Source organism: Gossypium raimondii, chromosome 13 (assembly GCF_025698545.1).
Source record: "Gossypium raimondii isolate GPD5lz chromosome 13, ASM2569854v1, whole genome shotgun sequence".
NCBI classification, from domain to species: Eukaryota; Viridiplantae; Streptophyta; class Magnoliopsida; order Malvales; family Malvaceae; genus Gossypium; species Gossypium raimondii.
Genome location: NC_068577.1, coordinates 22,665,793 through 22,737,881, shown reverse-complemented (window position 1 = coordinate 22,737,881; position 72,089 = coordinate 22,665,793). Strand labels below are relative to the sequence as shown.

The following is a 72,089-nucleotide window of genomic DNA, read 5'->3' as shown; positions in this document are numbered from 1 at the left end:
TTCTTGCCGTCCAATCCCTAGAACTAGTGTCCATTGATTTCGCAATCTGTTTTTCATTTAGTTGCTGTTTTGTGTTCTTTGATAGTTTCGACTGATTGGAAGTTAATCTTGGGGCTTAATTTCGTGTTCTTGGCTTCCAAGAACATCTATTCATAAGTGTTTGGATTCTTGGTTGTTCTTTATTGATTTGGGGATTTTTAGTTTCCAGATCTAATTGATTCTAATTATGTTTTGCTGTTTCGTTTCAGATCCAAACGTTTAGAGTTTTCGTAGGAGTTTCTCGTGACTTGACAACTCGATCTTGGTCTACGCGCAACCCTTTATCACTCCTAGTGAGACTCTATTGGGTAACTTGATTTGAAATTAACTTTTTCAAGGATAATATTTTTTAATGAATTTAATACCAAATTTAATTAAATATTTATCTAGATAGTATTTTATTAATTTAATATTAATTTGAGATATTAAATTGAATTAAATATTTATCTATATAATATTTTATGTCACACCAAGTTTCCTTTAAACTTGTAAATTTCGAACAATTGGGGTTAAATTGGAAGAAACCGTAAGTTAGCGATTTTTACTGAAAAATTAGGGAAATATAGAGGTTGGTTTGGATATAGTTGAGTCCAAATCTGGTTCAGTTGGATTAGTTCCCGCTGGTTCCTTAGTAGGGGACAAAATGATTATCAACGGTTGAAGACTGTGCAGGAATGGTTATAAATAGTTGGGGAAATGAATTTTCGGAGAGGGAATTCTTCTCATTTTCTATTTCACTTTCTTCTCTTCTTTATCTTCTTCCATGGGTTGCCTTGAAGAAGAGATAGTTATGGGAAGCTTTGCATGGAGCAGTAATCATGAAGTTTGAGTCAAAAAAGTAAAGAATCCATAAAGTTGGTAAGGTTCTAAGTCTTTCGGTATACATAAGGTTAAGAAAAATGAAGATTTGGATTTTCAAAAATCATTTTAGGGGTTCTACATGTCTCTAGAAAACTGAGTTCTAAGCTGCGAATACTGAGTCTAATTTATGATTTTGGTTGTCATGCTTAGTTGCCTGGAGAATGGAAGCTTTGGCATTTGGAAAAGCTAAGCTGATAAAGTGAGAAAGCATCAAGTGAGTTTCTATACTTCAACCCTGGAATGCTAAGTATGTTTAAGATCATATAAGCATATGAATATCCACCACCTTAGTTCAACATACTTGAAATAACTATGATTTCATGGTATTTCTTTTTTGAAATGCATGTATTGCATGTTTATAATAGTGGAACATGAAAGGGAATCACTAATGGGTTAGGCAAAGTTAGGATTGGGAAAAAGGGTGATCCTGTTAGATATTGTCATACGGTGTTGCTGAGTGCACCTGTGATGTGTGAAGTTATAGGCCTTACGGAAGGGACATTGCAGTGTTCAAACGTCAAGGTTAGGAAAGGTAAAATGAAAGAATGAGCGAAGAATTTGAAAACTAGAATTCTGTTATGATTCTGCCATCCGAGATTGCTGGGAGCAAACCGTGAAGTGTGAAGCTTCATGCCTTGGGGACACTACAGTGTCTGAGCATCATGGTGGATGTAAGATAAGACGATATTGACAGTTATTAGGTTCTATAGAGAAGCACCGTGATGGCAATCATCAGGCTCTATGGGGCGACACTACGACGATGATAAGGTCTTTCAGAGCAACACCTCATAGAGGTTTAAGGTTTAAGACCATAGCTCAACTATGACAACCAATGGAGTCCACCATGACATTAAACATGAGGGTATAATGTGTAGGTGTTAGAGTACGCCCAAAGACCATTCATGAGATGAGTGTAATAACATTCTTGTTTTACCTCATTTATTAATATAAGGCATTGCCATTATTATTTCACTTTATTTTTTGTGTACATAAATAAACTATTTCATAATAATGTCCAAAGCATAATATGATTATTCTTAAAAAGTCCTTAGTCAAGTATTATTGTGGGCTTGGACAACAATAATGCATTAAGACTAACGTGTAATTTATTGATGACAAAGTGTTGTCATTGACATGGGATGTCAATACATGAGCTTGTGTATTAGAGAATAATATATTAGATGACCCGCTATGAGTATGTCTCTTAGATTATTATGTAATAGTCACAACATTACTCATAGTGATTACTATGTATACGATCCTTAGACTTGAGATCATTATTGTCCCAACATCGCGAGTCGTATATTTTGATACAGTCAAACGTCCACCGTAACTTGTAGTTCTATATAGTGGGATATGGTTGATGAATATAGGATTTGTCCCTCCTACATAATGGGAGAAATATCTTAGGCCACTTGATTGAATGAGACTAGAAATGCATGGCCATAATTGAATAAGTTGATATGAGATATCATACTTATTTGTTTATCATAGTCACTCAGGATATCAAGAAACATTAGATGGACTACGTAAGTATGACTATTCCATGACTTGTGTCCATTCTAGATATAAATGACAGAAGAATTTAATACTTGAAGGGTTAATCACAAAGAGGTTATGTCGAATCATGACTTCTTGTAACTTAGGTAGCAATGATGCATTGCTAGATGCCACTCATTGTTTGTAATATTAGAATCATTCTAGTATTACTGCTAACGTTACAAGAACCTATAAGGTCACACTCTATTGTTGAAACGAACGAAATCCAAACATAGTTGGTATTGTTTTTAGCTGTCACATGAATTAAATTGATTATAAAATTAATTTAATTTAGAAATTAAATATTGAACAAATTATATGTACAAGTTTGTTGTACACATAATGAGAACATGGTTAAATTAATATATATGAATTTGATTCGTATAAAATTTAACTAAACTTAATTTATCGAAATCCTTGTTATAATTATTGAAATTTTAATTTACGATCGAATATTATTATAATTATTGTAATTGGAATTGTAATTTTTTGGTCAAACATTATTATAATTATGATAATTATAATTATTATATTCGGTTAATTATTCTAATGAATTTTGATTCATATTAAAATATCAACTATTCCCGAATTAGGAAATATAGGGTTTGTAAGAAAACCTAATATACTTGAAATAGAAAAAAAAAGAGGTCTAGCAGCCGTTATATAATGAATTCTCTCTAAAAAGTTTAAGAGAGTTCTTGCCTTTCGTTGTCACACCGGGTGGATTACCTAGAGGCCAGAACTTTTTGTAGCGTCTTGGAATCGAGATACAATTGCATAATCAATTTCACAACAGTTATATTTGGTTTTCCAAACGATTAAAGGTAATCATTCATACCCTTCTCACCCCAATTCATTCCTCGCACATGGATCCCTGGATATGATTGTCGGATATAATTTTTCCGCTACGCCATGGGGTGTACCAGTGTTCTAACAGTTGTATCAGAGCCACTTGTGTGATGCAGACTCGGGTTTAAATACTTGGGTGATACAATTGCATAAGATGCATGCTTTACTTTTCTTGCGATTTTGATTTAATCTTGAATATGTGATATTCGTTAATACTTCTTTAAGTCGTAATATGCATAATATGTTCCTTTTGATTATATTTTAAATGTTAATCATAATTTTGTGGCCTATTAGGTTTCATTTTTGTTAAGTGCTAATAAATCTGTTATCTCAATGACAGTGATGAAGTTACGATTTCCAGTTAAGAGTTAATCGGTTATTTTTGTTTGGACTTGGAACAAGAGTTGTTCCAGTAAGAAACCTTAAGGATGAAAATCTTGAAAACATGATACTGATGATAAAAGTTATCAAGTCGTGAGGTTTCAAGCATATTTGGTTGAATAGTAATCCCTTCGGCCTACTTTCTCCGTATCCATCACGGATCCCCATTTTGTTCTCAATTTATTTCTTTCTACAGGAGGGTGGCACTGTGAGCTTTTCGGCTCAGATCAAAACGAGGACCCCGGGTGCAGGTTATAAAAGTAGTAGGGACTTTTAATGATTCACATTAGAAAAAATGTTGGATAAAACATGCTGTATTCTATCTACTATGTTTGACATGCACGGTGGTTGAAATGCATAGTTATAGCCCAATAACCCATTTGAAAAATGTTGTAAATTTTATAAATATGACCTATATGTTGTGCCTTACTACTTTTCTCTTGTATTTCTATTCTCATCTTACTCCCTCGTATGTAAAGTGAGTTTCTACAAATTGTAAATTGCATGAGTTGCTGTGGGCCAGGCGAGAAGAAAAATGGGCCAACTAAAGTGGACAAGATGCTTGTGAAGCGGCTTACACCTTTAGGTTTCCTTTTGGTTCTCCCATTGGCTTGGGAGGAACCACCTTAGTTTATGGGCTATAACTATTGCATTTATTTACTGCTTTACTTATCTATGTATGAGATGCTAGGGATGTCTAAAACATGCCAAATTTTAAGTATATTAAAATTTGATAACAATTAACAACATTAATTGATGAGATCAATTAAAGGACTAAATGGGCTAAAGTAGACCATAATTGGTGAGATGCAACCTTAATAAAATTCCCTTAATCAAAACATTAAGTTGACATTGCCTTCCAATCATTGCCCTCGTTAAGGCCTCGATCGATACTATGTAGGTTCTGGTAAATTGAAGTAGTAGTACCTATCTTGGTTAAATGCGAAGAATAAGCAAGTGATATTCGCTGGTTAAAACATTGGTAGTGATTTAACTAGGTTACTCTAATAGGATTAGAAACCTAGAGGCAAGGAATTTGGATAAATCATAAGATGATTAGAACAAGAGTTATTCACCAAAAATTTAGGAGTTATATGTGATGTAATTAGCAAGTGTTGCTTACCTAAACAACCATAATCTTGAGAGTAAAGCCAAAGTTGACTTAAGAGGAGGTGAAATGTAAATTTTTACCCACTAGAAAAACTTTCGAGAAAGTCTTTTCGAAATTAAAATATGAAGGTTATTAACTTGGAATTAAATAATGGGAGAATTATTTAATAAAGTTCTTTTAAAGATTAATATAAACTTGGTAAATTTACTCACTCGTATATTTCATTGTTGTAGATATATTATGGTTGCAAACACAAATTCAATTTCATTGCAATCAGTCTTTGAGAAGGACAAATTGAATGGTTTGGATTTCCTTGACTAGTTCCATAACTTGAGGATTGTCCTCAAACAAAAATAGAAATTATATGTCATTGAACAATCCCTTCCTGATGAACATTTAGTAATTCCTTCGGGGCTGATAGAGATGTTTATGGGAAGCATCTCGACGACATGGTAGACGTTGGATGTCTTATGCTTGCCACTATGAATCCTGAGATTTGAGGCCACAGGAGGACATGGTTGCTTATGATGTGATCGAGAACTTGAAAGAACTTTATCAGGGGTAAGCACGCCAAGAGAGGTTCGATACCTCTAAGGCACTTTTCCAATGTAAGTTGGTAGAAGGAAGCCCAGTAGGACCTTATGTTCTTAAGATGATAGGCTATATTGAAAGCCTATCTAAACTTTGATTTCCATTGAGCCAAGACTTGGCCACTGGTGTTATTTTGCAATTGTTGCTTGATAGTTATAGCAAGTTTGTCTTCAATTTCAATATGAATGAAATTGACAAGGCTCTGCCAAAGTTATTCAACGTGTTGCGAACTACTGAAGGTAACATGAAAAAGGCTGGACCCAAGTGCATTCTGATGGTTCGTAATAACAATGGAAAGGGTAAAGCTAAAGCTAAGGCAAAGCCCAAGGGCAAAGGCAGGCCTAAATCTGAAAATGGAAAGGCTGCACTAAAGACCAAATGAGGGGTGGCTAAGGAAGGAAACTACTTCCATTGTGGTGTGACTAGACATTTGAAAAGGAATTGCCTTATTTATCTTGAGGAAGTAAATAAGGCCAAAGCAAGCGGAGCGTCTGCTTCAAGAATTTATGTTATTGATATTAATTTATCAACTACTACTTCTTGGGTATTAGATACTGGTTGTGGTTATCATATTTGTACTTTTGTATAGGGAATGCAAAGGAGTAGGACTCTGGCTAGAGGAGATGTGGACCTACGAGTTGGAAGTGGAGCAAGAGTTGCTGCATTAGTTGTAGGAACATATACTTTGTGTTTTCCTAGTGGACTTATTTTATGTTTAGAGGATTGTTATTTTGTGCCCAGTTTGACTAAGAATATTATTTCAATTTCTTGTTTAAAGAAAATTGGTTTTGAGATAATTATTATGAATAATTGTTGTTCCTTTTATCACAATAATGTTTTCTATAGTTCGACAAAATTGGTGAATGACCTCTATATTTTAGATCAAGTTAATCCCATTTACAACATAAATACTAAAAGATCTAAAATAAATGACTCAAATCAAACTTATATTTGACATTGTCGTTTGGGCCACATAAGTGAGAAACACATATCCAAACTCCATAAAGATGGTTTCTTGGATTCATTTGTTTTCGAACAAATTGAAGTATGTGAATCTTACTTATTGGGAAAAATGAAAAAAGCTCCTTTTACTGGTAAAAATGAGCGAGCTTGTGATTTATTAGGCCTAATACATACTGATGTATGTGGAACAATGAATACACAAGCCCGAGGTGTATTTCAGTACTTCATTACTTTAACTAATGATTTCAGTAGGTATGAGTATGTTTATCTTATCCGCCATATATCAGAAGCCCTTAAAAAGTTCAAAGAATTCAAAAATGAAGTACAAAATCAACTAGGAAAAACTATCAAGAAACTTCAATTTGATCAAGGTGGAGAATTTTTGAGTCTAGAGTTTGATGACCTTTTGAAGGAATGTGGGATAGTCTCACAACTTACTCCTCCTAGTACTCAATAGAATGGATTTTTTGATAGAAGAAATTGAAATTTACTAGACATGGTTCGATCAATGATGAGTCATGCTGATCTGCCGACTTCTTTTTAGGGACATGCACTTGGGACAATTGCTTTCACATTGAATTGTGCTCCATCTAAATCGGTTCAAAATATGCCATTGAGAACAAAGTGTTTGTTGCTTGTGCTTGATAGAAGAAATTGAATTGTGCTTGAACCCAAATATGAAAAGTGTATATTTTTTGGGATATCTGAAAGAAACCAAAGGATATTATTTCTTTAATCCCTTTGAGAACAAAGTCTTTGTTGCTCGGTCTGGTGTCTTCCTAGAAAGAGAATTTGGCTCTAGAAAAGAAAGTGAGAGAAAGATGGAACTTGAAAAAATTTAAGAACCACAATATACCACTGAACTAGAGATAGAACAACATGTTCCAGAAGAAATTGAGAAAGAAGTAACTGTTGTAGAAACACAACCACCACGCAGATCTTTAAAAGAATGCTATGAACCTGAGAGATATGGATTTCTTGTTACAACACATGGTGATGTTCTTCTTATGGATCAAGATAAGCATAGGACTTATCAAGAAGCGGTGGCGAGCCCAGACTCTGAGAAACGGCTTGAAGCCATGAGGTCTGAGATAGATTCTATTTTAGAAAACCAAGTATGGATCTTGGTTGACCCACTTGAAGGGTTTAACCCATACGGTGCAAGTGGGTTTTCAAAAAGAAAATCGACATGGATGGTAACGTACACACATACAAAGGGCGATTAGTCACTAAAGGTTTTCGCCAAGTTCATGGTATGACTATGACAAAACCTTTTCTCCTATTGCTATGTTTAAATCCATCCGGATCTTAATTACAATAGCTGCATTTCATGATTATGAAATCTGGCAGATGGACGTCAAAACCACTTTCCTTAAGGAAAACTTGAAGAGGGTGTGTACATGACACAACTTGAAGGTTTTGTAGATCCAAAGGATGCTAAAAAAATATGCAAGCTACAAAGGTTTATGGATTAAAACAAGCTTCTCAAAGTTGGAATCTTCATTTTAATAATGCAATCAAAGAGTTTGGTTTTATCATAAATGAAGATGAGCCTTGTGTTTAATGGTATTTCACTCTCGAAGTAAATGTGTCTTTCAAACCACAAGAGAGAGAACACATGAGTAAGATTCCATATGCTTCGACTATAGGGTCTATCATGTATGCCATGCTAGGTACTCGTCCAGACATGTCGAATGCTTTAAACATGATGAGTCGATACCAAGTGGATCCCGGTGAAGGTCATTGGGTGGTAGTTAAAAACACCCTTAAGTACTTGAGAAGGACTAATGATACATTCCTTATTTATGGAGGTGAGGAAGAGCTAAGTGTAAAATGTTACACTGATGTTAGCTTCCAAACCGATAAGGATGATTCTCGATCACAATAAGGTTTTGTGTTTTGCATTAATGGTGGTGCTGTGAGCTAGAAGAGTTCAAAGCAAGATACAATAGCTGGTTCTACAACAGAGGCCGAGTGTATTGTAGCTAGTGAGGCAGCAAAAGTTGTTTAGATCAAGAATTTAATTACTGAACTAGGGGTAGTGTCTAGCATATTAAATGCTATAGAACTCATTTGTGACAACAACGGAGCCATTGCACAAGCCAAGGAACCCATATCTCACCAACGATCCAAACATATACTTAAGTGATATTATCTTATTCGAGAGATTATCGATCGAGGGGATGTGAAGATATGCAGAGTACCTACAGATGATAACATTGCTGATCCACTGACCAAGCATCTGACACATCAGAAGCATGATCATCACACTAAGTCACTTGGTATTAGATATATGAGTGATTGGTCTTAGTGCTAGTGGAAGATTGTTAGAGTATGCCCAAAGACCAATCATAAGATGATTGTAATAACATACTTATTTTACCTCATTTATTAATATAAGGCATTGCCATTATTATTTCACTTTATTTTCTGTATAGATAAATAAACTATTTTATAATAATGTCCTAAGAATAATATGATTATTCTTAAAAGGTCCTTAGAAGAGCAATAGTGTGGGCTTAGACAACAATAATGCATTAAGACTAACGTGTACTTTTATTGATGACAAAGTGTTGTCGTTGACATGGGATGTCAATATATGAGTATGTGTGTTAGAGAACAACATATTTGATGACCCGCTATGAGTATGTTTCTTGAATTATTATGTAATAGTCACAACATTACTCATAGCGATTACTATATATACGATCCTTAGACTTGAGATCATTATTGTCCTAACATCGTGAGTCGTATATTTTGATACAGCCAAATGTCCACTGTAACTGGTTGTTCTATGTAGTGGGATATGATTGATCAATATAGGATTTGTCCCTCCTACATAATGGGAGAAATATCTTAGGCCACTTGATTGGGTGAGACTAGAAATGCATGGCCATGCTTGAATCAGTTGATATGAGATATCATACTTATTTGTTTATCATAGTCTACTCAAGATATCAAGAAACATTAGATGGACTATGCAAGTGTGACTATTCCATGACTTGTGCCCATTCTAGATATAAATGACAAAATAATTTAATACATGAAGGGTTAATCACATAGAGATTATGTCGAATCATGACTTCTTGTAACTTAGGTAGCAATGGTGCATTGCTAGATGCCACTCATTGTTTGTAATATTAGAATCATTCTAGTATTACTGCTAACGTTAGAAGAACCTATAGGGTCACACTCTATGGTTAAAACGAATGGAATCCAAACATAGTTGGTATTGTTTTTAGCTGTCACATGAATTAAATTGATTACAGAATTAATTTTTAATTGGGAAGTTAAAAATTGAACGAATTATATGTACAAGTATGTTGTACACATAACGAGAACATGGTTAAATTAATATATATGAATTTGATTCGTGTAAAATTTAACTAAACATAATTTACCAAAATTCTTGTTATAATTATTGTAATTATAATGTACGATAGAATATTATTATAATTATTGTAATTGTAATTTTTTGGTCAAACATTATTATAATTATGGTAATTATAATTATTATATTTGGTTAATAATGATAATAAATTTTGATTCATATTAAAATATCAACTATTCTCAAATTAGTAAATTTAGGGTTTGTAAGAAAACCTAATATACTTGAAATAAAAAAAGAGAGGTCTAGCAGCCGTTATATAGTGAATTGTCTTTGAAAAGTTTAAGAGAGTTCTTGCCATTCGTTGTCACACTAGGTGGGTTACGTAGAGGCCATAACTTTTTGTAGCAGCTTGGAATCGACATACTGTTGCGTAATCAGTTTCACAACAGTTATATTTGGTTTTCCAAATGATTAAAGGTAATCATTCATACCCTTCTCACCCCGATTCGTTTCTCACACATGGATCCCTGGATGTGATCGCCGGATTTCATTTTTTCGCTACACCATTGGGTGTACTGGTGTCTAATAGTAAGACCATAGCTCAACTATGGAAGCATATCGAGTCCATTAGGACACTAAACTCGAGGTTTTCTGCTAGGACATTAAACACATGGTAGTCCGTCAGGACGTTAAACATGGGATCATGTTGCGTAAGCCCATAGCTCGACTGTGGAAACGTAAGAGAGCCTATCGGAATAATAAACATGGTTGGGTAATGAGGAAAATGATCATGGGAAATCTCACAAACAAGAAAAAATGGTTGGAAGAAAAATGCTAGTAATGGCAAAATGATAGTGAGCCAGTAGATTTTTAGGGAATCCATCAAATAAGGAAAAGGTAGTAGAAAAGGAAATAGTTCGCTAACATAGTGATTAGAAAAGCCGGAAGGGTATATGGGTGGTAACCTAACAAGAATCAGATAGGGGAAATGTCATGTCAGTAATGACTAGGGTAAAGGCAAGTGAGAAAAGACATATCTAAGGATTGTAGATGAGGATCCACCATTAAGGCCAGCCGAAAGATGTTCAATAAAATTTGGAATGCGAGAGAAATGTACCAATAAGGGGTACCAAGTGACAAATATGTCTGTCAAAACCATTCCTCTTAGAAGAGGATCTATTGCGGGTATAACCTCCATGGAGTTAGTTCCGTAAGGAAACCTTTACATAAGAGATACCATAAACTTGAATGATTGATGAGATAATAGTCTGATGGAAGCCGTCAGCTAGAACGATTCTCTGTAGACAAATGTGTTTCACTTTAAAAGAAAGGTATAATGAACAGGGTGGATTACCAAGGAGTAACCCAAACAACATTGCAAATCGAGTGTAGGGAAGGATAAAGAAAGGTAAGATAAGATTAAGTCAGCCAGTGTGGAGTGGGGCTTACTAGTAGCCTTATTGAAGAAATAACGATAAGTACGCCAAACTATTATGAGGAAAGAGACTTAGTAAAAAGGAGAACGATGTATTGAGAGTACTATTGAGGATAAATTGTACAATTGAACCCCATCCAAAGGAGGACAATAGGGGTACATCTCGACAAGCTCTGAGAGTTTGAAATTTAGAATCGAGGTAAGGAGAAATGATGATTCATACCCAGAAGCATGTTGGTAAAGTGAGAATCTGCCAAGATAACAAAACTTTCAGAAACCACGAAAACACTATCGTTGGGATATAAACTTGACTAGGAACTTATAGTATTAGTGGACGAACCGTCAATAAAGAAAGGTGGAAGGTGTATGAGAGCCTGCCAGATCAAGCATGACACAAAAGTTTGAGTAAAACAAGGAATAAAGTACTTTATTTTCTTTTAAGTTAATACCCCAGCTAAGAACGGGTGAGCTATGCATGGTAGTAGTGAAGAAACTCACTAAGTTAATTTAAACTTACAAAAGTTTTGGCCTATGATTGCAAGGCTCGTTGGATAAGGAACTTGTGGAGGGACCAAGCTAGATAGTGCTGGAGTAAGAATTAACATCAATAGAGTGTCATGCACATAGGAATGGGGTACCTTAAGGGGCTTTCTTTTAAATTTAAGGATTCTCTTGTAAGGGACATATATTATTTAATAAAGTTCGTTTGAAATTTATTAACTTTATAATTTGGTAATTAGTTCAAATCGAGTCCATTTGTGATACTCCAAACCCCATTCGACGGCCGAGTCGGGTGAGGGTGTTACATTTTATTAATTTAACGTTAACGTGATTAATTATAATCTTAGTTTAACTCTCTTTAAACTCTCCCCATATAAAGAGATCATGGGTCATTATTTTCATACACTCGAATTCAAGAAAAGTTGTAGAGAGAAAATCATCTGAAGAAATTATTTCAAAAAATTTCTAGAGATATTCTTGTTAGTTACATCTTGACCCCAGAAGTTGAGAGAAATTACAAAATTTTCACACTAGTAATATTGTGAAAATTTTTCTGATTCGAAGTAAGCCCACACTTGACAGATGTGGGCTTGAAGATAGTGAAAAAGACTACTCGGTCGAAGTGTTCATCCTAGACGAATCATAAAGGTACAATTTTGGTTAAGTATTTATCACAACGAAGTTCGTGTTTTTGGAAAAACTTTTAAAACTTTGATTTTTCCTTAAACCTATTTTTCGCTGTGCTTTTTGGACTCGATTTTCCAACGAGCTCATAATAAAGGAAGAGGTATGTGCATTTCACGGGCCGCAGATCAAAGCCCGTGACCATTGTGCACAGAACACCCTATAGAGGTCAACTTATTAAATGAAGCTCATTTGATCCTTAATGTAACACCCTTAACCCGTTTCCATCACCGAAATAGGGTTACAGAGTATTATCGTAAAAACATAACTTAAAATCATTCATTTTTAAACATTTCACAAATCATATAATATTTCATTCAAACACATGCATGTTATCCCTTATTCGATCCCTCGAGCCTTAGAAACACTTTCAAAATGATTCGAGACTAAATCGGGAACATATGAAACCTTAAGGAAAAAGTTAGAAAAATTCACACTGCATGGGTCACACAGTCGTGTGGTTAGGCCGTGTGCCTCACATGGACACACGGTCGTGTCCTAGCCTGTGTCCGTGCCCGTGTAACTCTCTGACTTTGGTCACACGGCCAAGCCACGGCCCGTGTGCCAGGCCGTGTAACTCTCTAAATGGCCTCACACACCCGTGTTCCAGGCTGTGTGCTACCTGACTTGAAACCTTTTAAAACCTATAGGAGACACACGACCGTGTCGCAGGGCCGTTTGTTATACACGGCTGAGACACACTCCCATGTCTTCGGCTGCGTGGACAAGAAATAGGCCAAAACAAGCAATTTCATTCACCCATCTCAAGCATATACCTAATTAAGCTTGCACATATGACCAAGGCTTTAAAACATGCTCAAATCCTACATAAAAAGACTCATACAATAGGCTAATAATCCATACAACCAATATGCCATATAAGCACCTCAAACACATACATCAAACGTACCTAAGCATGTGCATACCTAACCATTCATCAACTAACTTATTTCCATACCAAAACATATCACAAATGACACATTTCAACTATACTATACTAGATTCATGCCATATCAAAATAACCTTACCATTTAGACTATTTCTCATAAGCATCAAAGCCATCTAAATGACACAAAACTAACCATTTCCAAATGGTACCAAAACAACTATCATATATACGTACCATATTTCAATCATGCACATCCATTCAAAACCTTTCGAAAGCATACCATAACTTGACCATGTTGAGGTCAATTCATCATCTACCACTTTGGCCATTCAAATAAGCATTAACACATTGTCAAAATAACACACATCAACAAGGCATCAAAAGTACCAAGGTTACATCAACCAAAATGACATATACATGCCAAAATCATCAACTAACATAAACCACAAGTCCACCTATACATGCCATTATAACCTTGATCAAAACATCAAAATCTACCAATATAATAGCTGGATAGTGTGATAGTTCTCCAACGAGCTTCCAAACCAATCGAGCTTTTGGTAATCTGTAAAGTAAGAGAAAGATAACTACGTAAGAAATGAATGCTTAGTAAGCTTGTATAAACTTTAAACATAATATTCCATTCCAAATATAAACTTTATATGACTAATATAAAGCTATACCAATGCCACAAGATTTATCAAACTATATAATCATCAACTCACATATATTTCCCATTCATAACATAATAAGATCTTATAAGTTGTACTTCATAATCATCAACCTTTTCTTAGAACAATGAACCATACCATTTACTTAGCATAAGCTTAATTACATTATCTGTAATAACCCATTTTCAGTGAAATCGGAACAGTGGTTTTGGGACCATAAATACGAAGTCAAAAAATTTATTTTATTATTATTTTATTTCATTCAGCGTGATAGTAGTACCGTATAAAAAATTTATTAAGAAATTTTACTGTTTACGTGTTCAATTTGATAAAAAGGACTAAATTGCGTAAAGTGAAAAAGTTGAGTTCCAGTAGCTAAAGGTATTAAATAACTATATAACCTTATAGTAAGAGTCCTTATATGGTAATTAGACCACTAATGAAGATAATGGAATGTGATGGCTTGGCATTTGTGTAAATTTTAATGTTTTTGAAGGTTAATTAAGTAAATTGGTAATTAATGATAAATTAAATAAAACAAAATGACAAGGTTATCATCGTTCACCTATATTCAACCGAAATTTCAGAGAGAAAAAGAACCATGGAAGCTTAGCATTCGACCAACTCTATTTTGCCTATAGGTAAGTGATTTTTGTCCCGTTTTTATTGATTTGTATGTTTTTGAAATTGTTGTAGCTTAGTCTAGTTAGTCTAAGGACTAATTTGTGAAACTGTTTAACTATTAGAGTTATGGAAGAAAATGGATAGTTGTTGTTAGATAAATAACTTTCGTTAAATGATTTTTGATGAAAATGTCAAATAGGGATTAAATTGAAAAATAGAAAATTTTTATGATCTAGAGACTAAATTGCAAAGAAATTAAAAGTATATGGGCAAAATGATAATTTTTCCAATATATGATTTTGGGTTAAATTGAATAAAATACATATTGAATTAAGCTAAATTTATTCGTATAGCTCAAGACAGACCTCGTACGACTTTATATCAGGGCAAAGATAAAGTCTCGGACTAGTCGCCTCCATATGTACGTATACTCGTCGAGGTAAGTTCGTGTGATTAAATTGTGATTATATGTTTTATTTTGAAATATGTATAATTGTAAATTTGTTACATGTATACACGGTTGAATATCCAACGATGTACAACGATTATAGAACCCTGTTTGAACTTTAGGAGTTCGTAGGATACAAATGACATGTCATTATGGTTTACATGATTCGGGTGCTGGCCCTAAATGTCCTACCAATGGCTGAGATTTGACATGTGTTATGGATACTCCAAGCTAGTGTGAGTAGCATCATGATGCTATGTTCCGACCCACAGCTCGTGTGAGCAGGCCCATTTTCACAGCCCATGTAAGCATACCAATTCATAGCTCGTGTGAGCATACATGTACAAGATTTGATGGATTACAGTTATATGAGTTAGCACACTATGTGTAAGAAATCTTGGGTATCCAATTGTATTCTAATGGTTCAAAGGGCATTATTTTGATATGAAATGGTAAGGGTTCATTACAGACTATTATAGGGATACATATGAATTATATGGAAGTGTTGTTACATGGATGATACATGTATATGAAACTTAATCAACTGTTGTGCTCATCCATGATTATTGGTTTGTATATGTATTTACATGGCTAACCTGGTTGGTGTATATGTGCTTAGGCATTTGGCCTAATTATGTTGGGATATGCTATGTTTATCTTACCTATTTTGTGATTAAATGGTAAGTTATGTCTTAAGTTATATGAACTTACTAAGCTTAAATGCTTACTTTGTGTTATTTTTCGTGTTTTATAGTGAATCAAAAGCTCTTTTGGGTTGGAAGCTTGTCGGAGCTATATCACACTATCCATCGGCTCTTTTGGTACTTCCGGTTGTTAAATTTTGGTTATAACGGCATGTATATGTATTTTGGATAATGTTGGCCTATGTGTTTGATTGTTGAAAAGGCCATTTGTTTTGGCTTGAGTTATGGTATTTTGGTGTGCTAATGAATTTAGTTTTGGCACGTAAATATTAGCCTTCATATGGTTGATGATTGCTGAATGTGTTTGAATGATGGAAGGTGAAATGATAGTTGAATGTGCTTATTATATATGTCTTATAACTTGTTGTGAATTGGTACTTGGTTATGGAAGACATATATGTATATTGAGGCTAGTAAGTGAGTGGTATATTTGGTACTATTTGGTATGTTTTATTAAGTATATTTTATGGTATGTATTGAGGCAAATCTAGTTGGACGTTAGTTGATCATTTTGGCCAAATAGAGTACATAGTTAGACATGTTTATATATTGTTATTTGAGGTGCCTAAGGGCATATTAGTTGTATGATATTATACCATATGTATATGACTTGTATATGCATGATTTTGATGCCTTGTTATGATTTGTGTATATGTGCAATTTTAGTTGTAGGTATACGCCATGTTGGGTGAGAAAAATGGCTTGTAAAATGGCCTATTTTTGTCCACACGGGTAGAGACACGGGCGTGTGTCTCAGCTGTGTGTGACACACAAGTAGGTGACACGACCATGTGTCCCTTGTAGCTTTTAAAGGGTTGCAATTCAGGCTGTCACATGGCCTAGCACACGGCCTGACACACGGGTGTGTGAGGTTACTTCAAAGGGTACACGGCCTGGCACACGGGCGTGTGGGTTGGTCATGTGACCCAAGTCAGTGAGTTACACGGTCATGGACATGGGTTGGGACACGACTGTGAGTCCCTACTTTGAATGTCCACACGGTCGTGTAAACCCTGCAACTTTGAAAATTTTCTTTATTTCCTAAAAAAATTCTCTGAGTTTTCAATTTAGTCCTGGCTTGTTTCTAACGTGTTTTAGGGCCTCAGGGGCTCATATAAGGGACAATATGAATTAATTGGTTTGGTTTTAATATGTTTATTGATATGATATGAAAAGTTTATAAATATGTGTTCGTTTAAATTATAAACTTCGGAAATGCTCCGTAACCCTAGTCCGATAACGGATACGAGTTAGGGGTGTTACATTATCATTTTACAAAATAGTGTGCTTATTCATGACATAGGTAAATTCACCTATAGCATAAGTAAATTTCTGACATATAATTAAATCTTTTAACTTATCAATCCTTTTATTTCTTCATATTACACATCAATTAAAAACTTATCATTTCATTACCTTTTCTCACCTGTTTCATATGCTTAACACAAAACATAAGCATAAACATCCCCACACTTAAGTACTAAATTGCTTAGAAAAAAAAGCTTATTAAGTGCGAAAATGACCCAAATTGACTACTACATTTGACGCCAAGTCAAATATCACCACACTTAAGTCTTTACTTGTCCTGAAGTACACTAAACAAAAACAAAGTAAAAACTGAAAATAAACTAAGACTAAAAACATGAAATAAACGTGCAAAGAAAATAAAATGTACTCGAGCTAGCTTGAAACATGAAATTAGATCGGAGCATTGACATGAGGAAAATTTGCCTAAATACATAATTCTAGCTAGAATTTTAAACAATTCACATTTATTTACACCTAAACAGATTAGTTCAATAAATTACAAAGTAAAAAAGCTAAAGAAAATTCAATATTATTTCCATCAAAATGTATATACAAATATAGTATTTATCTTTATAGGGAATAGTCAGTTCGAATATGTTTTTTCCTACTCAATTTATTTTTTTTCCATTCTTTGGCCTTTAATGTAGTAATATCTCCCCGTATAATTCCTTATGATTTTTTATTTAGTTGTGCCAATACGATTGAGATTTTTCTTAGGAACTTTTTGTAAGGGTTATACCAGTCACACTGCACCATTTCAATAACCATTGATTTTACCGAGTACTTTCCTTTTAATTCAAACATCTTATACTTCTACAAATATAATTACCTATTCGTATCTACCTTTATCACTTGATATATTTAATCTTTTTTTCTATTTATAATTTAATAAAATGTATTAATTAGTCTAAATATAAACAACCTAAATTATTCAATTTTATGCTAAATTTACAATTTAAACAAACAACCTAGGTATATGCTCCTAACCAATCACTTGAATTTCTATAAGCTTAAGGATAAATAAAACACAAAATAAAAAAATAAAAGAAATTATTATGTCACCCTACACTTTATTAAACATATTGTCCCTAATGGAAATAAAAATATAAAGGAAAGAGGTTACGCAATTGGCGAGATGCATGCAACTCACTTGGTGGAACTACTCCTCTTTTCGGTTCTGGCTCAATCTTGTAGTGCTGCAAAACATTATGGGGTTCCTACAAAGAAAAATTAAAGCACACAAATATAAACCAATAAATCATAACTAATTAAAACTAAAAAAAAATTAAAAATTATTCCAAATAAAAATAGAGTACAAAATCCAAGTATATAAATGTTCAACACTAGCTAGAATCAGGATCCGATGCTTCATCTGCCTTGCTTGGTTTGCCTTTCAACTCCTCCTTCGGGTTTTCCTCCGGATCTTCTTCGGGATCTTCCTCTTCTTCCAATTCCCTCTCCTTGTTTGGTTCGATCTTTTCCTTGTACTTATCTGCTAGGAATTGTGGTAGCTTCAACCCACTTTTCCTCACATAATCTGTAACACCTCTAACCCATATCAATCGCTGGAATAGGGTTACTAAGCATTACCGAAAAAATGTAACATAAAACATACATTTCGAAACACTAATATAAACATAGCATAATCCATTCATTTACATGCATATAGTCCCTTAACTGAGCCTTCGAGGCCTTAAAAAGACTTTAGAAACAATTCGGGACTAAATTGAAAATGTTTGGAATATTTAAGTAAAAGTTGGAAAAATTGAATTGCAGGGGTCACACGGCCATGTGGCCAGGCCGTGTGACTCACACGATTGAGACATATGCCCGTGTCTCAGGCTGTGTAATAGTCAAATTAGGGACACACGGACGTGTCCCAACCCGTGTCTGTGCCCGTGTAACTTTCGAAGTTGGGCCACACGGCCAAGCCACATTCCCGTGTGCCAGGCCGTGTAATAGCCTGACTTGCAAACCTTAAAACCTACAGGGGACACACGACCGTATCGCATGGTTGTGTGTCACACACGGCTGAGTCACACGCCCATGTCTCAGGCCGTGTGGACATTAAATTGGCCAAAATCAAGCCATTTCCATCACCAACCCAAATATGTACCTACAAGCATTTTGTGCACAACTTCAACGTTTCAAAATCTTAGCAAATACTATCATTCAATCATACCTAAGCATGTATACTTACCGCATTCAATCATACCTAAGCATGTATACTTACCGCATTCAATCATACTCATATAACTCAATACCACTTCCAAAACATACAATAGTTATGATAATTTGAACTTGCACATAAACATACCATTTGGTCACTCAACATGCATCATATCTTAGTCATATTAACATATACCAACAAGGCACCAAAAGTACCAAAAGAACATCAACCAAAATAACATATACATGCAAAAATTATCAACTAACATTCAAACACAGGTCCACCTATACGTGCCATTATAACCATGGCCACAAACATAAAAAACTATCGATATAATCGCCAGATAGTGTCGTAGATCTCTGACAAGCTTCCAAACTGATCAAGCTTCCAATTATTTATAAAACATAGGAAGGAAAACTACGTAAGCATATAATGCTTAGTAAGTTCGTAAAACATGAACTTAACTTACCATTTCAATTCATAGTATAAACATTAATCATGATATAATTCAACCATAAGCTTGGCATAAGCCTAAGCATCATCAACAACACATGTTTGTATATTAACACATAATTCACTTGAATTATCATAAGGTAAGCTAGGTGTACATGAACATAATACTTTTGAATTCATCCATTTCATGAACATAGATATACTTTCATTGAACATTTCCATTTCAATTCTCTTCATAGATTCATGACATAGTTCATTTGAAAACTTATCGTTCCTTTCCTTTTCATGCCCATTGAATCATTTAGAATGACATCAGATACGCGGGGAAGCTCACATGAAGTGTGCTAAACATATAACCTTTCCTTTTCCTTTACATCATTACTCATACGAGCTGTGAAATGGGTCTGCTCACATGAGTTGTGGGTCAAAATGTAAGGTACACAATGCTCCTTACACGAGCTGTGAAGTATCCATAAAAATGCAGGACCTCAGCCATCGACAGAACATTCAAGACCAACACTCGAAACGTGAAAACCCTAATGACATGTCATTTGTATCTTATGAATTCCTAAGGTTCAAATGGGGCTCGATAATTATCGTGACATCGTTTCATATACATAATTTAGTTACATGGCAAATAATACATGAACATATAGGTCAATATAAGATTAGAACGTTATTTAATCATACGAATTTACCTCGACAAACAAAGCGTAAAAACGTAGTCGATTAATCCGAGGCTTTGGCTTTTCCCCAATTTAAATCCGTACGAGGTTTATCTTGATCTAAATAAATAAATTCAATTTATTTAATACTTCCATAATTCAATTCTGTCCACAGTTCATATTTTTACAAAATTACTATTTTCCCCTAACATTTTAGCCTTTTTATAATTTAGTCTTTAAGCTCGTAAATTGAAATTTAAACATTTTCATCCCCAATTCATGCTAGCCGGATTCACTAGGGACATCTACCAACTCATACAAATCACTGTTTCATAAAAGTAACATAAACTTTTATCATTTTTACAAAAAAGTCCCTAAATGACAATTTAATAAAAAATCTCTTTACAAAACTTGTTTATTTATCAACAAGGATTCAGAATATTTCATTAAAATTCAAGAATTATGCAAGAACATTCATGGAAACACCCTAATTCTTTAAAAATTTTGCAATTTAATCCCTGGGCTAGTTAGATTAAGCTATAATGATCCCGAAAGCATAAAAATCATTAAAAATAGGCTCAAAATCAGTTACACGCAAAGTAATTTTGCTTGAGCGAAACTTCCTCCCTATCTTAATAATGGTGGTCGTTTCTTAGGGTTCAAAATAAGGAAGATAATGTTTTATTTCGTCTTTTATTCTTAACATTAACTTATTTTTCTAATTACAAAATTAACCTTAATAACTTATTGAAATTTCAATAAAACCATGTCATGTATGTCCACTAACATCATAAATGGTATAATTACCATATAAGGCCATTCACATTTAAGTTTCATAGCATTTTAACTCCTTTTACTAATAGAACTCTACTTGCATCCTTTACGATTTAGTCCTTTTCACGTAATTAAACATGCAAACGTTCAAATTTCTTAACGAAATTTTTATATGACCTTACTAACATCCCGTAGACATCAAAATAAAAAAAATTACTTGTCTGATTTATGGTCTCGAAATCACTATTCTGATTTCACTAAAAACAGGCTGTTACATAATCTTCGTAAATTGGTTTCGCTTCTTACATCCATTGAATCATTCATTCCAAATTAGGTAACACATTCATACCTAGATGGGGTTTTGACTTAATGATCCTCTTTTGTTTCTTATTTCCCACCAAGTGTTTTTGATTTGGTTTATGTATTAGCAGTTTCAATGGTTGTAGGTAATATTCTGATTTTCCCATTGGTACTTGTGCTTGTTTAGACAAGGTCGTTACTAAATGTGGGAAAAGCAATTCGTCCTTGTTTTTCTTGACACAAAAAAATGCTCTAGTAGATCCTTGGACCAACACAAATTTTTTTCTTGCTGTAGCATGGCATACAACATCGTGGCTTGGAACGTATCTATGTTGGATATATTAGAGGTTGGATAAACTTGAGTACTGATGAATTTTAGCCACATTCTTGCTTTCAGAGTTAGCTATTCTTGCGATATTAATGTTGGGAAATTTGTTCACGGATGTAGTTCCCACGAACCTCGTCCATTTGTTAGGAGATTGACTATGTCATCTGTTTTCTTTCTCGAAAAGTGCATGAGATCTGTTCATTATTGAAACCTCCCTAACCGGCCTAGATGTTATTCTCGAATTCTGAAAGCTACATTGGCCACTAGAATGGCACAGAAAACTTTCATAAATTGAAACATATTTTAAAACCATTTTGTCTTTTAATCAAAATTAGTTAAATTGGTTATTTTTCTTTATTTTGTGAAAACATGTTAATTCAAAAAATCAAGTGACTTTAGAATTTTATTTGTAAGATTAATCAATTCAAAAACTAAGTTATATTTTGTTAAAAATTATTTTCAATAATGCAACAAAAATTAGTGATAATATCAAATTTTCATTAAAACCAATTATTTGTGCATAATCGTTTAAATATCAATTTTGCAGTTTAAAACTTAATGTTATGCAAATCAAAATAATAATCCCCAAAATAAAGTCCCATGCCACAATCCATATAAAAATTAATACAATCCTAAAACAATTATTAAAATTACATATAAAGTGCTTAAAAGTAAAAATTTATTTTTAATCTATTTTTATGGCCTACAATTTCACGGAAAGGTTTCGCGAAAATTTCGTTAAAAAATATTGACGTTTGGGCACTTAATTAGGTCAAAAGGACTAAACTGTAAAAAGTGCAAAGGTTGAGTTTTATATGTTAAAGGTATTTAATTGTTATGGAACTATAAATTAGGGGTCCTTATATGGTAATTAGACCATTAGTTAGTGATGGAAAAAAATGGACATGAGATAAGTGAAATAGGATTTTTTTAAGTAAGGGCATTTTAGTCATTTAGTAAATAAATAGAATTAAAAGGGAAAAAGGTGCAAAAATTGTGCTCATCATCCTTTCTTACTGCCAGAACTTGAAGGAAGTGATAGCTAGGGTTTCTTCACTTTCTCAAGCTCATAGTAAGTGATTCCAAGCCTCGTTTTTAATGTTCTTTACGTTTTTAAAGCCCCGGTAACTTGATTTAACTTATTTTAGCAATAATTTAACCTAGGGTTCATATTTGGAAAAATATCCATCGGTGAAATGTGTTTATTTTTATGTTTTATGGTAGAATATGAAGCTTGGAATTATGTTAAACAACTTTTGCTAAGCGATTTTAAGTGAAAACGAGAAAAACGACAGAATCGACAAAAATACCTAATGTTCAAATGTAAGTGTTAGAGTAAGAATGTGATGTTGTCATAGAAGGGAAAAATGTTCAGCATGTTATAAAACATAAGAATAAGAGATGAATTTTAATTTCCGAGGTTTGGGGTAAAAGTGTAAATATGCAAAAGTTTAGGGGAAAAACTGTAATTTTGCCAAAATTGAGTCAATGACTGTTTTGATGAATGTGAGTATTAAATAAGCTAAATTTTATATTATAGATCAAGAAGAACGAAATCCGGAGCTAGACTAGGGAAATAAAAAGATTGAGGACTAAAGTGTTAGATTTGATCGCATTTTTGTACCGATGTAGGTTTATGGTAAATAAATGCAATATTTCAATAATTATTATTAATGCTACTGTTTTCCAGCAATTATGTATTTATAACTTAAGTATGAGATGACAGAGAATCAGGGATAAAAGCCCCGTTGAAACATTAGGAGTGTATTGGATACAAATGTCATGACATTTGAGTAAAGAGATCCCATGTAAGACCATGTCTGGGACATGGTATTGACATCATTGAAGTTATGAGAGGTTCCATGTAAGACCATGTCTGGGACATGGCATTGGCACCGAGATGAGAGGTCCCCTTTAAGACCATGTCTGGGATATGACATGGGCACTGATATGAGAACTCCCATGTAAGACCATATCTGGGATATGGCATTGGCAGTACAAGAAACATCCCATGTAAGACATGTCTGGGACATGGCTTTGGCATGTTATTATCAGAAAAGAGACCCAAGTATCCTTATTATTCCAATGTGGCTCAACGGGCTAGTAAACAAATTATGTTCCATGAAAGTTCAAGTAAAAGCATAAATAGCAAATTCAGGTGAGTTATAAGAGTTAGGAACATATTATGTTATCAATTGAGAACCAACATTTTAGAAAGAGAAGAGTAAGTTATAATCATGAGTTATCTAAGTAAACAAGTAAGTGAATGGGTAAGAGATTAAGTAAAGAGGAAATTAGAGATCATGACACTTGAGTATATTTATTTGTGTTAAATGTTGTTATTTATTTTCTTGTAAACTTACTAAGATTTATGCTTACTTATTTTATTTCTTTTTCTTTCATATAATATTATCAAGCATAATCGGGATCTTGAAGATGTTGAAGAGCGTTCACACTATCACCCACCACAACTTGGTATTTTAAGACGATAAATGTTTCGAGCTATGGCATGTATAGGGACTTAGTCATTACAATTGTATATTCTTAAATTATGACCAAAAGATGATATGTAAATATTTGATGATGAATAGTTATTAAAATGGCTAAGTATGAAGGTGTTTGTTGTTATAAAAGTCTAGGTGATAAATTATGCATAGAAATCATGAAAAGTAAAATTGGTAGTGAATCGGTTTTGAGACAAGAGAGTGATGTGATTTTGAAAATCACCAAGAATAGTAGAAACTGAATTAGAGGGTGGATGAGATATAAAATTAAAGTTATTAAGTCTATTTTCATAGAAAAATAACAATGTAGACAAAGGAATTATGTATTCTGAGATATTTTCATTTTAGTTAGACAAGGTCAAAGTAAATTTTGGAATCCCCTTTTCTGACTTTGGAAAATCATTAAAATTGTAAAAAATATTTATGAGTTTTAATTTATATGTATAGATTAATTATTGAGTCTATTTTCTGTATAAATAAGTGAGAACACCATATGAAGTCTGTACAATGAGATGATTAAATTTTAGTGACGAGAGGTCAGGATAGTCAATCAGTGAAATAGGGGAGACTTTAACTAATAAAATGCACTAATGGGATGAACCAAAAAATATGAAAAATTTATGGTAAAAATATATATGAGTATAGTTTTAGGGAAAATTTATGGATCTAAATTTTGAGTTTTGTAGCTCGATTTATAAATAATTTAGTAACTACTGCGCAGGTGGACAACTTTGTTTTGAATAGTGAAATTAATTTCGAAAGTAAATTTTTATGCCCCGAACTTTTAAGTTAAGTCAAGTAACGCCTCATGCTCGACTCTGGCAACTGTCTTGGGTAAGGGGTGTTACATCCTCCTCCGGTAGCCGTGTCCAATCCTAACCTCGAGGATTATCTGAAATTAAATCAAAAACTAAGGAATGAGATAATAAGCTCCGTGTGAGTTTTGAATCTAGTAAACAGTAATAAACAAGAAATATAACACTCAAGCAAGTAAATATACGAAATATCATAAACAATACAAAATTCACATTTTATGCCATACATGATCATGTCAATGCAAAATTTTTAGAAAGGTTCCTACCCAACTCCGCTGCACACCATAATAAGAGTTCCCTAGAACTCATCCTACCAATAACACACAAGTTTGTGGACAAGCCACTAGTATTGCAGATAAACTGCCAATAATGTGAACAAGCCACCAGAATTGTAGACAAGTTGCTAGTAATGTGGACAAGCCACTAATGTGTCAGACAAGCTACCAGTATTGCAGATAAACTGTCAGTAATGTGGATTAGCCACCAGTAATGCAGACAAGCTGCCAGTACTTTCTCCTTATAAATTTGTTCCAACCCTAATGCAGTATGGCATGCTTAATCAATAACAAAAATAGTATAAAAGGCATGATTTAAACATGCGATCAGTGATAGATCAGTGGCACAAATTATCATGCATTCGGTAAAATAATACAGTGAGCATAATAAATGACGCTTTCAATAATATTAGTAGCAGAAGCCACATTTTTAACATATGATGAAAAGTTTAGTAATAGTGTACATGATTTATCATGTAATTAGTATCAATAATAGAACAATAGCATGCTTTAATATCACATAACATGCGAAACATTATTGAGTTATATCATAACATATTTGGGCAACACATATTTTTCATATCGAGGCACATACTTGAAATTAATCCTAATAAAGATTTATCAATCATCAAGAATACTTAATGTATTCATTTAACTAATATTTCGAGTAGATTTTAACAGTTATTATTGTCCATAATTAAATAATATTTATGGAAAAATCATACACAACTTTAGTTGGTTAAAAACCCACACTTGGATTAAAGATCCCATGATACTAGATTTAGTCCTCTACCCTTCAACGTTATCGATCTAAGCAAATCTCACTTGATTTGATTAAAGAATGATGGTACAACACCAAAGATACGCACGTGTTAGTTTGACTATACAGTCCAATATGGTCCTCTTACGTAATTGAATAAACATTTACTTACTCTATCACCCTTTCAACGAAAATCCAAAACTCCTTTTGTTCTAATGCAAAATTAAGTGATTTGAATTTAGACCTTCAACGAAAGCACAACCTTAGTGAAATGAACATGCAAGATTCAACCATAACAATTAAAGAGAAGAGTTGAGATTCGATTGGGCGATTGATTACTTACTCTTTGCTGTTGAGATAAAAAAATCACGGTTCAATGACAATCTTGGCTAGAGAGAGGAATATTAACTATGGTGAAACAAGAGTGTAGAAAAGATAAGTATGAAGAATCAATTAAAATATTATAATGAACTTGAAAAAGGGATAAAGAGTAAAAGAGATTCATTTATAAGCAAAGGAAAAAGAGAGAGGAGAAGAAAGGGAAAAAAATGAGTGACGATAACAGCAACGACGGTGAAGGTCTAACGGTGGAGAAGGGAGAAGAAGGGGAAGACGAGGCAGTGGAATAGTGGTTGAAGTAGTGTGACGGTGGCTAGTGGTGGTTAAGGTGGTGGAAAAATTGATAAAAGTGGTGGGACACGGTGATATAAAGGAGAAAATAAGATAGAAAAAAGAAAGATGAGAAAGAAAAATAAAAATAAAAATAATACTATGGTGGTAGGGATAGCACAAGCAAGTCAAAAGTGAGGAAAAACGAAAGAGAGTGAAACAATGAAAAAAAAGGAAATAGGGGGAACACATGGAGTGAAAAGGGAGTAAGTATAGAAAGAAGGAGGAAAAAAGTGAGTAAATAATTAAAAGGGTTGACAACCCATTTGGGCAGCAAAAAGGGTTGACCAAGGATGGGGTGCCTAAATTAAAATTGAAGTAGGAGAGAGGACTCAAACTTAGGTCTCTAGCACTTGTTCTTAACCACTAGGTTAGCACTCGATCTTGTTCATAAACTAAAAATATCTAAATAAAAATGGGGCATGATTGTTGTACAGAATCATAGAGAAATATAGGAGCGCATAATACCTCGCTATTTCAAAAGGTGATATCAGAACTTCTTTGCCCCGATTAATTGGCTGATGCTATGGCATGTCCCATTCGTGATTCATCTCAACTTCTTTCAAGGTGGCATAAAATTCTTGGACAACTAAGATACATGTGGGTTCCTTGGGGGTCGTACAAAGTTTTTCCCAAATGAGTGATTCGATTATATCTCTCATCTCACTCGTTAAAGATGCTAAGAACTTGAAACCTCTATCTTGAGGTGGAGCTTTTTGCTGAATCACTCTCAAGTGTTTTTCTTTCTCCCTTTGTTGAAGATCTTTGAAGTTGTTAGCAATTGATTCTTTGTTTCACCAATTGCTAGTAAATGTTTTAGGGTTAAGAGGTAAAAAAATTCATAAAATCTCGAAGAAAAGGGTCATATATGTTGAGTTGGGTGACTATGATGGCTTGAAGGGTGTATCAGCTGGTAAGGGCAATATATAGAAGCCATCTAAGGGTTTTACTTGCTATCCAAACTTGGAGAAAATCTCTGACGCATAGAATTAAGAATGGAAAGTTGCCAAAAATGGTTTGCATGTTGTGTCATAGGGGTGCATGGCGCGACACGACACTAGTTTTTCCCTTGTTGTATTAAATTCAAGGGTGTGTCGTGCCATAGGTATGGTGTGGTGTGACAAAATGATAAAATTTGACATTCTTAGGCTCACAGCGGTTGTGTCGCGCCATGGGCTTGTTGTGTGACGACATGGCTTCTATTTGGCCTCTTTGGGACTTGTAGAAGGTCCTCGGTTGCCCGTACACGCAACCTACTAACATGTAGCTCCTTCATTTTTCATCAAAAACCTGGTTCCTTCTAATTTTAACATAAAATACATGTATAAGTCCTAATTCTAACAAATCAAAAAACAAATTAATACAATATTTACAATTTAATTAAAGTTCGATAGTTTAAAATTTATGTTGTGCTATCAGACTTGTCCGAAAATTCCTTAAACTTCACCATCAATTTCATTTGTTGCTCTCGACCATCGTTTCCCTTCCAATTAATTCCAGTTATTTCATGATCCTACCATTTATCCTATTCCTTTGTAATCCGATTTCTTAGACCAAAACAATTGAAGAGATACCCTCGTTCGAGGCTGTTAGGGGTTAAATTGAATAAGGCATAACATTTTTCCCCTATTGATCCCTGACTTTAGGAACTACGGTAATATTTGAATAGTTCTATTTTGTCATCGATTTTTATGATTAGCTCGTTTCGTTCAAGATCAATTTTCGATTTAAAAGTGGCCAGAAATGGCCCAACCAACAGAATGTGGATTTCTCAATCATCCTCAAAGTCGAGGACTACAAAGTCGACTTGGATTATGCACCCTTGTACCTTGATGAACACATCCTCAAGTACACCTTTCAAGTGCACTAAGGATCTACTAGCAAGCTGTAAAGTTATCAAGGTGTTTTTAAGATCAAGTCCGAGTTTGTTACAGATTGATAGGGGTATCAAGTTTACGCTAGCCTTTAAATCTCAAAGGGCTTTGCTAAAATATCAATTCCGTATCTCTATTGGGATTGTAAAGCTACCCAGATCTTTTAACTTCTGGGGTACCATTTTAGCAATTAGCATGCTACATGAGGCTTCAATGTCAAATTCCTCACCTTTTTTCATTTTTCTATGTCGTTTCATGATTTCCTATAAGTACTTGCATACTTTGGGATTCTATCAATAATCTCTAAAAGCGGTAGATTGACATTGAGGGCTTTAAATAAATTTAGAAAACTTACAAATTTTGCCTCTTCCTTATTTTGTTTTTCCTCTAATCGTGTCGAGAATGGTACCTTCATTATGCTCGTATTTGAGATTACCATATTAGGCACCGGTTCGACCACCTCATCAATCGACTCATGGTGCTCAGCTTCTTCCTCTTCTATCAACTTATTGATCTCTTTGGGAACTCTTCCTCTTTATGGATGGGTGTGTTTGGCTGCTTCAATTCTTTGCTCGATCACAACGCGATTGCCTTTACGTGCCCCTTCCCATCTCTATGAGGGTTGTTCTCCGTGTTACTAGGGAAGTTCTGAAAATTTTTTTTGAAACATCGTCATTAGTTGGCTCATTTGGTCGCAGAGACTACTATCCACTCAGTATTTGAGTTATCCACATGGCGCTTGGACTTGTCGAGTGTCAACCTTCATAGTTTGTATCTCCCCTTCTAGTTGGTCGAATATTTGACACCATGTAGCATGGTCATTTCCCATGACTCATTATTGCATTGGTGGAGGTTGATAAGGAAGGTTTTGTTGAATTTGGGTCTGATTCTTGCCTTCTTGGTTGCTCCCCAATTGAAGTTGGGTGGTGCCTCCAACCCGGACTTCAGGTGTTTGTATAGGGATCTCAATCCCTATTAAGTATATAGCTTGCTGTAATGCGTAGGTTTGTGCAAGTGTACATAGTCGTTATCAAGTAATAAGTAAGTATTGAGTTATCGTCTCCACAGGGATTGTATTTGTACTAAGTCACTTGATTTGTAAAATTATATTAACAATTTGGTAAATAAAAACACAATATAGTTGAAAAGTGGTGATTAAAAAATATTAAACTAAATGCGAAGATCCCTAATGCAAATTATCTTAAGTATCCAAACCAAATGAAATAGATTTTAGTAAAATTAAACACAATTTTGCAACAATTAGAACATAAATAAACTAGGACAATTACTTTAATTAAACTCAACTTATTATCAACATGCTTAATAACATTCGGCGAAACATTCCATGGCAACTCAATCTTTCATGAGTTTGGAAACCACATTAGGTCCTTTCGGAATTCTTTACTTAGTAAATACGCATTTTATTAATCCTTATTTACTAAGGGTTTCTTAGTATTCGTGTGAAGTAACAGGGACGTGTCAGGTTTGAAACAATTTAATCACACAAATCTAAAAACTATGAAGATAACAGAGCTTGGTCAGATTTGTTATGCAACCTACAATTTAATCAGGATAGGATCTAAATTGAGCATGCACATTTCAATTATGTGTCCACTAGCCGTTGCCTGGTCAGGATCGCTCAGCTAATTCAGGTGTATTCCAATCATGAATGAATGAAATAAAGACTTGATTTTAATTGAAATCGTGGTGGATTGAGGCACAAATATTATAAGCATGAATTAAATAAATATTATTTAATCAAAGTAATCATCCTAACTTAAATAAAATTAAGCTAACATTGTTGTAAAGAAGAACAAAGAACACATATCAAACATCTTTAGATTAAATTAAAGAAAAGAAAAATTAAACCCAATTCAGAGTGGCTGTCACCCAAGACTTTGACTGATGGGGCTCCATCGCTTCTTTTCTTTGCTCCTTTGCTGATTGTTCTCCAAGGTGGACGACCAAGGGTTCTTTAAGAGGCTAATTTTGCTAAAAATCCTTATGCATGGATGATGATAGGCGTGAGGGGGAAAGATAGCTAAGAGAGTTGCGAGAGGAGAGAATGATGAATGAGTGAGGGATGATTGAAAAAGTGAGAAATGAGCTCTTATTTATAGGTGAGGCAAGGGAGCTAGTTTACTAAAAATAGGAGTGTCCATCTTTTGAAACTTCTTCCAAGGATGGCCGACCATGAATTGAGAAAATGTGGCTAATTTTGCTTGATTCTTGGTCAATTTGAGTGCGACCACAATTCAGGACTAAGACTCGGTCACCAGCAAATCTTCGGGAAAAACTCTGATTTCTTTAACTATTCAAGGACCTTGTGTAATTAAACCAAAAATTGATTTATGATCAGCCATGTGCAGCCGAAAATTGGGTTGAATTGGTTACCAATTTGGACAGTTTTGCAATTAGAAGAAAACTCTCAGACCTGTTCAATAATAGTAGATAGTTTAGAGGACCAAATAATATAATTTTAACCACTTCAATTAATTAATTTACTTAATTAATTAAAACCCAATTTATTAATGAAATATTTAAAATGAATTATTAAATATAACTTTATATTTTATTATTTAATTTAATCATGCATGACCCACTTTATAGCTTAAAAATATAATATGCTCATACTAATATAATATAAGCCATTTTATGCATGAAAAATATATAATAAAGCATAAAATCACATTTTAATAATTTCCATGTCCTAATTTAATATTTTCGCATATTTCATTAATTTATTAAACAATTACTTGGTTTTAATAACAAATTTAAGTAAAATGTGATGAATTATATAGGAAAAGTCCTATATATTTTCAGTTTACACAAACCCCAAACTTAAATCTTTGCTTGTCCCGAGTAATGTTCATGCACATCACAAGGTCTTTCTAAGGCAAATTTTGGTAAGAGTGTAAGTAGCATCAATCATCGTCTCATAATCATGTAGCTATAAATTCATGCTCATAGATCTTCTTTATTAACAAGTAACTCATATACAAACATTTTGAAAATTTTATTCTAAGTTTCAAGATATGCCTACATGAATCATAGTTTGCATGTATGTCACAACTATAGATAATATTCTTCATTCAACACAATTTCTCTTCAATCAAGCAAAACAACCATAAGGCTTATTTATGATCTTCATATGTTGAACTTAATACTTTCTCTCCACTAATGTAGGTGACATAATTATCAAATCAATAGGTCTTTTATAAGGTTGTAATAGGGCTCGGTTAAAGGTAGGGATTTTAAGAGATGAGACATTTTGGTTTCAAAATCTTAACCTTTAACTTGTCTTGGATTTCTCAAAATTCAACCTTTTTCTTCAAATGAACCTTTGGAACTCACCCAAACTTATTTTGAACTCATACTCATATATTTTTCTTTTTGGAGACTGTGCAAACTTTTCTTCACTTTGTCTTTTTTTTCTTTTTTTTAAGCATGATCACATACATCTTCTGAAAATTTCCCTCAAATGTTAATTACCAAGACAACTTTAGTTAAGGCGGTGCACAAAATTAGGATAACTTCAAAAGATAGAGATACAACTTGTAATGTAGGTTTATTACAATGAACAAGCCTTTATGCTCAAAATTATAGTTTCAAGGTTCTAATATAATAAGGTCGGCTTGAAAAAGCTCAAACGATTCAAAGAAAAATGGTGCCTATATCATTTTAGATTTTTATGTCTCCTAGGATTTTGCCTCAAGAAAGTTACTAAGTCAATTCTAAAGATATAAACCTTTATGCATGTCTAATCTCAAGAGAAACTAAGTTTTCATGGAAAACATTACCTAAGACTAAGATCATAAAAACATTCCATTCTTCATGATAACATACAATCACCTAGATAAAATCATCATTCACGCTTGCATACAAGCTATCTTATTAAAAAGAATTTCTCTAAACATTCATTTATTAAAACATACTTATGAAAGAAATGATTTGAAACATACTTGAAAATTTTAAAAATTTGAGCAATTTGCCTTACCCCATTTTAAAAAGAAGCAATGTCCTCATTGCAAGAACAAAGTAATGAACGAAAATTGAACACCAGGTAAGGTTGTAAAGAAAGAGAGGTGAGTCAATAAGACTACTTAAATACCAAGTCTTTTCTCATAACCCAATCCTAGACATGTTCATTCCCATTGCCACATCACTTAGTCTTTTTCTTTCTAAAGAAGTATTTATTCATGCTTGCTATGTTTTATTTTGCAGAAATTAAATCCTAATTACTAAAGAAATAAATTCCTAAAGACCTATAAAATAATTAAATAAAAAACTCGCGAGGCTGTATATGACTATCATGCCATCTCTTTGATCTTTCCTTACACATTTTGGCATTCTCATAGGAAAACAACCTTAGCTCTTCTAACTCATCAAGTTGTAACATCTTTCTCTCATCGGCTTGCTTAAGATCAAAGTTTAACTGCTTCAAAGCCCAGTGAGTTTTATTCTCCAACTCTAATGGAAAATGACATGCCTTTCCAAGGACTAACCGGTAAGGAGTCATTCCTAATAGAGTCTTAAATGTTGTTTGATAAGCCCATAATGCATCATCGAGCATTCGAGACCAATCTTTTTTGCTAGGGAGTACTACCTTTTCAAGGATACCTTTGATTTCACGATTCACTCTTTCAACTTGCCTATTAGACGGGGGTGATAGGCAATAGCAATCTTGTGCTTCACATCTTATTTTTCAAGCAACCACTTAAGCCATTTATTCACAAAGTGAGAACCTTCATCACTAATAATAGCTCTTGGTGTCCCAAATCATGTAAACACATGCTTATGTAGGAATCGCGTGACTACCTTAGCATCATTTGTAAGGTACGCTTCAGCTTCAACCCAATTGGATACATAGTCCACAACAACTAAGATGTATTTGTTCCCATATGAAGAAGGAAACGGGCCTAAGAAGTCAATGCCCCATACGTCGAATAATTCAATCTCCAAAATATTTGTTAAGGGCATTTCATTCCCCCTTGATATATTTCTGGTTCTTTGGCACCTATCGCAGTTCTTTACATAAGCGTAAGCATCTTTAAATAGTGTAGGCCAAAAGAAACCTGCTTGCAAAATCTTTGCTGCAGTACGTGAACCACCAAAGTGTCCCCCACTTGGAGATGAATGACAATGATACAAGATCTCAGCAATCTCACTTTTAGCTACACACTTTTGGATTATATTATATGCACTCTGTTTAAACAAAAACAGATCCTCCCAAAAATAATACCGACTATCATGAAGGAATTTCTTCCTTTATTGGTATGTCCGTTCTCGAGGAATTATTCCACATGCAAGATAATTGGCAAAATTAGCAAACTAGGGTATTTCATGAATTCGATTTACCTCAAATAAGTGTTCATCTGGGAAATTCTCGTTGATAGGCACACATGACTGAGTTACCTCATTTTGCTTCAACTTCGACAGATGATCAACTATTTGATTTTCAACACATTTTCTATCTTAGATCTCAAGGTCAAATTCTTGGAGTAAAAGTATCCAAGGAATTAGCCTTGGTTTTGCATCTTTCTTCGTGAGCAAGTATTTAATGGCCGTATGGTCAGTAAATACTGTAACTTTGGTACCTATAAGATATGAGCAGAATTTGTCAAAAGAAAAAACTATAGCAAATAGTTCCTTTTCAGTTTCCGTATAATTGAGTTGGGCTTCCGTCAAGGTTCTACTTGCATAGTAAATGGGGTGGAACACTTTATTTTTTCGTTGACCCATCACAGCTCTAGCAGCATAATAACTTGCATCGTACATCAACTCAAAAGGTGCGCTCCAATCGGGTGTAATGATTATTACTGTTGAGATTAACTATTTTTTCAGCTCTTCAAAAGCTTCTAAACATACTTTCTTGAAATCGAATACTGTATTCTTCTCTAACAACAAGCATAGTGACTTAGAAATTTTTGAGAAATCCTTGATAAACCTTCGGTAAAAACCGGTATGGCCTAAAAAACTTCTGACTCCTTTCACATCAATTGGGGCCTGTAATCTTTCAATTACATTCACCTTTGCTTTATCGACTTCAATTCCTTTTTTTGAGATCTTTTGACCTAAGAAAATCCCTTCCTTGACCATAAAAGGACATTTTCCCAATTAAGGACAAGGTTTGTCTTTTCGCATCTCTACAATACCTTAGCCAAATTACTCAAATAGATATCATAAGTGTTACCAAAAATAGAAAAAGTCATCCATGAAAACCTCAACAAAATTTTTGACCATATCAGTAAATATTACCATCATGCATTGTTGGAAAGTTGCAGGTGCATTGCATAAACCAAAAGTCATTTGCCTAAAAGCAAACGTACCATATGGACAAGTAAAGGTTGTTTTATGTTGCCCCCTAGGGCTACAACTATTTGGTTATATCCCGAATAGCCATAAAAAAAAACAATAGAATTCATTAGATGCCAGTCGATCTAACATCTGATTCATAAAAGGCAACGGAAAATGGTTCTTCCGAGTGACTTTGTTCAACCTTTTGTAATTAATACAGATTTCCAACCAGTAACAGTTCTTGTTGGAATTAACTCGTTACGATCATTTTCAAAAATCATGATTCCACCTTTCTTCGGCACGCACTGCACCAGACTTACCCATGAACTATCTAAGATAGGATAGATGATTCCTATATCTAACCATTTGATCACTTCCTTTCTCACAACTTCTTTTATAATAGGATTGAGCCTCCTTTGCCCACCAATTTGAGCTCTTTCACCTTCTTTTAAAATTATTTTATGGATGCAAAAAGAAGGGCTTATACCTCGAATATCAGCTAAGGTCCAACCAATTACTTTCTTAAATTTCTTTAGAACAACAATTAGTTGCTCCTCTTGATCTTTCGTCAGTTCCACTGAAATAATCACAGACAAAGTAGAACAGTCACCTAAAGAAACGTATTTCAATTGGGAAGGAAGTACCTTTAGTTCGAGTTTAGGTGGTTCTTTAATTGAAAACTTTGGTTGCACAAATTCTCTGACTTCTAACTCCAATGGTTCAAACCGTGTGGATTGAATAAAATTTCTCGGATTGGCTTCCATCAAAGCCATGTTTTCTTCACCTTCTTCATCCTCCAAAGGGTTAAGATCTAAGACTTTTTCCAATGGATCTTCTTCAAAATTGCTTTCCATAGAAATAAAAGGTTTCTATCTCTTCCATAACTGAACACTCCTCTGCCGGATTGGGAAGTTTCATTGCTTTAAGAATGTTAAAGGTTACCTGATCATTTTGAACTCGTATGGTGAGTTCTCCTTTTTGCACATCAATGAACGTTCTTCCTGTGGCTAAGAAAGGTCTCCCAAGGATGATCGACACTTCCTTGTATGCTTCAAAATCTAAGACAATGAAATCAGTAGGAAAAATTAATTTATCGACTCTTACCAAAACATCCTCGATCTTTCCTTCGATATATGCTAAAGATCAATCCGCTAGCTGAAGCGGCACAGTTGTAGGTCTTACTTCACCTATCCCTAACATCTTGAAAATAGACTTAGGCATCAAGTTGATACTTGCTCCTAAATCACACAAAGCTTTACCACAGTAAGATTCACCAACGTTAGAGGGTACAGTAAAGCGTCCTGGGTCTTTCAATTTTGGTGGCAGTTTGTTCTACAGGAATGCACTGCACTCCTTTTTTCAAGGCAACAAACTCATACTCACTCAGTCGTTTCTTCTTGGACAGTATATCCTTCATAAACTTCACATAATTTGGCATTTGTTCTAAAGCCTCCACTAATGGAATATTGATGTGTAACTGCTTCAGAACATCCAAAAACTTCTTGAATTGCACCTCTTGTTTCTGCTTGTGTTGCTGCAATCTTTGTAGATATGGAGGTGATGGAACTTTCGGTTGAACTGGACCACTTTTCTGAGTAGGTAAATCTGCATCCAAAGAAGATGTTAAAATATCTGAATTCACTAAGTCAGGGTTTACCTTGTCAGACTTTGCAGATTCTGATTCCTTTGGTGTAGGAACTTCAACAGCTAGTTGGTTCTTCTCCATGGGCTTATCTTCGACATCAATCAATCAGAGTTCTAGAATTTTATCACTCTGTAATGCCACTGCCTTGATATGTTCTTTGCCCAAATTTCTTCGATTTTCAATATCGCTTGGCAAGGTTCATTGTGGTCTATTACGTAGCTCCGTAGCTAACTGACCCATTTAGTTTTCCAAATTTTTCAGTGTTGTTGCTTGGCTTTGGATCAAAGTGTCATTCTTTGTCATGTACGCTTTCAACAAGTTCTCCAAACTGTTTGATGCCTCAGCTTGAGGTGGTTTTGGTTCTTGCTGATTAAACCTTCGAGATTGGTTGGGTCTTTGCTGTAATAAGTTATTGTTCGATCCATTTCCTTGGTTACTCCAAGCAAAGTTAGGGTGATTACGCCATGAAGGATTGTAGAAGTTGGACTCGGGTCCTTGTCCACTCCTATTTTGGTATTGGTTCCCCACACAGTACACTAACAAAGGATTTGATGGGCAATTCTCAAAAGAATGACCTTCCCTACAGTACATACATGAAACTATTTCAAACGGACTTGGTGGCTGAGCTACAAAATTATTAGTACTATTAGCGGTAAACTGTTTTAACATAGAGGAAATAGACGATACCTGAGTTGATAACAAAGTGAAAGAGTCAACTTCATGAACTCCGGCTATACGTCTTCCTGAAGCTGTTTGATTTGTTGGCCATTGATAGTTATTACTCGCGATCCTCTCGATGATCTCATAAGCCTTATTATAAGACTTAGACAAAATTACACCATTCGCGAAAGCATCTACCATCAATCTTGTATGTGCATTGAGACCATTATAGAATGTATCCAACTGGATACAATGAGGAATCCCATGATGAGGACACTTACGAAGTAACTCATTGAATCGCTTCCAAGCCTCACACAAAGACTCGTCATCCAATTGTTGGAAAGTTGTGATCTCGTTCCTTTACTTAGCGTTTTTGCTAGGTGAGAAATACTTAACCAAAAATCTCTCTACTAATTCTTGCCACGTAGATATGGAACTTGGTGGCAATGAATTGAGCCATGCTTGCGCTCGATCTCGCAATGAGTACGAAAACAACTTCAACCTCAGTGCGTCTTCAGTCACACCAGCTATCTTGAATGAATCACTCACCTCCATAAACAATCGAAGGTGGAGACGTGGATCTTCTGTGGGCATACCACTAAATTGGCCCACCGTTTGTAGCATTTGAAACATCACTGGTTTCAATTCAAACTGAGTTGCCTCAATTCTGACCTTCTAATTCCTGGGTTTAACTCACTGAAAAGTGGCACGTCATATTGTCTGATGCATCGATCCCTATCATCGGTAATGAGGACAGGATTTCGTACATGATCGGCTTTATTACCTTGGTCTTGATTCTGATTTCCAAGGTCCATCTCGACTTGTCTTTGAGCTGTTCATTCACGTTTTCTTTGTCTAAAAGTTCGCTCAATTTTAGGGTCTACTGGGAGTAAATCAATAATTCGATCTATGCTCATAAACACCTGAAAAGAAAATCACAAAAATTAAAAATAATAAGTTAGTAATGTTAGAAATAAATTAAATTGAAAATAAATAATTTCAAGAAAGAAAATGACTATGGCAACAGTTGACAATCCCCGACAACGGTGCCAAAAACTTGTAACGTGTAGGTTTGTGCAAGTGTACACAGTCGTTATCAAGTAATAAGTAAGTATTGAGTTATCGTCTCCACAGGGATTGTATTTGTGCTAAGTCAGTTGATTTGTAAAATTATATTAACAATTTGGTAAATTAAAACACAATATAGTTGAAAAGTGGTGATTAAAAAATATTAAAATAAATGCGAAGATCCCTAATGCAAAATATCCTAAGTGTGCAAACTAAATGAAATAGATTTTAGTAAAATTAAACACAATTTTGCATCAATTTTAACATAAATAAAATATGACAATTACTTTAATTAAACTCAATTTATTATCAACATGCTTAATAACATTCGGAAAAACATTCCATGGCAACTCGATCTTTCATGAGCTTGGAAACCACATTAGATCCTTTCGGAATCCTTGAGTTAGTAAATACACATTTTACTGATCCTTATTTACTAAGGGTTTCTTAGTATTCTTGTAAAGTAACAGGGAGGTGTTAGGTTTGAAACAATTTAATCACACAAATCTAAAAACTATGCAGAGAACAAAGCTTGGTCAGAGTTGTTATGCAACCTACAATTTAATCAGTTCAGGATCTAAATTGAGCATGCACATTTCAATTGGGTGTCCATTAGCCGTCGTCTGGTCAGGATCGCTTAGCTAATTCAAGTGCATTCCAATCACGTATAAACGAAATATAGACTTGATTTTAATTAAAAGCATGATCGATTGAGGCACAAACATTATAAGCATGGATCAAATAAATATTATTTAATGAAAGCAATAATCCTAGCTTAAATAAAATTAAGCTAAAATTTTTGTAAACAAGAAAAAAGAACACATATCAAACATCTTTAGATTAAATTAAAGAAAAGAAAGATTAAACCAATTCAGAGTGGCTGTCACCCAAAACTTTAACTGACGAGACTCCTTCGCTTCTTTGCTTTGCTCTTTTGCTGATGGTTCTCCAAGATGGCTGACGAAGGGTTCTTTAAGAGGATAATTTTGCTAAAAATCCTTATGGAAGGATGATGATAGGTGTGAGGGGGAAAGATAGGTAAGAGATTTGAGAGAGGAGAGAATGATGAATGAGTTAGGGATGATTGAAAAAGTGAGAAATGAGCTCTTATTTATAGGTGAGGCAAGGGAGCTAGTTTACTAAAAACAAGAGTTTCCATCATTTGAAACTTCTTCCAAGGATGATCAGCCATGAATTGAGGAAATGTGGTTGATTCTGCTTGATTCTTGGTCAATTTAAGTGCCTCCACAACTCAGGACTAAGACTCGGTCACCAGCAAATATTCAGGAAAATCTCTGATTTCTTTAACTCTTCAAGGACCTTGTGTAATTAAAGAAAAAATTGATTTATGATCAACCATGTGCAGCCGAAAATTGGGTTGACTTGGTCCCCAATTTGGACGATTTTGCAATTAGAAGAAAACTCTCAGACCTATCCAAAAATAGTAGATAGTTTGGAGGACCAAATAATATAATTTTAACCACTTCAATTAATTAATTTACTTAATTAATTAAAACCCAATTTATTAATGAAATATTTAAAATGAATTATTAAATATAACTTTATATTTTATTATTTAATTTAATCATGCATGGCCCACTTTATAGCTTAAAAATATCATATGCTCAAACTAATATAAAATAAGTCATTTTATGCATGAAAACTATATAATAAAGCATAAAATCACATTTTAATAATTTTCATGTCCTAATTTCATATTTTCACATATTTCATTAATTTATTAAAAAATTACTTGGTTTTAACAATAGATTTAAGTAAAAATGTGATGAATTATATAGGAAAAATCCTATATATATTTTTCAATTTATACTTGCCTCCTCCAATTGGTTCTCCTAATGTGGCTCCGTTCTCATCGACTTGAAGGGTGTCTCGAAACGATTAATATTTTCTAAAATTCATTGGAATTGGTCATCGTCATTTTGTTCATTCATTGCTTTTACTATTGGAGGTTTAGATTTGTACATAAACCTCTCATTAGGCCACATGTACGAATTCATTCCCATATCTTTTATGATTTTGTAAGCTCGTCTGTACGTATGGAACATGAGATATCCATCGGGTGCTCCGTATAGGCTAGACAGGATATGCCCATCAACACTATTATAGAAAATTTGTATTTGGAGCCATGCTTGCAATCCATGGCATGGGCATTTTCGTAACATCATCTTGAAATGTTCCCACGCCTCGTATAGGGACTCACCTTCGTATTGTTTGAAAATTTTGATTTCTCACCTCGACTGAATGGTTCGACTTATTGGGAAAAAGTGACAGAGAAATTTTTCCGCAAAATCATTCCATGTGGTGATGGAACCCGATTCTAGTGAGTCTAACCAATCAATCGTGTTATCGCACTAAGAGAATGGAAGTAACCGAAGACACACGACATCATCGGATACCCAGTTGTAGTTTAAGGTGTCACAAAGTTGTAAGAACTGCTTCAAGTGTTGGTTCGGGTCTTCCACCATATTTCCCTTGAACTATAGTATGTTTGAATCATCTGAATAGTGACCGTATTTATTTAAAAATTATTGGTGTTAATCATTGGCCGTTCTATACTTACTCGCACCGCATCTAGTCTAGATAGTTCGTACTTGCGTAACGTCCGCTGAGCCATTGGGACTTCTTCCCAGTTGTTTCCTTCTCGCTATTGTGGATCCTCAAATAACAAATTTCCCTGAGGTAAATTAATTATCACCGGTGTATCGGTATTCATCATTGGACGATTGCGCCTAAGTACTTGCTCTAGATTTGGGTATAGATTGATTGAAGGGTTGGAGTTTCGTGTCATAAACGACTTGAAAACAAAGACAAAAAAAAATCTAAAAATCTTATCTATTGGTCTTAATGTTTCCACTGATCTTATTAATTGGAAAAAAATATTTTCATGATTTATTGCCAAAACCTCCCCGACAACGACGCCAAAACTTGACCGCCTAAATGTATTATCATTTATAATATAAATATCACACCAAAAGTATATGAATTGAGAACAACGGTGTCCAGAAGTGCACATGTCAAATTTTAATATAGTCTAGTACAAAGAAATACTTGAAAGTATTCAAAGGATCATACTCAAGGGATGATGGAATAAATTATGAAAATACTTCTACAATAATAAGCCTATGCAGTGGTAATTAATTCCTATATTATGATGAACCATAAAATAGATAGTTGAGAGAAAATTAAATAACTAAAATAAATAAACAAGAAAAATAAACAAACAAACTAAATCAATAAACCAATTAGGAAGATTAACTCACTTCAAGCTTTATAATTAACTTATTAGCAACTAATTAACCAATTATTACCTCTTGACCTCTAATTAACTAATCGATTGGTTAATATTCGCTTATCTCCCGACCTCACTTTCTTAACCAGGATAAATTATGATTTACTCGGTTTGACTTATCTCCCGACCTCATCTAGCCCATGATAACTTCATAGGGTTGTCAATCCTAATGGTCTAAGAACATGTAATCTATACCAACTAACCTTTCTGATATGAGTTACAAAGGCCTTAGATGCGTATACAAAGGAAAAAGAAAATCAAGATTCACTTTCTTGTTTTCAAGAAAATCAAGAAACCGAATCTTGGTCCAATTTTGCTGTTTTGAGCGATTTCAAGAATCAAGAAAATCAAGATTTCAAATCTTGGAAATCTTGGTCCAAGAAACCGAATCTTCCAACTAAGGCGCATTGGATCTCAGTTATGAGCATTAATAAGCCAATTTCAGGAGAGAACGGATTACAAGCTCAAGTTCTTGAAGACAAAGCCCAATAAGATGTTCCAAGCCCAATCAAGAAATTTAAATTAAACTTAGTTGAAAATCAAGCCAAATTGTCAAAGTGGCCCAATTTGTTAAGTTTTAATTCTTTAAATACTTAGTTTTCATTTTTAGACTTTATGAATAAATTTCTATGTAAAAATTCAGTCCAAGAGGCCCATTTAAAGTCCTTGGCCGAATTTCCCCTTTAAAGTAAAAGAAAATTAGGTTTTTTTTTTAGTTTTTCTATTAGGACTAGGAAAATAGTTAGAAGGCCTATATGATTGGCTTGGCCAGCCACCCTTATACATTATACTTGAAGAATACATTGAAATCAGATTTGTTTTGTTGAGTGGAAATTCTCTTTGAGTTCTCCAAGAATTTTCTCTTGAGTTTTCTTTAAAAGGAGTTTTAACAATCTTTTTGATTGCGGGAGACATCTTCAGCCTTCTTCTTGCCATTTTTCTTCATTGGAGGGGAGATTAGAGCTGTTTGAAGGGAGTTTTGTGAAATCTTTCTCGATTTCAAGGCGTCTTAGGACTTTCTTTATTTTCTTGCTGTTCGTTTTTCTTTATTAGTTTCTGCTTGTGCTGGTTTATTGATTAACTTGGGATTAATTGTTCTTGTTGCGTTTCAGCCTTTCCAAACTTCAAGATCTGATTCAGCTTCGTTCTTAGGCATCAAGAAACGTTCTTCATTCATAATTTCCAGATTTCTTGTCGCCCAAGTATTTTTTATTCTATTCGACTTGGGTTTCTTGATCTGACAAGTTTAGTTCTCTGTTTTCTGTTTTCGTTGCAGCCAATTTGTTTATAGATCTCGTAGGACTTTTCCGTGACTTGACAACTCGATCTTGGTCCGCGCGCAACCCTCTATCATTTGGTATCAGATTTTGGGCGTTTTGGGTGTTCTTGGTTGATTTCTAAACTGATCTCCTTTTAAAAACAGTAAATAATAGTTTTTTACCTAGAAAATTTTTTGGATAAAAATTCATTTGAGTGGGTAAATGTTGTCGATTGGTCTGAAATTTTATATGCATATTTTTTGGCATTTTGATAGAATATTAAAAAATATTTCCCGCAAAAAACTCAGTAGAAATGGTCAAAAAAATTGAAAAAGATGAAATCAAACAAAAATTAAAAAAATTCAGCGGGTTGAGTTTAGTGCTGAAACTTTCCAGATCAAATATAAAATATTTAAGGACATTCCAGTTTAAATTTTGTGATTTTTTGAGATCGGGAACACCTCGAACGAAGTTGTCAAGTTACTCCGCGGTTTTTTCGGGTTTTCGGGTATCAACAATTTTTATTGATTCTTAGCTATAGGTTTTCATTTGTTTTGCTTTTATTCTTCCTTTATAGTATCTAACTCCTTCTTGTTTCTTGTGTTAGTAGGATTTAAAAGTGTGCACAATTCTTCCTCGGTGCGACACAAATCAGTTGGTGTCTCGTCACTTTTTGGACTCATAGTGCAATTAGGATTCCTTGGTAGTTACGGTTCATACACTTTCCAAATTGATTGATATAGACTCTACTAAAGAACTCACAAGACTGAATTCTACCTCTTTGAGAATTTGATTTTTTCCTTTTGAATGATTAACGGTGAGGTTTTTTAATTTTTTTTGAGTGTTGAGTGTTTGTTTTGCAGGTTTTAAAATAAGATGTCTAGAATTGGTCAAGGCGATGATGAGAATAATGACCATAATGAGGTCCTTGTAGTCCGCCGCACCCTTAACATCCAAATGAGAGACGATGTTGATAATCAAAGGACCAATATTTTCCATTCTAGGTGTTTTATAAAAGGTAACTTATGTTCACTTATTATTGATAGTGGGAGTTGTTCGAATGTAGTGAGCCGTATCACCTTTAGTGGCTTAATGAATGCTCAGAAGTTAAAGTTACAAAACAGGCCTTGATCACTTTTAAGCTCAGGAATTACGAGGATGAGGCATGGTGTGATGTGGTCCCAATGCATGCGACACACTTGCTCCTTGGACGGTCTTGGCAATTTGATCGTGATGTTACATACCAAGGCAAGCTCAATAGATACTCTCTTGTGTTTAAAGGCCGAAAATTAACTTTTTCTCCTTTAAATCCCAATGATGTATATAAAGATCAATTAAAAATGATAAAATTTTGTGAAGGGGTGAAGGAGAAAGGACAAATAAAAAAGACAGAGAGAAAATAGGCTAGTAGTGAAAAAAGTCAAAATTTAAATGGCCCAAAGGTGAGTGAATCCGTAAGTGGTAAAACTAGAGGAAAAAAATTAATTGCAACAAAAAAAGATGTGTAGAGAGCCCTACTCAATAAACAACCTTGTATCCTTGTGAGGTTTAGACAAAACTATTTATCTCTATCTAACATTAATGAAAATTTGCCTAGTGTGTTTCAATGTCTTTTGCAGGATTATGAGGATGTTTTTAGTGAGGCCCCTAAAGGTTTACCACCTTTACGTGGGATAGAACACTTCCATTGGGCACATATGAAGAAGGATGTCGAAAAGGTTCCCGAAAGACTGACAGATAACTTTCAACTTCAATACCGTTTTGATGAAAGACGCTTTCATACGATCAACATAGGCAAAGATGAAATCACACTACATTAGCCCGAAGGTAAGCGAGGTAAGGAAATTTTAGCAACCGAGTCCCGTGTAGATTTGAAAATTATTGATAAAACTTTTGGTGACTTAGTTCTTAAAAGATCCCCTCATTTTGATCCGATTAATTGTTATTCTTCGATTGTGGTTGATAAAGTCATTACGAAAGGAAGCGTGAGTTGTTATTCTCTTGATTTGCCTTGTGTAAAATCCGCGAATTTGTGCAAATCTGTTTTGGTGAATAAAAAAAGTTTTGAATGTATGTTGGTATGTATGCAAAAATCCTCATGGTTTAATTTGATTGGTTTAATGAAATCTTTGTTACACTTCGGCATGACTAATCAAAATCAAGTTTTTAAACCCGAAATCTATTTTGGTATATTTTGTTGGAAAATCAAGCATCATCTATTGTGTGCAAATACTTTCTATTATTTTGATACTTGGTTTTTGAATAAGGTAACAAAATTTTCCAAATTTGTTTTCAATTTATATTCGTGCTTTAAACAGTTTCTGTGGTTGTACATGAAGTTTGAGTTCCATTTGACAAAGGTTAACTCAACAATGGAGCTTCGACTACACAATGCCCCCGGTGAGCGAAGGTTTGTATTAAATGGAAAAGGTAAGATTGACCCTTATTCTTCTACTTATAAAGGTAAGATGCTTGAAACTTTTGAAACACTTTTGTACTCCTCGGATAGTGACAAAGATCGTGTTGATGATTTAATTTTTGTAAAACACTTAGATCAAAACGTGCTTGACTATCCTATTTTATTTATTGATGAACTATCTGTTTTGATGGTTGATACAAAGATTCTTGTTTTTGATAATGCATGTGTGAGTGAATCTATAGACCGTCGATTAATGCATGGTATGATTGTGTAACTCTGTGAACCGTGTGAACCTTTTCAAATACCTACTTGTGATGATTACGTTTACCATTTGATTTATTACTCGCGAATTATTCATGGTTTGTGGAAACAATTTGAGATGATTGAATGCCTTAAAACATGTCCATCTTTGTTTTGAATATTTGACGAGGCATTGGCGAGTAAATTAGCTTGTTTGCATGGTAATCTGAATCTGTCCATTCGCATGCGTTATACTTGTTTTGTTATGCTTATGATTGGACTACAAGTTCTACTTTCAATGTGGCTGACTTATCTCCATTTGAATTTTTAGATTCGAGGAAGAATGTTTTTGAGGAAGAGGGGAATGATACGAGTCACAAAGGCCTTAGATGTGTATACGAAGGAAAAAGAAAATCAAGATTCACTTTTTTGTTTTCAAGAAAATCAAGAAACCGAATCTTGGTCCAATTTTGTTGTTTTGAGAGATTTCAAGAATCAAGAAAATCAAGATTTCAAATCTTGGAAATCTTGGTCCAAGAAATCGAATCTTGCAACTAAGGCACATTGGATCTCAGTTACGAGCATTAACAAGCCAATTTCAGGAGAGAACTGATTACAAGCCCAAGTTCTTGAAGACAAAGCCCAATAAGATGTTCCAAGCCCAATCAAGAAATTTAAATTAAACTTAGTTCAAAATCAAGCCAAATTGTCAAAATGGCCCAATTTGTTAAGTTTTAATTCTTCAAATACTTAGTTTTCATTTTTAGACTTTATGAATAAATTTCTATGTAAAAATTCAGTCCAAGAGGCCCAGTTAAAGTCCTTGGCCGAATTTCCCCTTTAAAGTAAAAAAAAATTAGGTTTTTTTTTTAGTTTTTCTATTAGGACTAGGAAAATAGTTAGAAGGCCTATATGTATGGCTTGTCCAGCCACCCTTATACACATTATACTTGAAGAATACGTTGAAATTAGATTTGTTTTGTTGAGTGGAAATTCTCTTTGAGTTCTCCAAGAATTTTCTCTTGAGTTTTCTTTAGAAGGAGTTTTAACAATCTTTTTGATTGTGGGAGACATGTTCAGCCTTCTTCTTGCCATTGTTCTTCATTGGAGGGGAGATTAGAGTCGTTTGAAGGGAGTTGTGAAATCTTTCTCGATTTCAAGGCTTCTTAGGACTTTCTTTATTTTCTTATTGTTCGTTCTTCTTTATTAATTTTTGCTTGTGCTGATTTATTGATTAACTTGGGATTAATTGTTCTTGTTGCGTTTCAGCCTTTCCAAACTTCAAGATTTGATTCAGCTTCGTTCTTAGGCATCAAGAAACGTTTTTCATTCATAATTTCCAGATTTCTTGCCCCCTAAGTATTTCTTATTCTATTCGATTTGGGTTTCTTGATCTGACAAGTTTAGTTCTCTGTTTTCTGTTTTCGTTGCAAACAATTTGTTTATAGATCTCGTAGGACTTTCCCGTGACTTGACGACTCGATCTTGGTCCGCGCGCAACAAGTTTGTGCATCACTCCTCCCTTGTTTTCACATCACTTGGGCCTATAAATTCCATCCTACACACTTAGTTAAACATATTAGTACTACCTAAGGCTCGCGTCGGCCTATTAGGTCACAACACTTATAAAATGTGTTAAAAAACACTTATTTTACTAATATTTAATCTTAAGGCCTAAATACTAAAAACATAATATTAAACACTAAATTACTTAGAAAACAATCTCCTCAAGTGTGAAAATGACCCAAATTGACTACAACATTTGACCACAGGTAAGTATACCACTTTGAAAATGCTAGACGAGCAACAAATTGATATGAATCCCTTTGAGTTATCAGTGGGGCTAGCACCTAAGAGAGAGGTGGGTTGTGCATTGGACTTTGGGGGAAAAGTTGTGGCACAAAATGGACAACTGAGAAGAGTAAATGCAATGAGTGTGGTACGTCTCAAATGACTTGTCGGGTTGGCAAGGACACTAAAGCCTTTTTAGAGTTCTGAAGCGGGTAGGCCTAGGGGATTGAAAACTAGAGTTAGTAGCGAGACTCAAAGTTAACCCGATATTCAAAGTGGGTGACTGAAGCCCATTTGTATGGATAAAGGGGATCTCTATCGAGGCAAGTCACAATGTGAGCAAGTAAGTGCTGGATATGATGCCCTGAGTGTAGTATATTCATTTGGAAACTTGTAATTTTTTTGAACAGATTGGTTAATAAAACAAATTCATTGATGACATGAATATATTTTGTATGATTTTCCTTTTATGGTTTTTGCACGCTAAGGAAAATGGAAGAAAATATTGCTTATTGGTTCTCTAATGTTTAAACTAATACTAAGTGGTATTATGTGGTCAGATTGTAATACGAAAATATAACTTATATTAGTAGGCCAACCTAAACATGTCCTTAGTCTAATCATAAATGAGCAAACCGATTGAAAGACTAATATGTCTTCTATCAAGTCCAATTGGGGAGATGCTTTGTCTTGGGCACCGAAATGGATGACTCCCAAAAGAAAGAGTGTCTAGAAAATAATTTGATAGATGTGCAAGTATACACAAGTAATAAAGTAGTAAGTAAGAATTATCGTCTCTATAGGGATTGTTTATGCGAATCAAAAATTACAAAATTAATACTTAGCAAATTGGTTGGTGATGAGATAAATTAAAGTACGATGAATTCCTAATTTTACTAAAACTAACCTAAGTATGCTTAATATTAAAATAAACATAGAAATAAATAAGTATGTAAGTTTTAAGAGTTAATCACAATAGCATGCATGTGTTAGAATAATTTTCCTTCCTAACTTAGAATTATTTAAGCAATATTAAAATATGTTATGGAGATCGTGTGGCATATTGATAATTTACTAACCTCATTTAATTAAGTTCTAATATTAAGCTTATTTAATTAGTAGGTCTATCTAGCATATGTCTATTTTAATAAATTTACAACTTCATAAACAAACATCATACAAGGTTACGTAAGGTAATAATATTTTTGGTACTAGTATTTTAATCCCTAAATGATTAAACATACACCATATAAGTATTGTGTCAATTAATTAAAATATTGTTCGGATTAATTAATTAATTCAATTTTTCCTTCATTCATAATGCATGAGAAACATATTCATGATTTTACTTGCATGATTAAACAAATCAAATGTATAGAACACCTTTAACAAAATTAAATAATTAAAGCTACATAAATTAAATCATTGTAACACCAAAAAGATTAAGCAATCATGATTATATTAAAGTAGAAAACTTAGTTGCAATTATGCTTCTGTAATTGAACAAAATAAAAGATTGAAGGGTAAAAGAAATGTTATGCCGTTTTTGATGGTTCTCTGTGGCACAACTTGCTTTACTCGCCCTTTTTTCTTATTTTCTTACCGTGACCAAAAAAATTAAAAACTATTAATTGGCCAAATGCGGCTGCTCTCAAAGCCTTGCAAACACTCTTTGAAGAAAGGAAAATGAGAAGTGAAAGATGAGAGAAAACAAAGAAGAGATGGTGATTGAAGGATGAATGAAATAGAGAGAAAATGCCTTTCTATTTATAATAGTGAAGAGCCCTTGAGTTTGCTATTTTTAGCATGATCATACCCCTTCTTTATCTCATGAATGGCTAGTCCCTTGTCTTAAGGAAGGAGGGTGGAAGACTTTGTTAAATTTAGCTAGTTTTCAAGCTTATATAATAGAAAGGCACCTTGAAAGGGGGAAGGGACTTGAACGATCAAATGGGAAAACTATTGTGGCTGATTTGTGATATTTTACCAAGTATTGGGTGCTAAATTAAATAATTTTATGGATGGTTGGACTCCCTTTGGATGAATTGGGCTTTTTCCTCCCTTAGTGGACGATTTGGGCTTCAAATTTGGCGGCAAGCATGTCCGCTTCAGTGACCCATTTAGGATCTGGGTCAAATTGAATTTAAAAGTCCAATAGTTGAATTTAGGATGTCCCATGCTGATCAGCGATCAACCTACGTCTGCATGGCCTCTGTTGTAGGAATGTTGCAATATCGAGCATCGAGTAGGTGAGCTTCAAGACTAACTTTTCTTCTATTGTACCAAACCGCGTCAAAGTGGAAAAAACATGTCAAATTATATTGTAAATAAGTAAGATTATCAATTTATCTTTAATTTTGTCCTAATTTACAAATTTGTAAAAAGAATACAAAAGTTTCTATCAGAATACTCAGAATTTGCATGAATTACTAGTCAAAAGGTGCTAATGTCTATATAATTTCAAGTTACCACACCCCAAACTTAATTTATTATTTGTCCCAAGTAATGAGATATGATAACTTACATTAGAACTCAATGATTCAATTTTTCAATAATCCTTCAAATGAAATTAATTTTTCCTATAGTCACGTGTTCAGCAAGATTATGCTAAAAAAATTGTAAACATGCAACCTGAGTACATATAAAATTCAATTATTTTAAAATATTAATATGCTAAAAAAGTATGTACTAAATACCTTCCCATAACAAATGTGTACTAAGTATTTTCCACTCAAATTTTATTTCCCTCGATTGAACTAAGTAGCAATCCTAAAGTTTAATTATGCCTTCATATGTTGAACTCAATAATTCTTCTTCATTAATGCAGTCGACACAGAAATCTAATTGACTAGATCTTTTATATGTTTGTAACGTGGCTTGGGTCCAAGTAGGAAAAAAAAGATAGATAATTTTTAGGCTAAAACCTTAGACATAGCTTACCTTGGACCTTCCAAATATAAGTATCCCCAAGAACACCAACTCTTTTGAGTTTGAGTACACATGATCTTTGTACATCTTTTTCAACAACTAAATTTTTTGCAATCACTAATGCTTTCTTGAGCATTCTAGTACTTCTCTCTAACTCCCCCAACTTAACCACAAAAAATATTCTAGATGAATGACCACCTCCAAATGTGCAAACATTTAGAGTTAAAATAATGAAAATAAATATAAATTAAGTGTGGTATCTACAAGCGAACAATTCAAATGGTAATATAGATTAGTGCACAACAGAACACTGGGAATTATTTCGAGGATCGTACCAAGGGAGGTTGAATTAAATCTAAAAATATTATTATCTACAATAATAGTTCTAGACAGTACTTACTAAAAATCATATTACGACAATCAATATTAAAGGTTAAATGGGAAAACAAAATAAAAAATCAAAACTATGCAAACAACGTTAACAAATGAAAATCACACGAATGACAGATAGAAGATTGACTCGCTTCTATGGTTGTAATCAACTTTAGATTTAGGGTTTTTATAAGAAGGTTAATTATTACCTAGGCAGTATTATTACTCGGCCTCTACTACCTAACTAATCAACCAATACACGCTTTCCTCTTGGCCTCACTTTCTTGACTAGGATAAGTACACGCTAAAGACAACACTGAACCATTTCGAGAGAAAGGAAAGACGAGATTCATAGACGACTGATGAAAATCTGATTTGTACTTTTTCTTAATTTGAGTTCAATATATATACATGATTGTTGCAAACTAGCTAATGAGGTAAAATTATTACTTGTCTCATGAATAGATTCATGTTTGATGATATAATACGTCGAGAATTGAATTTAGATGATCATAGTATAATCGAGCATGGTATGAAAATATGATATGTGAACATGTATGTATATGTAATTGGAACATATGTTACCTTATTAACTGCCTCGGGCAGAGTTGGGTATAGTTGGCTTACCATAGGATTATATTTGTGTACGAGATTATACTTCAGCTTATACTGGTGAGGTACGGAGCACATATTATGTTTTGGAAATTTGATGAGGTGTGTAGCACAGTTTACTTCAGTTATGCCAATGAGGCATGGAGCACAAATTATACTTCAGTTCTGATGAGGCACTGGGTACCAGATTGGTGTAATGGTTGGATGATCTGTGTATCCGTCTTGAGTTCGTCTGGTTAATAGGGATTATAGAACATGAAGTACTACATGATATTTGATACGAAATATTTACAAAAATGGTATATTATGTTTATATATGAAATGTTACAAATGATAGCATGTGAAAGATCAAGTGAACTAGTTAAACGAGTCCTAAAGGCTTATATGAGCATAGAACAAATGGATTGATTCAAAATGGGAATAAGGAAAACAAGAATGAATATCTTAACATATTATGATGCATAAGTATATGCTATTTGATGATAGTAATATGGTATGACATGTTAATATGTGTTTCTCAAATGAAAGATGGAAAGAAATGGTACATTAGACATGAGTGTTAATTTGAAAATGTTGGAAACTAAATGACATTTTAATTGTATTGTTGTTATGCTATGTCTAACTTATTTTTGAATTGAATCATGAAAGTAAGGGAATAATCCCTTTTTTTTTATATATGATATCAAATTAAATAAAAGGAAAGGAATCCTTTAGTTTTTTTGGGTTACCAAGAAAAAAAAAAAGGTCTACCAGTCGTTCTTGAAAATTCTTTCTAAAAAGTTTTAGAGAATCTTGTTGTTAGTTCTTTAACTGGGTGGATTACATAGAGGCTGAGACGTTATTTTTGTAGCTTGGAATCGACATCTCCAGTAGGGATCCTATCAACAATGTCATTCATCATTTTTTAGTTTTGAAAGGTATATTTGTCAACCCTTGTTTCAACTCGATTCGTTCCTCGCACATGGATCCTTAGTTGAAGATCGCCGGAATAATTTTTTCACTGCGCCATAGGGCGTACCAATGTTCCAACAAAAACAATATCAAAGAACCAAACTACCTACCAAACTTGAATACATCCAGAGCATTCAAGGAGGAGAAAATAAAAGATGACAAAGAGGAGGAAGAAAAGGCTACCAAGCAAGGATATCAAAAGGATGATGATAACTATGATACAACCTTTCAGACACAATATTCTACATAGAAGGGGCCTGTAATCCAAAGCCTAGGTCGCCCAGCACATACCTCAGGCAGAGGCTCCCCTCAAGGACAAGTCTTGGGAAAAGGAAAGGCACCCATGGAAAGGGGGCAGTCGCCCATTTTGATGATTCGGATGACAATTGAACTATTAAATTTTATTTTTAGGATTGTAGCTAATTTTCGATAATTTTTATTTTTTAGGAGTAAGACTAATAGTAGATTTTATATATATATATATATATTTGTTTTTATTTCAAGATTTCTGTTAAGGAACCCCACATAAAAGAAGCACAATATATTCGAACTCACAACAAACAATGAAGGAAGCACCCACCATTAAACCATTGCAAAGTCACGATCAATCAAATAACTTCTTTCCTCTTGAGAAACCCTAAATCCTCCATTAATCATATTTTCATCCACTCATTAATCTCCCCTAAGGGATTTAGCCACTCATGTTGTTCACAATCTCAACTTTGATTGAAAAAATCATGTAAAGAACAGAGTCGATTCGGAGAAGAAAAGAGAATTCAATAATCGTGGATTGAATATCGAACGAAGAATGAAGTAGTAAATCTCTTGATTGTAATAAAGAAATAAAATGAATACAAAAGAACATAAACTAAAATACTTGAATTAAATAATTAACTCTTGAATCAAAATTGATTTCAAGAGGAAAACAAAAAGTTATTGAAAAGCCAAAAAGAAAAAAACTAAATCTACTACTAAACTACTATGGCTTAGTGATTTGCCGTAATTTGGTGTAATAGATTAAACTAGTTTTCAAATTTAAGGATCTTGAATACAAGAATTTCCATTACATTTTAGTTAAGTTTCTTTAGTTTTTCCTATATTCAATAAAATGTTCAAATTGAGTCTTTTATTGACCTTAAGGGCTGAATGAGGCCTAAAGGAGAGCTGACATACTTCGTGAGTGTGCAGGAGACCATTAGAAGGCATTTTAGGCCAATACTAGATGGTTTGTCACAACACGAAAGGTCTAATTTCGTAACATAGAAATCAGAATAGAGGAAGTACGAAGCTGCCTTCGATGTCGCGACACTGACTGAGGATGTCGTGACATACCCCTGAAGATATACAAAAGAAGAGCATACTGACTTCTATGTCCCGAAACAGGTCCCATTGTGTCGCGATATCGACTCTGGGACAGAAATTAAACACGAAGCAAGGGCATTTTATTCTACATAATCAAAATTAAAACTCGAGAACATCAGCTAACCTAAGGTTAAAAATGATGGCCACCTAAAGGCCATAACTTAGCTCATTTGGCACATGTTACAAACATCATTCCTTTAGCTTAGATTCTCTGTGTAAAATTTAGTTTATTATTTTCTTTCATTCATAGGTTTTAGTTTTATTTTAGTTGTTCTTGTTGATTTCAAGATATCTAAATTGAGGAATCATTCAACTTTGTGGATTTGCGCTTAATCTCAAAATAATCAGGCTCTTTCATTTGCTCTATCTTTTCAATTCAATTAGCATGTTTTCTCTTTACATCGATTATATATTGTTTATGAATGCCATGAGGAACTAATCCCTCTATGGGGGATTAGCAAGAGGAGGTAAAATTTGTTAACTGTCTTGTACGGTTACTCAACGGATCAGCTATTTGGGAAAGGAAGAATGTGAAACAGACCCTAGTCCTGACAACCCTGGGAAATCATCAAGATGAGAAAACCCAAAATTGGTATTTCCAATCTGTGAACACCTTAACCCCAAACCAGTTTGGACTGTAAGGTCGAAAGATAAGTAGTTCTTGCTGACTTGTTATCTTAGTGGAAGATCAAAAGATCCTGCTAGGGTAGCGACTAGTTGATTGACAAGGAACCCAAATCGACAATTGATGGAGACTAACGAAGCGAGCTAATCACCTATAATCAGATTTGATTTATTCTTCCTGTTTTTGATCTCTTGAATTTTATCTTTTTATTTTATTTTATTTTTATTACTATTATTATAAAAACCTCAAAAAATCATTTATTTTATATTCTTCGTATTATAATTGAATTTAAAGTACTAATTAGATCTTTTAGTGTTTAGGTTAGAATTGATCTAACACTTGCCTCCTTTGGGTGTGACCCTTGGAGTACTCACCTACTTCATTGTAAAACTATTTTACAACTCGACTCGTATACTTGCGAATACTGCCTTATCTTTCTATATTTTATTGTGGTATTTACACTTCAAACGTTAGTACGTCTAGAGGGGATCACTTGGTTACATCAATCCCTTAATGTCTTATGTATAAAGGTATCGGTAGCCCAAATTAGGTTTTTGGCTTGTCCTAGGTCTTCGTATAAGTTTGATTGTGTGGACAAAAATAACCCCAATCAACTTGGGTAGCACGCCAGCCTTGTGTTGTGCCACACCCCTTATGTAGCGCGACACGAAATGCAACTTCAGCCTAATGTCATTTTTTTGGTGCTTTAACATCCCGAAAAGCTTGTGTATCACTTGACTTTTGCTTCCATATCAATTAAACCAATTAGCATAACCTAAGGCCCCTGTTGGCCTATTGGGTTAGAACACCTAGAAAATTTGTTAAAAAACAATTATTTTATCAACTTTCTATCTTAAGGCCTAAATACTGAAAACGTAAATTAAAATACTAACTTTCATAGAAAATAAGTATAATGCTCGGGTTTGTGCAAGTGTACACAGTTGTTATCAAGTAATAAGTAAGTATCGAGTTATCGTCTCCATAGGGATTGTATTTGTGCTAAGTCACTTAATTTGTAAAATTATATTAACAAATTGAAAAATAAAAAAAAATATAGTTGAGAAGTGGTATAAACTAGATGCAATGATCCCTAATGTAAATTATCCTAATATGCAGACTATATAAATGAAATAGATTTTAGCAAAATGTAACACAATTTGCAAAAATTATAACATAAATAAACTAGAACAGTTACTTTAATTAAAATTAATTTATTATCATCATGCTTAATAATATTCAGAAAAATATTCCATGGCAACTCGATCTTTCATGAGTTTGGAAACCAAATTAGGTCCTTTCAGAATCCTTTACTTAGTAAATATGCATTTTACTGATCCTTATTTACTAAGGGTTTCTTATCATTCGTGTGAGGTAACAGGGACATGTTAGGTTTGAAACAATTTAATCACAGAAATCTAAAAACTATGCTGATAATAGAGCCTGGTTAGGGTTGTTATGCAACCTAGAATTTAATCGGGTTAGGATCTAAATTGAGCATGCACATTTCAATTATCATCCATTAGTCGTCGTCTGGTTAGGATCGCTCAGCTAATTCAGGTGCATTTCAATCACGTATGAATGAAATACATACTTGATTTTAATTGAAAACATGATCGATTGAGGCACAAACATTTTAAGCATGAATCAAATAAATATTATTTAATTAAAATAATCATCCTAGCTTAAATTAAATTAAGTTATCATTGTTGTAAACAAGAAAAAAGAACTCATAGCAAACATCTTTAAATTAAATTAAAGAAAAGAAAGATTAAACCCAATTCAGAGTGGCTGTCACCCAAGACTCTGACTGACGAGGCTCCTTCGCTTCTTTGCGTTGCTCCTTTGCCGATGGCTCTCTAAGGTGGCCGACCAAGGGCTCTTTAAGAGGTTAATTTGCTAAAATGCTTATGCAAGGAGATTGATAGGCATGAGAGCTAAGAGAGTTGAGGGAGAGGATGAGAGATGAGAGGGATGAGGGATGAGGGATGAGGGATGATTGAAAAAGTGAGAAATGAGCTCTTATTTATAGGTGAGGCAAGGGAGCTAGTTTGCTAAAAATGGGAGTGTCCATCCTTGGAAACCTCCTCCAAGAGTGGCCGACCATGAATTGAGGAAATGTGACTAAGTTTTCCTTGATTTTTGGTCAATTTCAAAGCCACAACAACTCGTGACTAAGACTCGGTATCCAACAAATCTTCGGGAAAATCTATGATTTCTTTAACTCTTCAAGGACTTTGTATAATTAAAACAAAAAATGGTTTATGACATTCATGTGCAGCCGAAAATTGGGTTGACTTGATCCCCAATTTGGACGGTTTTGCAATTAGAAGAAAATTCTCAGACCTTTCCGAAAGTAGTAGAAAATATAAAGGACCAAATAATATAATTTATCCACTTTAATTTATCAATTTACTTAATTAATTAAAACCCAATTTATTAATAAAATATTAAAAATGAATTATTAAATATAACTTTATATTTTATTATTTAATTTAATCATGCATGACCCACTTTATAGCTTAAAAATATAATATGCTCAAATTAATATAAAATAAGCCATTTTATGCATGAAAACTATATAATAAAGTATAAAATCACATTTTAATAATTTCCATGTCCTAATTTAATATTTTCGCATATTTCATTAATTTATTAAACAATTACTTGGTTTTAACAACAAATTTAAGTAAAAAGGTGATGAATTATATAGGAAAAATCCTATATATTTTTCAGTTTACACAGCCCCAAACTTAAATCATTGCTCGTCCCGAGTAATGTTCATGCACAGCACAAGGTTTTGCTTAGGAAAATTTTGCTAAGAGTGTAAGTAGCATCAATATTTGTCTCATAATCATGCATCAATAAATTCATGCTCATAGATCTTCTTTATTAACAAGTAACTCATATACAAACATTTTGAAAATTTTATTCTATGTTTCAAGATATGTCAACTGAATCATAGTTTGCATGTATGTCACAGCCATAGATAATATTCTTCATTCAACACAATTTCTCATCAATCAAGAAAACAATCATCAGGCTTATTTATGATCTTCATATGTTGAACTTAATACTTCCTCTCCACTAATGTAGGTGACATAATCATCAAATTAATAGGTCTTTTATAAGGTTGTAATGGGGCTTAGTTAAAGGTAGGGATTTTAAGAGATGAGACATTTCGGTTTCAAAAATCTTAACCTTTAACTTGTCCTAGATTTCTCGAAATTCAACCTTTTTCTTCAAGTGAAACTTTGGAACACCCCCAAACTTATTTTGAACTCAAGCTCATACATTTTTCCTTTTTGAAGACTAGACAAACTTTTCTTTACTCTTTCTTTATCTTTGTGATTGTTTTTTTTTTGTAAGCATGAGCACATACATCTTTATGAAATTTTCCTCAAATGTTGATTCCCAAGAAACTTAAGTTAAGATAGGCACACAAAATTAGGATAATTTTGAAAAGATGGTAACCGTCTTATAATGTAGGTTCATTTCAAAAACAGGCCGTAAAGCTCAAAATTGTAGTTTCAAGGGTCTAATATCATAAGGTAGGCTTGAAAAGGCTCAAATAGTCCAAAGAAAAATTGTGCCTATATCATTTTAGATTTTTATGTCCCCTAGGATTTCGCCTCAAGAAAGTTACTAAGTCAATTCTAAAGATATAAACCTTCATGCATGTCTGATCTCAAGAGAAACTAAGTTTTCATGGCAAACATTACCTAAGACTAAGATCATAAAAACATTCCATTTTTTAAGATAACATAAAATGACTTAGATAAAATCATCATTCATACTTGAACACAAGCTATCTTAATAAAAAGAATTTCTCTAAACATTCATTTATTAAAACATACTTTTGAAAGAAATGATTGAAACATACTTGAAAATTTTAAAATTTGAGCAATTTATTTGCCTTACCCCCCTTTAAAAAGAAGCAATGTCCGAATTGCAAGAACAAAGTAATGAATGAAAACTGAACACCAGGTAGGGTTGTAAAGAAAGAGAGGTGAGTCATTAAGACTGCTTAAATACCTAGTCTTTCCTAATAACCCAATCCTAGACATGTTCATTCCCATTGCCACATCACTTAGTCTTTTTCTTTCTAAAGAAGTATTTATTCATGCTTGCTATGTTTTATTTTACAAAGATTAAATCCTAATTACTAAAGAAATAAATTCCTAAAGACCTAAAAAACAATTAAATAAATAACAAGACAAGAATCCCCCATTATATTTTTCTGACTCATTCCCCTTGTCTTCTTTAGTTCCATCTCCGCTTGCATCATTAGTATCTTCTGTCCATGTCTCAAAGATAGCATCTGGGAACTCAGGAACAAAAGTGTTAGAGTTATTCTTAAAATTATTTCGAATTGAATCATCCCTAATTTTATCATATTTCCAGTAAGTTTGTTGTTGATTGTGCATGAACTTGCACATATCCATCAAAATTGACAGCTCCGATTTCTTTGAAGTACTTGTAGGAGTCGGCATTAGAGTCGTAAATTCTAGTTCAACACTTAGCTTGATTGGTCCTTCTTCTAGCTCAACCCTTGGTTCAGAGTTTTTAGCCCCTTCAGCTGGTTGAGGACTATTTGGTTCCTTATCAGATTCTTCTTCTTCATGATCTCAGAATCGAATCACTTGATTTCATTTTATTTGTTGACTCTTCGGTTTCTAGCTCAGTTGGTTTCTCTTGCTCACCTTGGTTCAGCTTATGCACTCTCTCTACTAACCTTTCAAGATCATGACTTGTGATGCACCCTTGGACATACTGGCCCTTCAAATTTGCTTGTGTTTTAACACGGGCCCTTAAGCAAAGTGAAGTGATTAATGATGGGAAATAAGCACTTCCTGCCTTCTTTTTAGCACAATCGTTAATTTCCTTGAGGATAATTTTCCCAACATTAATGAACTTTTCTATCAAAATTGCATATAACAAGAGCATTCATTCCATCGAGATAGTGGAACTATGTGAGATAGGCATAAAACTGTAGCGAACAAAATAAAACCATACCTTTGCTACTGGTTTTAAATTTTCTCTTCGACAAGAAGGGCTCTCATACTTTCTTATAATCCATTGGGATCTCGAATTTGTCACAACATCAAGCACTTATTGAAGAAAATCCCAATTGATATTGTTCATCATAGGGCGGTACTCATCTTCCTCAACATCAGGTAAATTAAACAATCATTGATGGACTTAGAAGTAAGAGATCCCTTTTTCTTTTGAATGATGACTTCAGTAGCATCTTGTGTATTCAAACTAGCATAGAATTCTCGAACTAGTTCATCATCGGGAAGTGAACGAGCATCACAGAATTGTTCCCACTTGAGAGCATTAATTATCTTTCTAATCGGCACAGGGACAACCATCACATCAAGTCTCTTCAGGTTAAAACCCTTTTCCGGCATCATAGGTTGATGCTAGAAAATTGAATCAAATCGCTCTTTCACTTATTCATCGATCAAAATCGAGTTTTTAGAAGTAGTTTTTGATGATCTAGTTATTCTGCGAGACATGGTATTTTCCCAAAAATTTGAAAAAGTTTCTGCTTGCAGAGGAAAAAGAGAAATTGGCAGAAGAAGGTGGAACTTGCTTCAGAAAACCTTGCGACGGTGAAAGAGTTACGGCGGCGGTGGTAATGTGCGGTAGCAATAGTGGTATGTGGTGGTGATAACGGCTGCATACGGTAGTGACGTCGATGCTTCGGCAATTCTCTTGTGGCAGCACTAGGTAGTTTCGGCCAAAGAAAAGAAAAGGGCTAGAGATTCCTTTTGGGATTTGAGTCTAGTGGCACAAAAAGAAAGATTTTAAGGAATTTTAAGGTGTAAGCAAATTACTTTGAGGGATATGAAAATTTAGTAGAATGGAGAGGGGTTTATATAGGGAAAATTAGGGCAACATGTAGCAAAAATTTAGCTAAATTAGAATTACTTGGGCGGCAAGTAATGGGTGTGACAGCAAGGGTTAAATTTTTCCCTCCTTTTTGCTATCTTGGGCCTCAAACTCAAACTGTATCTCACTAAAAAAACTTATTAGTACTTGGGTCAAATTTTACCCCTTTTATTAACATAAAAATTTAAAATTTAACAAAATAATTTAAACTAGAAAAACATTTTAAAACCTAATTAGAATATTTATTCTTAACAAATTACATTAAATTAATTCAAAGGAAAGGTTGGAGGGGTTACAGTGGTCCCGCTTAAGTTCAAATCTCCTTAGACAAAATTAATTAAATGAACTTAATTAAGAAATATAAATTCTAATTATTTATTTATTTACAAGACAAGTTTATGAAAAATCAAGGGTCTGTTAATTTGAACGAAGATTCAACTCGCTCAACTTCACCATCCCTGTAGTGTTTGAGATGTTGACCATTAACTTTAAACGTACCTCCGTAATTGTTGTACAATTCAATAGCTCCATAAGGATAAACTCTATGGATGGTATAAGGTCCTTTCCATCAGGATTTCAGCTTCCCAGGAAATAACTTCAGCCTTGAATTAAACAACAACACCTTCTGACCTTCTTTAAACTCGCGAGGTTGTATATGATTATCATCTCTTTGATCTTTCTTTACACATTTTGGCATTCTCATAGGAAAACAACCTCAGCTCTTCCAACTACTTCAAAGCCCAGTGAGCTTTATTATACAATTCTAATGGCAAATGACATGCCTTTCCAAAGACTAACCGATAAGGAGTCATTCCTCACGGAGTCTTGAATGTTGTTCGATAAGCCCATAATGCATCATTGAGCCTTCGAGACAAATCTTTTCTATTAGGGCGTACTACCTTTTCAAGGATACCTTTGATTTCACGGTTCACTCTTTCAACTTCTCCATTAGACTGGGGGTGATAGGCAGTAGCAATCTTGTGCTTCAAATCATATTTGTCAAGCAACCATTTAAGCCATTTGTTCTCAAAGTGAGAACCTTCATTACTAATAAAAGCTCTTGGTGTCCCAAATCGTGTAAACGCATGCTTATGTAGTAATCGCATGGCTATCTTAGCATCATTTGTAGAGTATGCTTCAACTTCAACCCACTTGGACACATAGTCCACAACAACTAAGATGTATTTGTTCCCATACGAAGAAGGAAATGAGCCTAAGAAGTCAATGCCCCATATGTCGAATAATTCAATCTCTAAAATATTTGTTAAGGGCATCTCATTCCTTCTTGATATATTTCTGGTTCTTTGGCACTTATCGCAATTCTTTACATAAGCATAAGCATCTTTAAATAGTGTAGGCCAAAAGAAACCTGCTTGCAAAATCTTTGCTGCAGTACGTGAACCACCAAAGTGTCCCCCACTTGGAGATAAATGGCTATGATATAAGATCTCAGCAATCTCACTTTCAGCTACACACTTTCGGATTATATTATCTGCACACTGTTTAAACAAAAACGGATCCTCCCAAAAATAATACCGACTATCATGAAGGAATTTCTTCCTTTGTTGGTATGTCATTTCTCGAGGAATTATTCCACATGCAAGATAATTGGAAAAATTAGCAAACCAGGGTATTTCATGAATTTGACTTACCTCAAATAAGTGCTCATCTGGGAAATTCTCGTTGATAGGCACACTAGACTAAGTTACCTTATCTTGCTCCAACCTCGATAGATGATCAGCTACTTGATTTTTGACACCTTTTCTATCTTGGATCTCAAGGTCAAATTCTTAGAGTAAAAGTATCCAAGGAATTAGCCTTGGTTTTGCATCTTTCTTCGTGAGCAAGTATTTAATGGCCATATGGTCAGTAAATACTGTAACTTTGGTACCTATAAGTTATGAACGAAATTTTTCAAAAGCAAAAACTATAGCAAATAGTTCCTTTTTAGTTACCGTATAATTAAGTTGGGCTCCCGTCAAGGTTCTACTTGCATAGTAAATGGGGTGGAACACTTTATTTCTTCTTTAACCCATCACAGCTCCAACAACATAATCTCTTGCATTGCACATCAACTCAAAAGGTGAGTTCCAATCAGGTGTAACGATTATTGGGGCTATAATTAACCGATTCTTTAGATCTTTAAAAGCTTCCAAACATGCTTTGTTGGAATTGAACACTGTATCTTTCTCTAACAACAAACACAGCGGCTTAGAAATTTTTGAGAAATCCTTGATAAACCTTCGATAAAAACCGACATGGCCTAAGAAACTTTTGACTCCTTTCATATTAATTGGGGTCGGTAATCTTTCAATAATGTCCACATTTGCTTTGTCAACTTCAATTCCTTTCTTTGAGATCTTGTGACTTAAGACAATTCCTTTATTGACCATAAAATGGCATTTTTCCCAATTAAGGACAAGATTCATCTCTTCGCATCTCTTCAATACCTTAGCCAAGTTACTCAAACAGATATCATATGTATTATCCAAAATAGAAAAATCATCCATGAAAACCTTGACGAAATTTTTGACCATATCAGTAAATATTGCCATCATGCATCGTTGAAAAGTTACAGGTGCATTGCATAAACCAAAAGGCATTGCCTAAAAGCAAATGTACTATACGGACAAGTAAAGGTTGTTTTATGTTGGTCCTCCGGGGCTACAACTATTTGGTTATATCCTGAATAACCATCTAAAAAATAACAGAATTCATTACCTGCCAGTCGATCTAACATCTGATCCATAAAAGGCAATAGAAAATGGTCCTTCCGAGTGGCTTTATTCAGCTTTCTATAATCAATACAGATTCTCCAACTGGTAACAATTCTTGTTGGAATTAACTCATTATGCTCATTTTCAACAATCGTGATTCCACCTTTCTTCGACACACACTGCACCGGACTTACCCATGAACTATCTGAAATAGGATAGATGATTCCTGCATCTAACCATTTAATCACTTCCTTTCTCACTACTTCTTTCATAATAGGATTGAGCCTCATTTGCCAATCAATTTGAGCTCTTTCACCTTCTTCTAAAATGATTTTATGCATGCAAAAAGAAGGGCTTATACCTCGAATGTCAGCTATGGTCCAACCAATTGCTTTCTTAAATTTCTTTAGAACATCAATTAGTTGATCCTCTTGATCTTTTGTCAGTTCCACTGAAATAATCACAGGAAAAGTAAAACAATCACCTAAATACACGTATTTAAAATGGGAAGGAAGTACCTTTAGTTCGAGTTTAGGTGGTTCTTCGATTGACAACTTAGGTTGCACAAATTCTCTGACTTCCAACTCTAACGGTTCAAACCATGTGGATTGAATATAATTTCTCAGATTGGCTTTCATCAAAGCCATGTTTTCTTCACCTTCTTCATCCTCCAAAGGGTCAAGATCTAAAGTTTTCTCCAATGGATCTTCTTCAAAATTGCTTTCTAAAGAAACCAAGGTTTCTATCTCTTCCATAACTGAACACTCCTCTGCCAGATCGGGAAATTTCATTATTTTAATATTGTTAAAGGTTACCTGATTGTCTTGAACTCGAATGGTGAGTTCACCTTTCTGCACATCAATTAACGTTTTTCCCGTGGCTAGGAAAGGTCTCACAAGGATAATTAGCACTACCTTATCTACTTCAAAATCTAAAATAATGAAATCAGTAGGAAAAATAAATTTATCGACTCTTACCAAAACATCATCGATCTTTTCTTCAGGATATGCTAAAGATTTTAGGGTCTATATGGAGTAAATTGATAATTCGATCTATGCTCATAAACACCTGAATAAAAAATCATAAAAATTAAAAATATTAAGTTAGTAATGTTAATAAATCAAATTGAAAATAAATAATTTCATGAAAAAAATTGATTATGGCAATAATTGACAATCCCCAGCAACGACGCCAAAAACTTGTAGCACTCGGGTTTGTGCAAGTGTACACAGTCATTATCTCAAGTAATAAGTAAGTATCGAGTTATCATCTCCATAGGGATTGTATTTGTGCTAAGTCACTTAATTTTTAAAATTATATTAACAATTTGAAAAATAAAAACAAAATAAAGTTGAGAAGTGGTATAAACTAGATGCAAAGATCCCTAATGTAAATTATCCTAATATGCAGACTATAGGAATGAAATAGATTTTAGAAAAATTTAACACAATTTGCAACAATTATAACATAAATAAACTAGGAAAATTACTTTAATTAAACTTAATTTATTATCATCATGCTTAATAATATTCGGAAAAACATTCCATGGCAACTCGATCTTTCATGAGTTTGGAAACCAAATTAGATCTTTTCGGAATCCATTACTTAGTAAATACACATTTTACTGATCCTTATTTACTAAGGGTTTCTTAGCTTTTGTGTGAGGTAACAGGGACGTGTTAGGTTTGAAACAATTTAATCACACAAATCTAAAAGCTATGCAGATAACAGAGCCTGGTTAGGGTTGTTATGCAACCTACAATTTAATCGGGTTAGGATCTAAATTGAGCATGCACATTTCAATTATGCGTCCATTAGCCGTCGTCTGGTTAGGATCGGTCAGCTAATTCAGGTGCATTTCAATCACGTATGAACGAAATACAGACTTGATTTTAATTGAAAACATGATCGATTAAGGCACAAAAATTATAAGCATGAATTAAATAAATATTATTTAATTAAAATAATCATCCTAGCTTAAATTAAATTAAGCTATCATTGTTGTAAACAAGAACAACGAACTCATAGCAAACATTTTTAAATTAAATTAAAGAAAAGAAAGATTAAACCCAATTCAAAATGGTTGTCACCGAAGACTCTGACTGATGAGGCTCCTTCGCTTCTTTGCGTTGCTCCTTTACTGATGGCTCTCTAAGGTGGCCATCCAAGGCCTCTTTAAGAGGTTAATTTGCTAAGATCCTTATGCAAGGATGATGATAGGCATGAGAGCTAAGAGTGTTGAGAGATAGGTTGAGAGATGAGAGGGATGAGGGATGATTGAAAAAGTGAGAAATGAGCTCTTATTTATAGGTGAGGCAAGGGAGCTAGTTTGCTAAAAATGGGAGTGTCCATCCTTTGAAACCTCCTCCAAGAGTGGTCGACCATAAATTGAGGAAATGTGACTGATTTTTCCTTGATTTTTGGTCAATTTGAAAGCCACAACAACTCAGTACTAAGACTCGTCTCCAACAAATCTTCGAGAAAATCTCTGATTTCTTTAACTCTTTAAGGACTTTGTAAAATTAAACCAAAAACTGATTTATGACATCCATGTGCAGCAAAAAATTGGGTTGACTTGGTCCCCAATTTGGACAGTTTTTGTAACGCCCCAGAAATTGGGCCCAAAAGTATTGGGGCCTTGAGCAAGGGAACAGTTAGGGACTGTGCACAAAAATATGTCTGCTTTAGTGGTTAAGGGTCCTGAGAGGAGTTGGAAAATTCCTAGTTTCAAACCTGGGCTTTAGCAAAAATTTTGGTTTTAAGTGGATTAAAACCCTGGATGCTTGGATGTAGGCCTTTTAAATTATTGTGTAAAAAAAAATGTCATAAGGAAAGATGTTGTCTAGTGGTTGTGGCGTCATTAAGGTTACAAGGGAGCCTGGGTTCAAGTCTTGGCTCTTGCATTTTATTTTGGTATTTCTTTTAAAAGGAACTTGGACTTTGGCCTTTAGACCTTTTAGTTAATTGAAGACAAAATGTTACACAAAGAGCTTGTGGCAAGGAGGCAAGTAGCGTCTTGAGCTATTGAGGGGGGCTTGGGTTCGAATCCTATTGCAAACAAAAAAGGATATTTATTTTGCTAGCATGAGACGGCAAGAGTTTAAGGTGGTTTCGAACTCTGTTAGGTGAGAGTTTGAATGGGTCTTAGAGGTTGTTATGGAGGATATCAAGGAGGGATAAGGAGAGAGATTTGAGGAGATTTTCAAGGGATTTAGAGGAGAGGAGTGTTGTAGCCGAATTGTGCAAATGCGAAAATGTGGGAGTGTGTAGGTGCCGACTTCTTCTAGTATTTTTGGGTTTTGTTTTCTTATCTTGGCACATTATTTACCATTAGGGTCCTCTTTTCTTTCAACATTATTTATCGTTTGGCTTTTGGTCACATTGCCGAAAACATTTGACGTCAAGTGCCTAAATCTAGTTATTTCTTTTCGAAGTCTTTTTCCCTCATTCTTCTTTGGTCAAACTTAACATCTCTCTACTTCTATTTTCTCTTGACCCAATTCAACCCCTCTCCATTCTTATGTTGTTGTTTTTCTTTTCAGTTTCTTTAAGGCCGATAGTTCTTCTTCTTCCATATTATTTTGATGCTAAGTCGAATCGCTGTTTCTCTTTCTGTAAATGTTTCCTTTGGTTGTTCACGCGTGGTCGAATCCCTTTTTTTTCCCCTGATGATGGTGGTGGCACTTTCTATTTCTAGATCATTACAAGGGGTGAAGGGGTTTGTCAAGGATCGCAGTGGTGTCAATCCTTTTCTTATCTCGCAATCTAAGGTAATCATTTAGGCTAATATTGTAAGATGTTAGTTGATTATTCTGGTGTTGGGTTCCTAAATCTTTTGATGTTTTCAATCTTTTGATAGAATCCGTGGACAGGTAGGTACACGATTAAGCGGGTGATCGGTTCTGTTAGTAGTCTAAGAAGGCCAGGGGCATCCGATCAAGCAAGGCTCAGGTTTGACATTCGGCGGTTTCTGCGCTATTCCGCGAAAATGTGTATCTGTACACCGTAATTATTGTTGAAACAGGTGTGTATACCACTCTGATCTGATTGTAACACGGCAAAAGCTGAAAAGTCAAAAATACGGCGATTGAGGCCACATGGGCGTGCAAACGTTCGTGTGGTAAATCGAGCCCACAATTATGGGTCATAGACTGTAGAGGCCACCACGAGCGTTTTCGTGCTCTTCGGCTGTTATGGGCCTTGTTGGGCTGAAATGGGTCGTGTGGGCCCAATTGGCTCGTGGGCCCCACACGGATAAAATCCATGTTAAGTGACAAAAAATGGGTTGGGCTATGTAGTTCGCATATTCGTGACTGAATTTGGGCTAGTGTGGGCCCACTTGGGCCGAATATGGGTCTTGGGCCCATTTTGCACTGTTATGACCATTTTCGTTATTTGTGTCACTCAAGGCGACTGTAGGCCTCAGGAAAGGTTGTTAAATGACTAAAATACCCTCGAAGGGTAAAATGACAAGAATACCCTTGGGGTAAAATTACCATTTTACCCCTAACTAACGAAATGACCGTTACACTCCTAGTGGTATGTTGACTGATGTATGTATGAAAGTTATATGACTGATACTGAGCATGACATCCTGCATTCACGTGTGTTACTATGGCATGTCATCCTGCATGGGGTTGGGTTGATGTTGACGGAGGAAGTGTATGGCTTGTAGTCGTTCTGTTCAAGGATTACTGCCTTTTTGCTAATGGCTTTTAGCCGTTCTGTCTACGGTGCCGAGCAGTTCTGTAGACTTAGTGCCGCAATCGGTGCTAAGCTTGGTGTGTTGGCTGGGTGGGTTGATTTTATCCCTACATGATGTGTTGGTTGGTACGAGTGGTGTATTGGTTGGATTGGGCTGGATTTCATTCTGCATATCTGCATCTGATACTGATTTTGTAATGGGCTTAGGTCCACTTGGTTCTGTTAATGGGCTAAGGCTCACCTGATACTATGTCTGTGATGGGCTCAGACCCAGTCTGTTTCTGCATACCATATATCAAACTGTTTGTATTATAAGGGATTACACACTAAGTTTTCGCAAACTCACCCTTCTGTCTAACTGTGCAGGAAATCCCCAGCCTTAGGCGATTTGGAGCCGCGAGAGACTCGAAGGTGGCCACACGATCGCTGACGCTCTGCTGCAGACTTTTTTTTTTGAATTTTATATTTTGGGTTTTAATTCTGTTATAAGGCCTTTGAGGGATTAAATTTTTAAAAGGGCTTTAGATTTCCTTATTTTTAAACTGCTAAACACAAAATTTCAAAATTAACAACTATTTTCCTAAAACACTTAAAAACAAATGTTTTTACTTTTCAAACTTTAGTAGCTTCTGCGATTGGAATAACCTAAAGCATCAATGCTAGACATTAAGTAAACGTTTTTGACGAGATGATTTGCTAAACTCGACCAAAAGGATTTAAACATAGAAATGAACTTTTAACGACAAACTCAGTTTTTGAACGACGCTTTGATGTGACACGCCAGGTTCAGCCATAACGTTTGGGCTGAGTTTAGGGTGTTACAGTTTTGCAATTATAAGAAAATTCTCAGACCTGTCCAAAAATAGTAGATAGTTTAGAGGACCAAATAATATAATTTAACCACTTTAATTAATCAATTTACTTAATTAATTAAAACCTAATTTATTAATGAATTATTAAAAATGAATTATTAAATATAACTTTATATTTTATTCTTTAATTTAATCATGCATGACCCACTTTATAGCTTAAAAATATAATATGCTCAAATTAATATAAAATAAGCCATTTTATGCATGAAAACAATATAATAAAGTATAAAATCATATTTCATAATTTATATGTCCCAATTTCATATTTTTGCATATTTCATTAATTTATTAAACAATATGAATTAAATAGGAAAAATCCTATATATTTTTCAGTTTACAATAAGCTCCTTAAGTGTGGATTTGACCCGAATTGACTACTACATTTGACGGCAGGTCAAATACCCCCATACTTAAGTCTTTACTTGTCCACAAGAAAATTGCCTAAAAAAATGAAAAAAATAAAACTAAAATGAAAAACAATAAATAAACATGCAAGAAAAATAAAATGTACTTGAGCTAGCTTGGTACACAAGATTGGATTGAAGCATAGACACTAGAGAAATTTGCCTAAATATATATAACTTTAGCTAGAAATTTAAACATTTAAAAGTTGCTTACATCTAAACGGATTAGTTAAATGAATTACAAGGTAAACAAGTCAAAGAAAATTAAAATATTTCTCCATCAAAATGTATATCTGAGTATAATACTTATTTTTGTATAGTATAGTTAGTTCAAATATTTTTCTTACTCGGTTTATTTTTGTCCATGCTTTAAACTCTAATGCAATAATATTTCCTCGGTAACCATTATGATTTTATTATTATTTGTGTCGGTATGATCAAGATTTTCTTAGGCACTTTTTTATAAGGGTTATTCTAGTCATCTTGCACCATTTCAATCACCATGGATTTTACCGAGTATTTACTTTTTAATTCAAACCTCCTATACTTCTAAAAATATAATTACCTATTCTAATTTACCTCTATCACTTGGTATATTTCATCTCTTTTACCTATTTATAGTCTAATAAGCTAAACTAATTAGTTTAAATATAAACAACCTAAATTATTTAGTTTCATGCTAAATTTACACTTCAAACAAATAACCTAGGTATATGCTCTTAATCAGTCACTTGTATTTCTATCAGCTCAACCACAAATATGCAATCAAAGTTTCAAACTACTAAAAGGTAAGAAAAGAAAATAACTGAAAAGAAAATTTTTTTAAATTTTCCTAAGTCAAACCCACACTTTATTGGCACATTGTCCCTAATATGCAACTCAAAAGATAAAGGAAAGACGTTACTCGATTGGCTTGATACGTGCAACATAATTGGTGAGACTACTCCTCCTTTTGACTTTGTCTCGCAATAGTAGCGGCATGAAAATTTGTGGGGTTCCTACTAAGAAAAATGAAATATAAAGATATATAATACCCAAGTTCCTAAAAAATAAAAACAAACTAATAACCAACATCTGATCTGTCGTAATTCGGTGTAGCAGATTAAACTAGTTTTTGTACTTGAGGAGCTTGAATACGAGCAATTTTAGTATGTTTTAGTTATGTTTTCTTAGTTTAGTTAAATTCAATAAAAAGTACATTTGGTGTCTTTTATTGATCTTAGGGGCCGAATTAGGCTTAAAGGTGAGCTAACGTACTTAGAAGGTGTGCAAGAGACCATTCAAAGGCAAGGGAACTCAAACTAGTCATTGTGTTGCAACACAGGGAGCTCGATGTAGCAACAAAAAGAGCAGAATGCCAAAATTGCTATATTGCATTGGGTGTCATCATACACCCCTGAACCGTGCATACTGCCTTTAATGTCGCGACACAGGCAATAGGGTGTTGCGACATCGATCTTGTACGAGAAGCACTTACAAGCCAGGGGTATTTTGGTCTGCATAAAGGAAATTAAACACGAGGACGTTAGTTGACCTAGAGTTGAGGATGACGCAACCATAACTCTACAAATAGGCTCTTAAAACACTTGTTTAAGGACAACTTTTCATACTTTAAGTTTTCTTTGTAATTTTAGTTTTTAGTTTTTCTTTCTTTTAACCTTTAGGTTCATTTTAATTCTTTTCGATTTTGTGTTCTTAGGAGAACGTAGGTTGTAACCCTGATCAAATTATTGTGGATTTGGCACTTCAATCAATACAATTCAGGATTCTCTTAAACCTTTCTCTTGATTCATTATTTATGTTTATCTTTATTATCAAGTTTATTGTGTTCATAAGATCTATGAGGAACTAATCCTTTTATGGGGGATTAGTGAGTGGAGGTGTGATTAAATAATTACTTGTTGGGTCATCGGGACACCCTGTGGTGCAGTGGAAAAATTATTCTAGCAATCCAAACCAGTAATCCATGCATAAGGAACGAATCGAGAAGGAAAGATGTGAAAATATACATTTCGGAAATATGAAAAATACGAAGGAAACAATGTTGGTTTAATCCCATTCGCATGCTGCCAATCCAAAGCGGCAACAGAATCGTCCCAGCCTCTACGTAGTCCACCCAGTTGCGGACAAATGAACAAAAACTCTCTCTGAATGTTTCAGAGAGTTTTTCTCGAAGAAAATACGGTTGCTAGACCTAGGTTTCTTTTCCTTTTCATGGTTAACGTAGGTAACACTCTATCACCTTAGGGTTTTTATGATTCCCTTTTCTCTAATATCCATATTAAAACTGGAATCACCCTTTTTTTGTGCTAGAAAATAAATGGAAAATATCATAATGTAATACCCTTTCCAACAATATATTAATTTTCATATATTTTATGTTTGACCGAAATTACTGTAACACTTTATTTTGATAATTTTGGTAAAAAAAACATTATTAATATTTTATATTAATAAAATTCATACATTTATTTTAATTATGTTCTCTATTCTTGTACAACGAATTTGTACATATCTTGTGTTTATTATTTAACTATCAAATTAAATTAATTCAATAATTAATATAATTCTCGTGATAGTTCAATTTAATACCAACAGTGTTTAGGTTCTGTTTGTTTCAACCATAGGGTGTCACCCTATAGGCTCTTGTAACATTGGTAGTAATACTAGAACAGTTCTAACATTACAAGCAACGAGTGGCATCTAGCAATGCATAATTACTACCCAAGTTACAAGAAGTTGTGATTCGATAAAACCTTTTTGTGATAAATTTTCATGTATTATATCATTTTGTCATTTATATCTCGATTAGACACAAGTCATGGAATAATCACACTTGCAAAGTCCAATCTCATGTTTCTTGATACTCGAAGTAGACTACAATAAACAAATAAGTTTAGTATCTCATATTAACTTATTTTAGCATGGCCATGCATTTCTAGTCTCACTTCATCAAGTAGCCTAAGATATTGCTCCCATTACGTAGAAGGGACAAATCCTATCTTGATCAATCATATCCCATTACATAGATTGTGGCATTCCCAACATCAGTCTTTATAGTACAATCTGTTACAGTAGACGTTTGACTGTACCAAAATGTATGACTGACTATGTTGGGACAATGATGATCTCAAGTCTAAGGATCATATAATTAGTGATCACTATGAGTAATGTTGTGACTATTATATAATAATCGAAGAAACATACTCATAGTGGGTTCGTCCAATATGTCGTTCTCTAACATATACTCATGTATTGATTTTGACATCTCTATGTCAATGACAACACTTTGTCATCAATCAACTACATATTAGTCTTGATGAATTATAGTTGTCCAAGCCCACAATAATACTTGACTAAGGACCTTTTAAGAATAATCATATTATTCATGGGACATTGTTATAAATTATTTTATTTTACACACACAGAAAGTGAAACTAAA

General features: G+C 34.1%; 2 non-coding genes across 2 annotated transcripts; both read left to right on the top strand.

Annotated features, from left to right (window-relative positions):
- Positions 1 to 37,377: 37,377 nt before the first annotated feature.
- LOC128036326 (small nucleolar RNA R71) lies at positions 37,378 to 37,484 on the top strand. The gene has a single exon (XR_008193124.1). It is a non-coding gene; the product is annotated as a small nucleolar RNA R71 (small nucleolar RNA).
- A 2,856-nt stretch (positions 37,485 to 40,340) lies between these two features.
- Positions 40,341 to 40,446, top strand: LOC128036410 (small nucleolar RNA R71). Its single transcript, XR_008193207.1, has one exon. It is a non-coding gene; the product is annotated as a small nucleolar RNA R71 (small nucleolar RNA).
- The last annotated feature ends 31,643 nt before the right edge of the window (positions 40,447 to 72,089 follow it).